This window comes from Homalodisca vitripennis, unplaced genomic scaffold, assembly GCF_021130785.1.
Source record: "Homalodisca vitripennis isolate AUS2020 unplaced genomic scaffold, UT_GWSS_2.1 ScUCBcl_3;HRSCAF=271, whole genome shotgun sequence".
Lineage (NCBI taxonomy): Eukaryota > Metazoa > Arthropoda > Insecta > Hemiptera > Cicadellidae > Homalodisca > Homalodisca vitripennis.
The window spans coordinates 280,486-352,574 of record NW_025776137.1 but is presented as its reverse complement, the minus strand read 5'-3'; the positions used below and the strand labels follow the sequence as shown (position 1 = coordinate 352,574).

The 72,089-nt window shown below is 35.4% G+C and overlaps 1 protein-coding gene across 1 annotated transcript; it reads left to right on the top strand.

The window, feature by feature from the left end:
- The first annotated feature begins 482 nt into the window (after positions 1 to 482).
- LOC124370114 lies at positions 483 to 1,307 on the top strand. Its single transcript, XM_046828405.1, has one exon. It carries the CDS (start codon positions 483 to 485, stop codon positions 1,305 to 1,307), a length of 825 nt encoding a protein of 274 aa, XP_046684361.1.
- The last annotated feature ends 70,782 nt before the right edge of the window (positions 1,308 to 72,089 follow it).

Below are 72,089 nucleotides of genomic sequence, written 5' to 3'. Positions count from 1 at the left end.
AACTAGTTTTGTGGTCTCCATCCACAAATCCTCTGATATCTCGGATGTTAAGAATTATAGACCAATAGTTATTCAACCAGCGCTGGGCAAGGTCTTTGAAGCCCTAGTCCTTGATCGAATCAGTTTCAGCTGCAAAAGTCTCCTAAACTCCGAACAGCATGGGTTTTCACGGGGAAGATCAATTACTACGAATCTTGTTCTATACGACCATTATATTCGATCTTCCTTCAGCGCCGGCTATCAGGTTGATAGTATCTTCTTGGACTTTAGCAAAGCCTTCGACACCGTGAGTCATCGTCATCTGGTTGCGAAACTGGCTTCATTCATACCTTACCGATCGGATGTTAATGGTTAGATCTTCTGGTGGTTTTTCCCAGCCCTTTCATGCTTCATCGGGTGTCCCCCAAGGTTCACATCTCGGCCCCTTTCTCTTTTGCATCTTTCTAAGCGACATCACCAAATGTATCAGTTCTGACTACCTTATGTTTGCTGATGATATAAAAATCTTTACTTCTGTTAGTTCCATTGATGACTGCCACAGACTTCAGGTCAGTCTGCGTAGTATCTACGATTGGTGTGGTTGGAACAGCATGAAACTTAATATTAAGAAATGTCACGCCATATCCTTTCATCGTTCCGCTGGATATATCCACTTTGAGTACTCGCTTGATGGTTCATCGTTGGAGAGAGCTTATTCCACACGTGATTTAGGTGTTATCCTGTCTGCCAACCTGAGCCCAAATGACCACATAGACTCAATCATTAACAAGGCTTCTCGGATGCTCGGATTTGTTATCAGGACTTCAAGAAGGGGACTTAGCATCGAAGCAATGAAAACAGTGTATGTGTCCTTGGTGAGATCTGTATTGGAGTTTGGCAGTGTAGTGTGGTCACCTTATCAACTAGGTCAGATTCAAAGACTGCAGCGAATTCAGGATAGGTTTGTGCGTGTGGTCGGGGTCAGATTGGGTTTCGAGTATTTGGATGTGCCGGTGCGTGCTGTGGAAGAGTTTCTGGGCCTGAATCCTCTCATTGTGAGAAGGCAGTTGCACGACCTGACATTTCTTCAGAGGGTGCTTGTTGGGGATCTGGACTGTCCTGCCTTGCTTCGCTTGATCAACATAAGACTTCCCGGCCGGACTTGCTCCGCGGACTTCTTCTGCCGTCCCTCATGTTCTACCAACCATGAATTGAACAGCGTCATCCCTCGTCTGCACAAGCTTGGAAATCTGGTCTCCGCGAACTATGATTTCTTCTACGACAGCACTTCTAGTCTGAGGACTTTATTCCTATCCTTAGAGAACTGACTTTCGAAATCTATTCGAAATCCAAACACATACTAAACAAATCGAAATACTAAACAACAGCGGCATTTAACTGATTTCGGGTGTATTTCATTAACAAGGCTCATATCTGTCTTTATTGTTTATTGTATTGTATTTATTTTAATCGTCTCTTAGGCTATTGTGTATTCGGCATCTTCTGTTGTTAATTATTTAAATTGTTATGTATTTATCTTTTCCGTAGCATGTTCAAGTTGTTACGTATTTATAGTAGTTACTAGTATGTATTGTTAATTTTTCATAGTCTATTAGTGTTATCGTTGACTATCATTATGTTGTTATCAATTGTTTTCGTTTCTGGTTCTTGGTGTTACTCATGTATCTAGTTATGTTATTTTCATTCAAGGATCTAGCTTTTTACTGTACAATTTTGTTAATGTTACTTATTAGTGTTTTCGATGTCTATCTTATGTTGTAATCAATTGTATTCGTTTCTGGTATTTAGTGTCATTCATCTATCCAGTTTGTTATTTTCATTAAGTATCTAACTTTTTACTATACAATCTTGTTAATATTACTTATTATATATTTATCCATAATTTAATTGTAGTCATGATGGCTTTTATTTTATTATTGCAGACAGCCATCTGCAAACTGTGTTTAGTTTTGTAATTGGCGTATTGCCGTGAGTAAATAAATAAATAAATAAATAACATAACATAATCCAACTACAAGGAATACAGGTAACTAATTTTAGTTGGCCTATTAACATTTATAATATATATTGTAGTTAAAAAAGTAGAAAACAGTTATTGGCGAAATAATTATTTAGCAAGTACCAAGGCTATACTTTGTTAAGTAATGATTTTAACGCCACAAATGCTACAAAAACCAATTGATAGATTGGACTTTATGGTTTCAATATTGTAGAAGAACTAACACAGGAATGGCTAAAATACAGAACTGATCAAAATTCACCTAACATTACTGGACGAGCTGCAGGAAAGCCAAGCGCTTTGTTTGCTGGTGGAAATACCGGACCGAACCAATATTTAGAAAAAAAATTCCTTTAGATAGAGAAAGAACTGCTCTGTTTGTAGTGCAGCTAGCACAAAGGCCGGAGGCAAAAGAAAGAAGTCAACGTTCCAATGTAAAACATGTTTTAAGGGAGTGCATCCACTTTGCCTTCCAAATCATACATGCTGACTTTTTTCTTTAATATGTTAGTTTTTGTAAAAAAATCTACCAACCTTTGTAATTGTGTACAGTTTTAGTTGTGTTTTAGTGCAGTAACTCATTTAATGACTGGTACTTTTTTGAAAGTAAATTTTGACGTCAAAGTGAAAAAAGTGTTGTTTTGGTAAGTACAATTATAATATTATACAGTTAAAAAAGTAGAAAATAGGTTTTGGCGAAATAAATTATTTAGCAAAGAACAATGCTATACTTTGTTATGTGGTGATTTTAATGCCACAAATGCTACAAAACCAATTGATAGATTGGCCTTTATGCTTTCAATTATTGTAGAAGAACTAACACAGGAATGGCTTTAGTTGTAGTTTTTAGTGCAGTAACTCATTTTATGACTGGTAATTTTTTTGAAATTAAACTTTGATGTCAAAGTGAAAATGTTTGTTTCGGTAAGTACAAATTTATATATTAAACAAGAAGTAATTACAAGTTAATTTACTATGTATAATTAATTTACTAGTAAGATAATTAATTTTGTGAAATAATGTAAAGTTTTTATTAGTGTATGTTGAAAAATAAGGGATATATGGGCAAAAAAGTAAATAGGTGTAAAACACCCTAAAAAGGCTCGGTATTCTTCAGCAGTCCATTGGTTAAACCCAATGGTATTTATAGACAGACTTAAAAATTTTTTCCCGGCAGCAAAAGGGTTAAGGGGACTGAGATGACCCTAAGGGTGAAAATTTTTGTTTTTTTTTTCATTTTGTGTATTTTCCAGATTATTTATATGTAAAAATTATGATTAACAGAGCAATGTTATAAAAGTTATTGACACTTCAGTAATAACATGCATTAAGCATTTCCATGAGCTTCTCAGCAATGAGAAGGGGTTGAGACAATCCAGTATGTTCATGTTTACTCACTATACCCGTACGTCTGTAAGAGGGGCGTGTACTCTTTAGGTCACCCTAGTATCTATGTGGATGACCGAGAATGTAGACAGAGCGGGGTCTCCACAAGTGCAAAGGCTCTCCCGTTCAATCTGTTCCACTCTGTGCTCCCCACAAGTATGAACAATAAATTAACACGTTAACTGGCACCATAAAGAATTCTAGAGTTTCCTGTGCTGTCAACATTTTATTTACTCGTTTTCTACGTGATATTGTTTTTATGGTGAATATAACGGTAAATGAAAATGATTTATGCAAGTTATATGATATGGGGTGTTGGGGCTTAACTTTAGACCTTAGACCTAACTACAAGGCTATGCGTGAGTAAGGTCGTCAAGCATCAAAAAATCTGAAGAAAGTGACAACTTTGAGCCGTGCCAAGGAGAGCCCTACCTCTGCGAAGACTGTTTTAAGGGAACCAGGTAGTGAAACATTTAATTTGTTTTAAATAATTTTTTTTATTATTATTTATTATTGGTAACAATCTTTTTCCGAACAATTTGACACTAATCATATGAAAATCTAAGTACTACTTCATATTTATTTTTGGTTTTTTGTGCGGGGACGCACTGAGCTGATACACGTATCAGTAAGATTTCCCGTTAGTGTTTTGCTTCTATAGGTTGGCAGTAATGTCATAGGTTATTTGAGTCAGCTGGTTTTACTTACTCTAATTCTGTGATGTTATTAGGTTATGTTGTTCCTGTTTTACGTGAGTTTGATTGAGTATTAGCTACCAACATATTGAGTATATTACAGTTTATTGTTATTAAAAAAAGAGAAAACTATCAGTGATTATGCCTAGAATAAAGAAGTTTGGGAGAAGGAGATGTAAATGTGTAAATACAGTAGTTAGTAGTGATGTAAATAGTAATTCTAGTATACTTTCTGAAGATAATGTAAATATAAGCTCAAATAGTGCAAATAACACTACTGATATAAGTACTAACAGTGAATGTAGGCCTGGTTTGTCCAAAAATATACTCAAGAGTGTACAATTGTGTGCCCCAGATAATGAATACTTTAGTTACCATTTTAGAGATGGGAAAGTTATAATCAACCTTGATATTTTGAATAAGGAAGTTTCAAAATTTGCTTCCTGTAAACCGTGCAAAAAATCATGGACTTGAAATTTTTGAATTACCGGAAGGAGCACGCAAAGGTATAGTTTCTAAGTTACAACTTGTGTTCAAAAACTGCAATGCTAGTACATCATTCATGTCTTCAAGCAAAACAAAACTATTATGGCTATTATGAAAATAATGTAAGACTTGTGTATGCTTGTAGAATTATAGGTAAAGGCCGTGCAGGTACACAAAACTTTTGCTCGCTTATGAACCTATCTCAACCTCCTACTAACTTTACGATGTACAATAAAGTACTGACAAAATATATTAGTGAAGTAGCAAAAGAGTCCATGCAAACTGCTACTATAAATGCCATAAATGAAAACGAAGGAAACAATGATATAAGTGTGATTTTTGATGGAACGTGGCAGAGAAGAGACCACACATCATTGAACGGTGTCGTAACAGTCACAAGCTTAGACACCGACAAAGTGTTAGATGTAGAGTGCATGTCCAATTACTGTAACATATGCAAGGGGAAAAAATTACAATCCCATGACGGTTGCCTAGCAAATTATAGTGGTACTAGTGGCGGCATGGAGATAAATGGAGTCATGAAGATTTATTAACGTTCAAATACCGCTTCTAATCCTGCACGTTACACTAGCTATTTAGGTAACGGCGACAACAAAGCATTTGAAACTGTCAAGAACATTAAAGTATATGGAGATGGTGTGGATATAAAAAAATTGGAATGTATAGGCATCCAAAAAAGAATGGGTGGTAAGCTTTTACGCCTAAAAGAAAAAAACAAAGGGCACTTTAACTTTCGGATGGCAAGCCACTGTCTGGTAAAGGTAGACTAACTAAAAGGCTGTTACAAAGGATCTACAAAGTTACCATGGAAACTCATTAAGAAACAACTGTGAGAGTGTAGGAAACATTAAAAAATCAATATGGGCTACATACTTCCACTAGTCCTCAACATTAGAAAAACCATATGTCCAGAAGGTGTAGAATCATGGTGTAAGTACAACCGCAGCAAAGCATTAAAGGTTCCCCCTACACCCACTAACAATTTACCAATTGCTGTGATGAAGCACATAAAACCAATATATAGAGACTAAGCAGACCCAAATTTATTAAAAAAATGTGTTCGTGGAAAGACCCAAAAACCAAACCGAGTCCTTTAATAACATGATTTGGACAAGGATTTCCAAAAACAATTTTGTTGGACTTTAAACTTTGACAATTGGAGTACATGACGCAGTATTGTGTTACAATGATGGAGGTTGGGAAGATAAAAGTGTTGGAAAAGTTATGTAGCAGGAGCTAATTGTGTAGTAGGACTCAAGCGACAAGATGAACTCCGCATACTTGAAGCTGAAAAAGCCATTGAAGATATATAAAAAAGCAAAAGAAGTCAGAAAAACAGTGAAAACGTAGAATACTTGAGAATGAGGAAGACCCAGACTATGGTTATGGTGCACACTAATTATGTTTAATTTTGTATACACATTATTTGTATTGTTTAGTTTTAGGACATAGTAAAATAAAATGCTGGTTTTCCTAAAGGTTGTTTTTTTTACATTTGGTACAATTATTTTGCAAACTATTGAACCAAATTTGACCAAACTTGCACACATTGTTTGTATTATCACTATAAACAATAATAAGAAGTATTATTTCATAAAAAAAATATATAACACTTTTTATGCAAAAAATGTCAAAAAAATTCTAATATTAAAAAATCAATGAAAATAGTTTGTGAGAAATATATGTTACAAATCCTTATTAATGTTAATAAGAGCAAAAAAAATAGTGTTTAAGTTTTATTGCAGTATATCTTTTAGTTTTTGAAAAAAGTGTACCTAAAAAAAAGGTAAATTTATCATGGGCGAGATTGCCACTACCTGGTTCCCTTAAGAAAATCCACAAGTAGACCTTAATCTGTATTGCAGAAGTATTAATCCTCTTTTATGTAACCAATTTAAAATAAACTTTGTTTTTATAAATGTTGAAATATTAGATATTATATATATATAATTTCAATAAACATTGAATCGCAAAAAGTACTTGCTCCGCCGGGACTCGAACCCGGATCTCTCACTTGCCGGGTGAATGTGCTACCATTACTCACCACAGAGCCCTTAACTTTTACGATTCAATTATTTTGTATTTGTATGGATATATATATATATATATCCAATATATATATATATATATATATCTCCATATATATATATATATATATCCAATAATTCCAATATCAACACTTCCAAAATAGTTTTTTTTTTAATTTTATTCACAACGATGGTGGTAAATGAAACGAGAATAAGTAATAAAACAATATAATCACAAAATAAAATAAAAACACGACAGCATAGAAGAAAAATATATCAACAATTAATTGGTAAAAAATAAATTTGCCGACCCGGTCGGGAGATAAAAGTTTATAATGTTCCGCGGTGTTTTAGTGAACCTAAAAAATAACGAAACAACTTCAAACGATGTTTTTTGTTCATTCTTGTATCTATTTAGAACATTTAGTCCACTGGTTTGCCACCAGAGCAAAACTCATGCTCGTAACTGCAATCAAGTAAAACTATGTTACGTCATGGTAAGGCCCGATCGGGCCGGCAAGCAGATAAAGGGGTTAATGTTCGTTTTGTGTAGAACTTGTGGGGAGGACATGTGCTCGAGCGACTGCGATCACAATAGTGAGGAAAGATCACTGACAGGGACATGGACCAAGAATGAGTTCCGGAAGGCTGTGAGTAAGGGCTATGTAGCCCTAGATATGTTTGAGCTTTGGGAACACGAGGTAGCAAAGTACGAGACCGGAGGACTGTTTACTGACTTCAACAAATTTCCAAAAATCAAGCGGGAGGCATCAGGCTACCCCTCCTGGAGTCTCGCCGTTGAAGAAAAGACCAGCAATATTCAGAATAATTTTAGAAACATTACTGTCACTCCCAACTTCCAACGTACAGGCAGAATATACAAGTAAAAAGTTGCGCTTCAAAGACATCATAAGCAATTGACGCATCACCTTGTGTTTTTACTATTGGGAGTGACAGTAATGTTGACAAAAAATTTAAGCCTTGGATAACAAATAACATATGTAGACGTATTAAAAAAGAAATGAGTTATTTAATAAAGTTAAGTATAGATCTAGTGATGATAAGTTTAAGCAGTATTACATACGTTTTAGAAATAATCTAAAGAAAGGTATAAAGCTAGCGAAAATAATTATTATACTGATAAGTTTTGTACAAGTAACAGTAATCTGAGAACAATATGGAATACTGTTAACGAAATAGCCGGCCAAAGAAGAACGACAAAACACGTTTCTTTAAATATGAATGGTAATACAATGTATAATAAATGACTCAGAGGCGGTAGCTGAAGAATTTAATAAATACTTTTAGCTGTAGTAAAAGATGTGGTAGGTAACTATTCTATTGATACTACAATCACAAACTTGGTTTACAGTAATACCTTTACTGAGTGTCATAAAGTTATTTCTTTATTCCTGGGGGCAGTTTTGAGCCGGGATGTAGAAAAAGCAATCAATTCTCTAAAAAACGGTAAATCACCAGGTCTGGATGGCATTAATACAGTGATGCTAAGGAAAATCTACCCCACAATTTTTGACGTTTTCACTTTTTTAATAGACTTAGAAAATATTCACAATAAAATAAGATATTTTTAATTTTTGTGTAAATAAGAAGAAATTTTAACAATTTTCGAACCGACCCACTGTGGAATATTTAAAGTTGCCAGTGTCAACCACATACAGACAGCAAGACAGTAACCTTCTGTATGAACCACCCTACTGAGGAGTGTTTAACGTTGCCAGTATCAACCACCTACAGACAGCAAGACAGTAACCTTCTGTATGAACCACCCTACTGAGGAGTGTTTAACGTTGCCAGTGTCAACCACCTACAGACAGCGAGATAGTAACCTTCTGTATGAACCACCCTACTGAGGAGTGTTTAACGTTGCCAGTGTCAACCACCTACAGACAGCAAGACAGTAACCTTCTGTATGAACCACCCTACTGAGGAGTGTTTAACGTTGCTTTTCCAGAAAAATTAAAAAATACAGTAGTAATACCAATACATAAGAGTAGCTCAGCAAGCAAGTGTTCCAATTTTAGGCCTATCTCATTAATTTCAACATTTTCAAAGATATATGAGAAGGTCATGAAAGAAAAAATGTTAACTTTCTTAAACAAAACAAAAATTTGTTTCTGAAAATCGGTTTGGATTATTTAGGTTGGGTTTGAGTACAGAGTATATAAGTTTATGGAATCAATAAATGAAGGTATAAATAAAGGAGATAATATGAGGGGACTTTTTTGGATATTAAAAAAAGCTTTCGATACGGTAGATCATGATGTACTTGATAAGTCAAATGGGAGAAATATGCTGTGGAGTCCCACAGGGATCAGTTCTTGGAGCGGTCCTGTTTATAATATTTATTAATGACTTATGCAATGGCACGTTTAAGGGTAAAGTAACAGCATTTGCTGACGACACTGCTCACTGTGCGGCACTGTGTTGGGGGGTCGTGGGACTTAATTAATTATAATATGAATGAGGATTTAAATTCATTAAATTGGTGGTTTTTAAACAATAAGTTAGTATTAAATACAGAAAAAACCATGTACTCGTATATTGATTTTTCAGTACGAAAGAACGTTAAACTTCAACAATATTGTTTTTTCAAATATTGATTGTTTGCGAAATTTAAAAACCTGCACTCAGTGTTCAAAAATTAACCAAACTTCAAGAACTAAATACTTGGGAATAATTTTGGATAGTCAATTGAACTGGAAAACTCATATAGAGAGATTGAAAAACAAAGTAATTACCAGTGTGCGTTTGTTTTATTTTTTTTTTAGATATTTGTCCATTGGCTGTTTGAAGATCATTTTATTTCGCTTTGATTAATAGTAGGTTAGAGTAGGGGATAATGTGCTGGGGAGGAACTTATTTTACGAGCTTAAAACCACTCGTTACATTGCAAAAATTTATTTGTGAGATTGATTTTAAAGCAGGAACAATTTTATTCGTCTTTTCCATGTTTTCAACAGCTAAAGATTTTATCACTAACATCTCTATTTCTATATAAAGTAATAAAAATGTCTTTTATTAAGTGGAGTGATTAAAAAGTAGTTATTGCTACCACTTCAGTATTTTATAGTTAGAGCTTCACTTAATGTGATTAAAAAGAAGCTAGAACTACCCCCTGTAGTTGTATCTTAACTTTTCTAGAATAGAAGTTGTAACTTCACTTTTGGTGTGATTAAAGTATAGTTACCCTATAGATATATCTCCATTATTTTGGAGTCTGTAGATAGGCACACTTCACTTTTATGTCTTGCGTGACTTTTAATGGCGATGTTTATGCAAGTACGGGAAAGAAGAGTGTACGGTGAAAGAAGAGTATTGACTAAGTGCAAGGAGCTGATGCGGTTTGAAAGTGAGAATATAGACTTTTTAGCAGAACAATTTCTACCGCCTAGTGACGAAACTCGGGGGAAAGCACTCACTCCAAGACAACGATTGGAGATTTTTCTTCGTTATACAGCTGATCCGGGGTTTCAAAGTGGTGTAGCAGAAGATATTGGAGTGGACCGTTCGACAGTTTGTAAGAACATTAATTATGTGATGAACTGTATTTTGGAAAACGCAGACAACTGGATACATTTTCCTTCTACAGTACAAGAAATAAATAATGCAAAGTTGATGTGGCAAAGAAATTTTGATTTACCAACTGTTGTAGGTGCATTAGATTGCACGCATATCGAAATAAAAAAACCATCAATGTTCGGTGATGAGTATATAAACCGGAAGGGTTACCCCAGCATCAACGTGCAAGCAACATGTGACAGTCAAGAAAGGTTCACTAGCGTTGCTGCAGAGTGGCCAGGATCAGTGCACGATTCTAGAATATGGAGAAGGAGTCCTGTTCGGGATATTATTTCTCGTTATGACGGTGCTGCGTGTTTACTTGGTGACTCTGGCTATGGTATTTCTCCTTGGTTAATCACCCCGTTCAAACCTCCTCAAACCGATATTCAGCGTCGATTTAATCGTGTTCATGCAAAGGAAAGGGTGGTGATAGAAAGGGTGTTCGGACAGTTAAAGAAGAGATTCCCGATACTTGGCAACTGTGTTAGATTGTCTCTAGACAGAGTACCAAAAGTAATTGTCACCTGTACTGTGCTGCACAATGTAGCTAAACACCTCAGAGATCCTTTAAATTTTGAAGACGACGCGAATGAAGATGGGTGTAACGAGGATGAAGGAGGCGAAGAAGTGTTCGAAAACCAAGCAACAAAACAACGTGGCGAACAGAAGCGGAATGAAATGCTGGGTTTTATTTAAATGTAAGTAAATTGTACAAAAAATAAAATTGTTAAAAAGTAAAGAGACTTTTTTGAAAACCTAGATTAAAATACAACCATACAAATACAAATAAAACCATAGGCCTAGTACAAATGTGCAGGGCCTTTGACATAACCCACAGCTCAATGAACACTGTTGGCAGGCATGCACATAACGTACGTGGTGCATTCATGCCATGTAAGCTATAAATCTTTTTTTTTTTTTTTTTTTTTTTTTTTTTTTTTTTTTGTAGGATAAGGATAGTTTATTATTGGGTAACTGGAGTTGGGTTTAACTAACCGCTAAGTTACATATTAAACATCAGATTAAATGAATAGTCATCAGTTTGAGTTTCTTTCTCAACTGTTCCTCCTTTCAACTTTTGTAACTCAATTTTTTCTTTTTCAATTAGAATTTTCTGTAATTCTAACTGTTGCAAGAGAACAAGTCTCTGTAGTTGCGGCGTATTCAAATCTTTTGTTTCACCTGTTTCGTATGCCAATAGTTTTTTGTTTGCGGGCCTTGTATACGAGTTGTCAGCTTGAGTTCTCAACTTTTTCTCAGGTTCAGATTCATGAGGTTGGGTAGTTATTGCGATTGCGGCTGCAGCTAAGTTTTTCCACTCGTCACTGCTGTCATTTCTTGTCGCTTCTACTGAGGTTGACTGACATGCTCCAGCTGCAAAACTGCCTGGTACTTTTGTAAAAAACTGGGTTTTCAGCCTCACCCAATAATGCCAAAAGCATTTTTTCCCACTCACGTAGTTTAATTTTTTTATTTCCTGTAGCTTTCACATCAGATTTCTTTTTTATTTTTGTTTTCATATTTTGGAGCATTTTGTTCATTTGAGTAGCATTTACTTCATTTCCTGTAGTTTGGGAATACGTAGAACACAAGGTTTCCCACGCTTTCTTCTTTTCTAATAAGACTTTGGGAACCCTTGACTTTTCCAACAACACAGTATTTTCTGATAATATTTTTACAAATAGCTCCCTATCCGCAACCAATTTCTTATCAACGTCTCCTTCATCTTCAGATGATGTCATGATACCTATAAACAGGATAAGCAAGAGAACACGAGTGGTAACAGGAACACGACTCAGAACGGCACGTGAGTTGTCTGTATGGCCTGCGCCGCACTTCACCGCTGCAGACTGGAAGAGTGCGGAGTGGGGGAAACAAGTCTGAACATGAAAAGTAGCTGCATCTACACTAGAGTTGTATCTACCCGTAGTTGTATCTCCAATTTTTATAGAATAGGGTAGTTGCAACTACGGAGTGTTAGCGCGTGTTTTATCACTCCAGTTTGAGATAAAGCTATCACTACACTGTAGTGTCTACTATGAAGTTGCTACGTTTTAATCACTTCACTCATTGGTGGCAGATTCTTAGTTCAGGAGAATATTTACACATTAAGATTAAGAAATGCAAATCAATGTCAAGTTCCGAAACCTAATTCAACAATATTTTACTTAAGCGTTTAATTTTATAGCACCAAGATTATTTAATAAATTGCCAAGCAACATAAAAAGTGAGACAAATTGTATAAAGTTTTGAGGTTATTGAGAGAATGGTTAATGATTCAGCAAAACACGGAGGCATTTTTACAAATAGTAAGTTAGTTATATTTAATTATTGTTCAATTTATATTTCAAAACTGCGTTTAAGTTGGTTGATTAGTTGTTTACGAAAAGTAGTATTATCTGGTTTTATTTTGTTCATAAATAGTAATTTTTTTATTATCTGAAATTTAATAATAGGCAGTAAGCACACGTATTGATTGTGATGTTAGATGATTTTAAATTTCTACTTCTATTTTAAATAAACAGTTTCGCTCTGAGCTCGGAAAACTTTAAGATTAAGAAATGCAAATCAATGTCAAGTTCCGAAACCTAATTCAACACTTTATACTAAAGCGTTTAATTTTATAGCACCAAGATTATTTAATAAATTGCCAAGCAACATAAAAAGTGAGACAAATTGTATTTTCAAAACATTTTGGTCTTCTCTACAGATATGATGTCTTTGTCCTTGGTTCGTCTAATTCGGGGTTTAGTAATGTATAAGGTTTGTTGGTTTCCGAAAGTACCAAGTTTAGGTATAGAATCATTAGTAGATGAACCAACACGAGTAAAAAATATTTCTCAGGCTTGCATTGATCACGTGTTTGTTAGATTAGCCAGTAAACGTAAATATGAGTGGAAAGCTTATATATTGCAGACACAGATAACAGATCACTACATAACGGGCCTGCGGTTGTGGGGTATGATGGGAGGGATGCGGGGGGACCGATCAGCTGACTGTGCTGCCTCCGCCCCTCCCCGCGTCACCATTGCTCGGTCTGTTATGATAGACTGATAAGCTTACTTGAGACCCCAAATATTTTGAGGATAATGGGACTCTACCTTACGGGTACAGTAAAAGGACTCTTCCATTCTTCCACTGAGAACACCCCCTCGCAGATCGTGTGGGGACCAGGAGGCGGTGACGGTGGAGGAGATTTGGGTAGACATTGATTTGGCATAATTATCAACATGTACAGTAATCTGATTGCTTGGATTGTATTTTCATATTTCTATTAGTCATTCTTCAATCTTGAATGAATTGTTGTTTTACTCTCATTTTTCAATAAATTTCTTACAGAGTCTTGAATATTCAGAACAAGTCTGTTAATTATTTAAAAAAATTTATTTTTTAATTAAATATAATCGATTTCATTTGGTTTTTCACTTATTTTTTATCCATAAGCAGCATTTGGGGAAAATGTGTACAATATATATCCAATTCTTTCTGTAAATGTTCAGAATGATTTTCTAAACTAGGTTCAACGTGATTACAATGTACTTCAACTACATCAAAAAGCCAAAATTTGAATTTCCTATATGTATCTGGTTTTCTTCTAAAACTTCTCTATCAAATTCTTATAAATTATTCAAAAATAAAGAAAAATACATCACAACAGGATTTTAGTTGAATTTTGTTGAGAACTATTTTTATTTCAGTCTTTACATCAAAATGTAAAATGCTTAGCTGTTTGTTTGACAATTTTCAGGTAATTCTCAATTAATTCTTAATTTTATCAAAAGTATAATATCTAACGAAAACAAACCATTAACCCTTTCAGGGCCAGGACCAAATATGAGATGTTGCAAAATTTTTTCACATATCATATCCCCTGTGACTAGTCAAAAGTGCCAGGCTAAAATTGGCGATTTTGCGGTCTCTAAGATTAAAATTTATAACTTTTCATAACAATTAGAGAATGACCTAAAAGTTGCACCAAATTACTCGTATAGATATATACTATCAACAAGAAATGTATAGATGTAGTTTTAAGTAATTTAAAATTTTAACAAAATAGCGTTTTAATAGATTACATTAACAAAATTTTATTTTTTTATTTTTTTTAAATAACTAAAAAAGGAAAAATAATTTTACGTGGGAAGCTATTTTATTATATTGTACATTTAGAAAGGAACAACTATACAAAATTTTGTGTTATTTCTCTCATAAATAAATTTTTTATGACACATTTTGTATAAATACGCATAATTGTACTTCGCAACAAGTGATACAGCAACTGACTCTTTACATTGCAAGAAACTTAAAATAAATATTCACATTATGGATGTACCGGTAAACAGATGATTGTAGGATCCATAAACAGTTTCAATACAGTTAAAACACTATTTACCAAGAAATATTTACACAATTTTATTTGAAATTTATTTACACTTTTTCTATTTACAAATATGCTACTTACAATTTTATTCCCATGAGATCGCAAATTGTCAGTCATTGTAACTACTACACACAATAGCTAAGCACGTAACTACTAACACTACTAATATTTACAACCACAAAATAAAATAATAAAGGAGAATCCAGCATACAATAGTACGATTACACTAAAGCATAAAGAATTAACAACAATAGATTGAGTCAGCTGATAATGTCACGTGACAATTACGAAATATAAATGCATAGACCTCCAAAATAACAATTATATTCATATTAGTTATCTAAAAATATACTAGGGAATAAAAAAAAACATAAAACTTTAATCATTTGACGTAGTATTTATTTAAGAAAACGACGAATATCATGGCGGCAATATATTGCCGCCTGGCGCTTTTCGCGTATGTCACCGACGGCAATATATTGCCGCCTGGCCCGGAAAGGGTTAACATTCGGAGAGTAGGAAGACATATGTAAAAAACATTAAACATTTTAGAGGTATTTTCATAAGAGATACTTTACCTAAAAAAGTTAAGAAATTTGAATGTGGAATTGTGAATTTAGACTTAATTATAGAAAATGGAAGACATTGGATTTGTTACTATAAAAAAGTAAGATGCATATGTTTTTGATTCATATGGAAGTATTGAGGACAAATCACCGTTAGAACTGATAAAAAATTTAAAAAAAAAACAAACGTCTATTACAATGACTCTAAATTTAAGACTGCAAATATCCACCAATATTTGTGGACATTATGTGTTTTTGTTTTTAATAAATTTACTGATGGTAAAGATTTTAAAGAAGTTGATAACAAATTGTTACTTAATAAATATGGATTTGCAAAATATTTTTGGTGTACTTGGAACACTAATTAATCTCAAAATGTAGATGAAATTATTCGAAATAAAGTTAATAGTTTGAAAATAAATTTTTATGAAATTAATTTGAGAAATGAGTTTGATAACATCATTAAAACAGATTCGGGTGTTATTGATATAACAATTGAAGATTTTGAAGCAGAATCTGATAAAAAACTCGCAAATTTATTACAAAATATTGAGACGGATTCAGATGTGATTGCTGTAAAAATAGAGTATTTTAATAGGCGAATTCAACAGAAATACTGTAAAGATGACAAAAAGATTTTAACGTTAGTGCAGAAAAGATTTTTCAAAAATTATTTATTCATTTCGACAAAGCAGATAAAATTACTAATGCGATCAAGGTAGAAAAAATATGTTAGTTTGGCTAATAAAATAAGAATTGTTGGAGTAAAACCAAGTATTGATAAACATGATGTTGTTGTTAACACGTTAGCTGCCTCATATATAATGCCCCCATTATATGTTTCGCATTTACAGTGCCAAGATTTTATTGATGTTATATTTATCCATTGTATTGTTTTCTGAATACTATAATAACACCCGTTTCACGTAGTACATACACATAGTACTGTAAAAAAGTGTAGGACCAATTGGTCCGACATGTCAAATTTCAACACTAAATAATGTTCGTAATTTGGCATGTCGGACCGTTCGGGACCAAAGTGTAACTTACTGAATTTACATTTACCAGCTCTTCATAACTCCAGCAAAACACATGAGTTACCCCCCTTAACTATATAAGTTGGTCTGTTCCTGCGTTTACTATTTTTTGCCTCCCAAAGTGCTAGTAGTTGAGCTGTACTCGCGTAGTACTAGTTTCTGCCACCCAGTGCGCTAGTATCTGAGCCGTTCCCGCGGAAATAAAACCACGCCATCCTAACCTTACTTTTCACCTAGTGGACTTAAAGTTGTACTGTCACTGTGTAGTATCTTGCGTTTTAGTGAGCTTTGTTGACAGTATGAGTGATTTGAGTGATAACGATCCACTTCGTTCTTCCGAAATAGATAAAGAACTTTGTCGGGAACTTGATGATGAAGATGATTATGCTAGTGACTGTGGTTCAAACGTAAGTTATTTCACTCCACCTGCTAGTGACTGGAGGAGAATCTGACTCAGATGTTGATAGCTAGATGGTAATGGCCCTAACTCCTTACAAATGATTTTCTCTAACTCTAACAATAATTCAATTACAAACACATCTGTTGATTCTATGGATATCGATCTAGAGGACCCGCCCTCATTTGTACATTATTTACTTAGCATTGAGCCTATTGGTGAACCTAATACCGATTGCCAAACAAATAACAACCAATCTTACGATAACCAACTACATGATAACCTAATCGAAATTGACCAGCACCAACCTTATGACGACCAACCTGATAATTACTTATTCGATAATGACGAACACCAACCTGATCCTGAACTTCCCTTAGTTCGCTCATGACAACAAGAATAATAGGCCTACTCCTGATCCACCCACTACAACGCTAAGAGGACGAGGCCGTGGAAGAGGTCGGGGAAGAGGCCAAGGACGAGGGCGATCTGTCAACCGACAACCAGCTATACGGGCTAAGAAAAAAAATCCAGTCCCAATAGACCTCTCTTAGGGTGGATTTGAAGAGCTACATAAACACTTCAATGTCTCTAGAACACCAAAATACAATATAAACTTGCCTAAAGATAGTGAACCCATTTATTATTACAAACTCGTAGTAAGTGATGAAGGTTTCAGCTCATGGTTAATGAGACCAACCGACATGCTGAACAAACATTAGATAATCGGCGACTAAGTCGAAGAAGTAGGCTTAGAAACTGGAGAACAAATTAACCCAAATGAAATATATAAGTTTTGGGGTTATTAATATGGATGGGATTGTCATCCCGACCAAGAATTAGTGACTACTGGTCTAATAGTTTTCTGTACAAAAACTCTTTAACCCCAAATGTGGAACAACAGTAATATCCCAAAAAAATAAAAAAAAGTTAAGATAGCCACTTTGTTGTTTACGTGTAGTGCTATCGTTGAGTGGAAGAACAGAAATATTCCCGTGCAACCTGTCTATTAAACAATGCTTATAAGTTTGCAATGCGTGGAAGAAAAATAACATTCCAGGAATGTTACTCTTCTTCCACTCAGAGGCCGCGCCGTGCTCACGTAGTACGTGTGTCTACCACACGAGGCGCTGTCCTCTCACAACTGACTATTCATTGTTAGTTTTGTTGTGTTTGTTTTTTTGAGGTTATATTGTGGTCAAAACTGTGCTCAAGTTCAACAAATATATAAAGTAAAGTGTTATACTATATTGATACATTATTCTAAATTAGTAATAATCGTGTTATTACAGGACGTGAATTTTAACTCACATACATTTTTGTTTGGGTTTTTAACTGATCAGCTAGTGCAAGTTTAGTTTCAACACTATGCCGTCTGATTCTGAGTGTGACACAGAAGAGCCTAGAAGAAAGAGAGGTAAGATAAACAAAGAAAAGCATTTAAAAGAGATGGAAAGATTAGGTAGGGCAAAGGGAGAAAGAAGAATTTGTTACCCACAAAGGTTATTTAGTGGAAGCTAGGAAAACTGGTTCAGACTGTGGTTGCAAAAACTGTAGGTTTTACTGATGAGGAGAAGGAGGCCATAATACGTCTATAACGGCGCCCGAAAAATGAAAAAGATACTTACCTTATAGGCCAAATTGACAGATATGAGGTAGCCAGACACCGCCCTTTAACAGCTGATTCAAAACAAAACTCATCATCATTCAAATACAATGACATGAAAGGCACATGTCGCACTGAGGCAGTACCGCATTTCCCTATAGGCCCACTAGGCCCAGGCCTAGGGCGCAAAATTTTAGGGGGCGCATAAATTTTAAAGTACACAAAAGAAAGAAGTTGCGGCGGCGGGTGGTTTTGGCGCTCGGCGGGGCGGGTGGCCAAGGTCAACTAGGTCCGGGGTGCGACGTTGACTCCCCTTTTGACAAATGAATGAACTCGTCCAGCCAGCCAATCCGCGAGACAGTAGCTAATTGCATTGCACCTGTTAGTCAGTAGTCACTGTGTATGTGTTTTGGTTGTCGGCGTCCCCGCGTGAAGTGAAAACACAACAGTGTTATGATTGTGACGTGAATCTATATAAGCTGTTAACTACAAACAGGTCTTGGTTTTATATTTTTTTACTCATTATTGTAACTGTCAGACTCGTATATTAATCGTATATTATGCTATTAAGAGTCAGTTCTTGTTCTTTATGATAGTTAGTTATTTTTAGTGTAGTGGCTTGAGATGCGACGACTGTTTTAATTCAGATGTCTGCGTGTGAAGAGTGATAGGTGAAATTTTACTTTCTCACATATACTATAGTATAGAGAAAGTATTGTGATTGTAAAAAAATCGAATTTGAAATTGTAATGGAATTATCCGTTTTAGGTCCCCAGAGTAAAAAAATGGGTTTTTACTTTTACAAAATGTCTGTATATATGTCTGTCTGTGTGTCCGTATCCCGATGTACAGCAAAAACTACTGGTCCAATTTTGATGAAATTTGGTACATTTATGTCAATTGGGCTTGGGCTCTTATGGATGAACTAGGAAGGCTTTTGAAATATTCCACAAATAAAATGTAATTTTAGGGGAAAACGACTTTAACCCATTAGTGCCCAGTGCCCACTTTTGTGGGCGCTGCATTTTAAAATACGTCACAATACACTAAAAATTTATCGAGGGAAATTTGGTGCTGGAATATGTCTGGTTGGCCACTCTGCACTCACTAAAGCACCTGGTGTACTGTAGTTGGCAGTTGTTTACAAATGACAGCTCTGTTTTGTTGTGTATTCTAACCTCAATGGATCAAAACAACTGGTAAGTAATACTATAATATTTCAAATACAATCTTATAAAATCATAATGTTATGTTTGCTTTTACATAGACTTAAACTAATATGTTTTTATAGTTTAGCCCTTAAATTCAAATAATTGTAAGAATAATTTGTAGTTAAAGTGAACTGCCCACTTTTGTTGGCAGTGGGCACAAGAGAGTAGGGGTATTTTTTCATCAATCTGCCAACATATGTTGGCACTGGGCATATATGCTGGTGGTGTTTTATTATTATTTAATGGTATATAACATGAATCAAACTGGTAAAATTATGATTCACTGGGTAGTAAAAATAGAGGCCTATGTAACTGTAAAAATGTGATTCATTTATTTTTTTTAATACGTAAAACTAAGATTGATCAGTGGGTTTTGAGTTCTTTGAATTCAAGACTATTGTTTTGCATGATATAAATTTATGGTTGATATGTAATATTTTTGCTCCTTTACAGGTTAAACGTTGAAGAAGTCACTGCCTTATTCGATGAAGTCGACTTTCTGGAGGCTGATGTTTTTATTCAACCGCCTGAAAACCCTCTATTGAGTGATGAGGATAGCGGTGACGATGGCGACACCGACTTCACTCACTTCACAGGAAATCAATTGCGTGGAGCCGCAGAGTTAAAGGCAAAACAGTTCACAAATGATGGTATTGTACAAGTAGATGTATGTACAGAACAAGACATAGTTGATAACAATCTAAGCGGCGAGTCTTCATTACCTATAACTGTAATTCCGAAAGCAACTGTGTCTACATTTAAATCGGTACAATCAGACTCTTTACAAAGACAATACATACCTACAGAACCAAGCACTTCTCAATCTTTACAAGTGAACAATATAAATCAATCACAATACCTTCCATCTCAGTCGCTCCCAAGTTTGAAATGAAAAATTAAAACAAAACCGAGTTCCCACAAGTCAAATGCAAGAAAAAAGACAAAAACAGATAAACAAAGAACATGGAATAATGTTGACATTCCTAATAAGCCTGAGAGGGAATTTGAAAGGCCTTCGTGGCTCGAAAAAGATTTCACTCCAACAGAAATGTTTGAAAAACTTTTAACTAATGAGATTATCGAACATGTTGTTGAGAGTACTAATATTTATGCCTTGCAAAGTGGTAATGAATCTTTTAATGTTTCAATAGAAGAAATGCGCATATTCATTGCAATATTGTTTCTGAGTGGATATTGTATTGTACCACGGAAGAGGATGTACTGGGAATTATCTCCGGACACTCATCATGACACTGTGTCAAAAGCTATGAGCAGAAACAAGTTTGAAGAGATTCTTCGATATTTTCATGTCTGTGATAATGCAAATTTAGATGTCTCAGATAAATTTGCCAAAATACGTCCTTTGTGGAATATGTTGAATGAACGATGGCTTCAAGCTTACCCTGGCGATGCAAATATAAGCATCGACGAATCAATGGTTCCATACTTTGGACGACATGGTGCTAAACAGCATATACACGGGAAACCTATACGGTTTGGGTACAAAGTTTGGTGTGTATGTACCCGCCTGGGGTATTTGATTCAGGCTGAACCATACCAAGGTAAGAAAACAGGTAACACCATCCCTGAAATTGGAGTGGGTGGTTCAGTTGTAATAGATATCCTTAGTGAGCTGCCTCAAAACAAGACATACAGTATTTATATGGATAACTTTTTTACCTCTTTAAAACTACTAGATTATTTGTCAGAAAAGGGGCACGATGCTACAGGCACAATAAAGGCTAACCGAGTTGAAAATGCCCCACTCAAGGAAGCAACTGTTTTGAAAAAGGAATCACGAGGTTCATACGATCAACTTACTGAACAAAAAACAGGTATCACCTTGGTAAGGTATAATGACAACAATGTTGTAACTGTTGCTTCAACAAGATGTGGCGTACAGCCCATGGGTAAGGCCAAGAGATGGTGTCGTGTGGCAAAGCATCAAGTTGATGTTCAACAGCCTGCCTGTATCATAAATTACAACACTTACATGGGTGGGGTTGATCAACTTGACCAGAATATATCAATCTATAGAATTGGCATTAGAAATCGGAAATGGTATTGGGCACTTCTAGCGTACCTTTTAAATGCTACAATGAATAATGCTTGGCAATTATACAGGCTCACCCCAAAAGGAAGAGAAGATCCCAAAGACCTACTGTCCTTTATAAGACATATTGTGCAGACATACTTCCAGAAATATACCCCACAACGTCAGAGAGCTTCCCGTGTGTCTGTCACTGGAAAAGAACGGGTTGAAGAAAGTGCGCGGCTTTCCAACAGTCTTCATGTCCTGGAAACTAACCCGACACAAATACGATGTGGCCTCTGTAGAAAGAACACATGGAAAAAGTGTAAACAGTGTCTTGTTGGATGTCATATAAAATGCTTTGAAAACTTTCACTCCTGAACTTGACAACATGTATGTAAATAGTCCTGCCATTTGTAACATTTTTTAATTTTTCTTAATCCTTAATGGTTTTTATATATTTTGTAATAAAATAAAACAGAATATATGATACAATTGTAGTGGTTATTTACCTAACCTAAACCACTAACTCTGTATTTTTTTACAATTGCTTAATAACTTTGACCCTACCCATGTATGCCCAGTGCCCACATTTGTTGGCACCTCATAATATAGCATTTAAGTATATACTGAGCCTAATACACATATATTTGGTGTTTATAGGACTAATTTGTTACAATATTAAAGAAAAATCTAAATCTGAGAAAAAAAAGTTCCTGGGCACTAATGGGTTAAAACAGGTTTTTTTGCATTGATCAATAATTTTTACTTTATTGATTACAAAATAATACCACCATTCAAACTAGCGTAAAAAATACATAAGCAAGGACTTGAAGTTTTTTAATACCTCACTTAAGATTCACTCAGCAAAGCAGCACATCACTGTTTGTTAATAAATAAATACAACGTTTTAGAGACTTTTAATTTACAAAATTAGCTTTTATCCTGGGCCTCACGACACGTTGCCGGATACCACTACATACGTTTGTTTTGAGGCACAGGAGGAAGTGAGCCAAAACTAATTGCCATTAAAACTTTTATTTATTTAGGCCTATATGGGGCACAACAACTGTTGACCGAAACATACACTTGTGAAATTTTGTATGTAGATTACTTGTTTGATTCCTGATTTGTAGGTCTAAATTAGTTAACTGGTTAGAACGGCAGAAACTACCGTAAGTTGGGTTTTATCAGTTATCACATTTTTTTTTTCGTTAAAATACGTTTTGATCAATTGCAATTGTATAAAAACATAACAGTTTTTAATCGTAATTTTAACATATCCTAAACGCAGTACTATTTTTTACAAAGTATTCTTTATCGGGTAAATATTTACATAACATGGCTCCTTATGGGCGAAAATTCAGACATTTTCTTAATAACATATAATTATTTTCAATAAAATTGCACATTTAAAAATAAGGGTGGGGTGAATTATTGTTTTAATTACTTTTATAAATCTTAGGGATTATATTTGTTCATCCGAAGAATTAAGGATGGGCTCGAATTATCTTAAATGTAAAGAAAGTTCTAATGCTTCCAGTAAAGTGTTCCAGTTTGAGTGTCATAATATTTGCGAAATTTCAACATTTGGTGAAAATTCAATAGACGCATGTTCTCTATCTCAAGCCACTGAAAATCTGTATACCGGTAATAATAATGAGATTACAATAATCTGCTTGTGTACGTTCTTACTTTTTACATAATTTATCTTGGTATAGGCTACAACAATTTAAGTTGAAATATGTTTTCTACGCCACATTAATATAACAAAAACAACAATGTCTAAAAAACTAAGTAGTGCTGGATTTCGAAGAAGAGCTAAACAAAAAGATGAACAGATATTATCTAAAGTTCCGAAAATTAGTGGTTATTTTCTGACAGGAAAGAAACAACCCTGTTCAGTTGCTGTTGCTCTTGCTAGTGAAAGTGTAACGGCACCCAAAAGTCAGAACCTGGACGATGTAGTTGAACATGAAGGTGTTGGTGTTGTTAATGCCAGTGTAAGTGTTGCTTGTCCAGTTACTGGAGAAATTAATGTAGCAGAATCGGGAAGTCAGATCGTGGATGATGTACTTGAAGATGAAGGTGTTTGTGTTGGTGTTGCCAATTCAGAGAACTTGCAAAGTCTATCGAACATTTTAGAGGCAGAGCCAGAGTCCCAAACAGAAATAAATATATCTAATGACCCTGCTTTGTGGAACATAGACGATAAAACTAGAGAACACATAGTTAAAAATGGGTTCAAACAAAATGTTAAAGCTGATTTTTTGGCTTCCGAGCGTATTTACGGGCTAAAAAAAGATGGTGTGTACTAAGGGTTATTTTCAAAAACGCCTTAAGAATGGTGAAATTAAAACCCGTGATTGGATTGTTTACTCTTCTTCAAAGGCATCAGTTTTTTGTACTTATTGCAAACTTTTTGGGCACCCTGCACCTGCATCCTTTTTATGTGAAGAAGGATTTAATGACTGGAAAAATGCTGTAGCCGTACTACAGTCTCATGAAAACTCTCCCGCCCACCGAAATTCGGTTTTATCTTATGTTAGTAGAGCTACAGTAGAAAACCGCATAGACAAAAAACTGGTTGAAGCTTGTGAATCTGATATAAAATATTGGCGTGAAATTTTAAAACGCGTTGTTGCGACCATTAAATACCTTGCTACTAGAGGTTACCCCTTCAGAAGATCAGACAATTTATTCGGTTCAAGTAGAAACGGTGCAAATATTATAGGCGCACTTGAACTATTGGCACAATTTGATCCATTTCTATCCCAGCATATATCTAAACATGCCTACAAAGGCCAAGGTAGTACATCTTACCTTTCACATTTCACTTGCGATGAAATAATTTTAATAATGGGCAACACTGTGCTCAAAAGTATTATCCGAGAATTGAAGGAAGCTAAATACTACTCCATAATAATTGTGGATTCCACCCCAGATATTGTCCATGTAGATTAACTTACTGTAGTTGTGCGATATGTCTTGCTCAAAGGAAGGGACACTGCGCCAGTTGAGAGGTTTTTACAGTTCCTCCCAAACACTGGCCACAAATCGGAACAGTTGGCTTTGTTGAAAATCTTAGAGCGTCATGGTATTAATATAAAAGATTGTCGTGGCCAGAGTTATGACAATGCGTCTAACATGGCAGGAGTGTACTCTGGTCTTCAAGCCAGAATGAAGGAACAATGTCCACTGGCAGATTACATTCCATGCTCCTCACACTCCTTGAACTTAGTTGGAGTAGCTTCAGCAGAGGCATCGGATAAAGCTGTAGCATTTTTCGACCTAGTGCAGGGGATATACAATTTTTTTCTGCTTCAACTCATCGCTGGGAGATTCTCCAAAGTATCCTTAAAGATAGATTCCCAGTTGTAAAATCACTTTCAGTTACCAGGTGGTCAGCTCGGGCCGATGCCCTCAAAGCAGTTTATAATTCATTCACAGAAGTAATAAAGGCACTAGAATCCATAATAAATGATAAGCCTGCAACTCGACAAGAGGTCAAAAGAATAAAAAATAAAATGATGAAACTTGAAAACGCCTTCTTACTTATCTTTTGGAAAGAAGTAATGGAACGATTTTGGAAGGTAAATGCTACTCTGCAACGCGAAAGTATCGATCTTGGAACCGCAGGAGCACTATTTGACTCGCTCAAATCTTATGTCAATCAACTAAGAAACAAGAGCAAGAAAACGGAACATTTTTTTTTTTTTTAATGAAATTGCCAACAACAATGAAAAATAACGAGCCTGTTGACCCCAAAGAAATGTTCAGAGTCAACGTGTTTTTCGTAATTGTACATAGATTATCTGCAGAACTCGACAAAAGGGCAAACGCTTACACGGGCGTCGAGCACAAGTTTGGATTTTTGTTGAAGTTGGAGACATTGAAAGACAACGTCATCAAATCAAAATGCAAAGAGCTAATTGAACTCTACAAAGATGATTTGGAAGAATGCTTCTTAGATGAGTGTGTCCAATTTAAGTTCTATTTAAAAAGTTAAAACTCAGAGAGGGAAAGGGAAAACGAAAATAATACGAAACAGAAACCATCCTTCAAGACTCTTCTCCAATTAATTTATGGTAAGAGCTTGCAGCACATATTTCCAAACATGGAAATTGTTTTAAGAACAGTTTTAAGTACAGCTGTCACCAACTGCAGCGGTGAACGCTCGTTTTCTGTCTTAAAACGAGTGAAAAACCATTTACGAAACTCTCTAAGCCAGTGCAAATTAAATTCACTGTCTGTTATGGCGATAGAATCCGATCTCACTGAAAGCCTGGACGTAGAAGAATTAACACGTACTTTTGTTGAGTCCAAGCAAAGAAGAAAATTGTAATGACTTAATGATTTTGAGCCTTTGGCTAATTGGCTTTCTTTTGGGCATTTGGATGTTTGCCCAAAACACCAAACTTTCTTCTCTTGTACAAAGTATTTATATCGAAACTGCAAAATTAATTTTTTCATCAAATATAATATGTTTTAAATTATCTTATGTGTACTCATGTTATTATTTCTAGCTGTATTTTAAGTTTTTTTCATTTTTTGATTGAAATCAAATAAAAGACTTTAAAAACTCATATGTTTTAACTTATTTTTACACCATACAAATGACCACTCTTATAATAACAATAGCTAGAATATTATGTTGCAACTGGTTCATTGCTTTTATTTAATCAAAACACTCCTATATATATTTATTTATACTACTGTAATTATCTTTCATCAAAATTACGTAATTAAGAAAATTACTGAATTTCTACGTCAGTGTAATCAGAGTCCTCTGGGGGGGGGGCGCTCTTTGGTCTGTAGGCCTAGGGGCGCCGAATTTGTAAATGCGGCCCTGATCGTAAGGCTTATATAAGCCTTCATGCTCCATCAAACTCAGTCGTGTCACGATTGAATAAATTGGCTGAAAATAATCAGTCCCCTTTGGACATGAGAGGTAAACATCTAAAAAGAGGAAACGTTTTAGACGCTACAATAATGGTCAAGATAGATGAATATATTTACGCACATTATACCAGTAGACCAGTAATCTATCTAGATTCATCTGTAACAAAGAAAGAAATGCACGAGCTTTTCATTGCGATATACCCTGAAATGGAAGGTGTTGTGAAGTATGAGTTTTATCTCAACCATTTTAATACTAACTATGGCTACAGGTTTGGACAGCCTCAGGTAGACGTATGTTCTACGTGTGAGAAACTGTCTTCAAAGATCAAAAGTACTAGCCTCAACGATGTAGCAAAACGAGTTGCTGCGGCTGAACTAATTGTCCATAAAAGACGAGCTAACAATTTTTATAAAAAATTTGAAGAAATATCACAAATTTGTAAAACCAGAAATGATGTAGCAGCTATTACTTTTGATTATATGCAGAATCTTCCCCTTCCATTCATGCCAGTCCAGGAAATGAACTACCTGCGGAAACTATGGTTTTACATCTTCAGTATACATGATATCGGCAATGGAAAGGCAGTTTTATATACATACGCTGAAGGCGTGGCTAAAAAAGGTCCGAATGAGGTCTGAAGCTTTTTTTTGGACTATATCAACACCATTCCTGAGGAAGTCAAGGAGCTGCATGTCTTTAGCGACGCCTGCGGTGGCCAAAATCGTAATCACGCCCTCACTAGACTCTTTTTGGCTTTAACAATGAATGATAGGTTTGAATTGGTCCACCACTACTTCCCAGTACGGGGACACAGTTTCTGCCATGCGACAGAGATTTTTCTGTTATAAAGCGTGCAGTTCGACGCCTAGACCACATTTACATACCAAACGAGTATGCAGACATCATTGTGAATGCCAAGAAAACTCCACCAAAGTTTGAGGTGAAGGAAGTAAAAAATGATGATATCTTGAACTTTCACGAGTGGTGGCCACACTATTTCAAAAAGTCTTCCGCAGATGTTCAGGGGAGGAAGGAAAAATTTACCATCAGCAAATATAGGCATTTAGTTTATACTAGTGACGGATGTGTAAGAGCTTGCGAGTTTATCAATGGCATCAACTACTTAACATTCAGACTATCTAAAGGACATGATAACATAATTTTGCTTCCCGAAGAAAAACTTTACACCGGGAAAACTCCTGTTAATCCCAAGAAAATGCAAGACATTGCGAAAGTGATACAGTACATCCCAGATGAACATCAACACTTTTACGAAGAGGTGCTTAGACTGCCTACGGACTCGGCTCACAGCGACGACGATGAATAAATGTTCCTTACAGAGTTAAAGGTAAAGTAAATAATAATATTACTATTGTTTTCTTAAACACACATACATACATCTTGTTTGTATAGTCACCCAAAGGTCCACCAAGCAAAGGGGTTTATGCATAAGACTATGTAACATAAACCTGTTATAATCTTTTATATCGAACCTAATCGAAGTTAACGTACTAATAATATATTTTCTCTTTTACCATGATCTTTTTACACCTGATTTAACCTAATCATCCTATTTTTCCATGATTAGAGGCCTAATAAGCTTTTTATTTGACAGATTACCAGGAAAATGGATGAACCAAAACTATTATAATTGCATAATCAGTACGGGGAGAGACATTTAAAGGAAAATCAGTTTTAAATACTTGAAGATATACATATAACATTGTAATTTTCCCTTTTCAATAACAATTAAAAGAGTTATGTCTCAAAAAGATAATATTCCATGACATATTATAGTAAATACATAAAAAACTATAAATTTGTGCGTTTTCCCATTTTGAGACAATATTCAGTGTCCAAATATCAACATATTTTCAATTGTGGGGTTTTTTGTCAAATTTCAAATTTCTTAGGTATACAGTTCTTATTGATTTCCCGAAAAATGAGTTTTTGGAATAATACTGTTCTTCCACTCAGACGTTCAAGAGAGCCCATAAATATGGTGTAAATCTTTTTAAACTTTGCGACAGCAAAGCTTATACATATAACATCAAAATATACGCTGGAAAGGGATCAAATGTAACACCAGATTTATTGATAGGCAATTCAGTTGTCTTGGAATTAGTAGACCCCTACCTACATTCCGGAAGTACCATTTATGTTGATAACTATTATTGTTCTCTTGAATTAGCAAATTGCCTTTTACAAAAAGAAACCCATCTGGTAGGTACTCTGAAACCAAATCGAGTTGGTTTGCAAACAGATTTACTTTTTGGTGAAGTACTAAAACGTGGTGAAATGGTTGTGGCTGAAAATATAGATGGCATTGTAATAACTAATTGGTAGGACAATAGAAGAGACCTGATGCTGTCTACTAAGCACAGAGTTGATATGGTTGACACAGGAAAAACTGACAGAAAAGAGAATAAAATTTGTAAACCACTTGTTGTATATGATTACTAGCTAAAAATGGGCATTGATGTAGCCGATCAAATCGCTTCATACAATTCTGCTGTGAGTAAAAAAAACCTTACGGTGGTACCACAAAGTGGCCGAGCATGTCCTTTTTGGGTCTTTTGTTGTAAATGCATGGCTCATTTACAAAAACAATCATGGACCTACCCCAAAATGCATGTCCATCACATCCTTCAAGGAAAGCATTACCATAGAACTAATGAACCTCCAGGAAGATAGGCCTACAAATGGAACACAGGGCCAACATTACCTAAAAGAGACTGAAGTGTTTGTTGGCATGGAAAAAACAAAATACGCTTGAGGAAAATGTGTAAATTTTTTATAAGAGATACAGCCAATTAGAGTGAAGAAGGGTTTCTAAGAACAAATAAAAAATAACCACGTTCTACGAAAAATGTCCAGGTCAAACTTTTATGTGTAAAAACTGCTTCATTGAAACCCATAAATAAGAACATTATTACAGTATTTTTAACGAGTAAACCATGTTGTTTAACACAGTTTTTTATGTTTAATATACGTTAGGTATGTCAATAAAGTGGTTATTATAAACACACGGCATAATTGCAGTTTATTTTAATTTTCCTAAAATTCAGTATGTAGTGATTTTATAAATTTGTGTATCGGACCGATTGGCCCTACAAAATATGGCATTTTTTCTTACAAGCCAACACAACACCAACAAAGGTACAGTATTAACGAATGTTCTGTTAATAGTTTCTACTCTTACAGCTGCAGGTGGTTCATAGTCTTGCCGCCAGATGTCTCCTGACACCCCGATACGGGTTTTGAACAAAACATAACCTACAGATGACGTCGGGCCGATCGGTCCTACATGTCATTATATGAACTTAGACTTGTAGGGCCGATTGGTCCGACACGGCAGCTAACGTGTTAAAGAACAAATTTTGAAACCTCTAAAATTATTAGAAAACATTGATATTGTAAATTTAAATTATCGGAATGTTAAAATTGCTTAGACTTTAAAGGAATAAGCATTATCGGTGGTATTAAAGGAATTTTTCCGTTTGATGTTATCGTAAAAGAGTAATTAGATGATCATATTAAATTGTTTTATGAACTAGAAAAAATTATGAAATTCATGAAAAACATGTTAAAGAAGTCTATGAAAAGTTAGAAGCTAGAAATAATGCGACGATATTCGAAAACTGAATTTGGAAAGACTGGGTCCTAAATATTAAACGAGGTCGTGAAACGTTGATTGGAAGGTAGGCATACGATATTAACACCAAAACACCGTGCCGGTTCGTAGAGGGAGCGGGCAGCCAGCTTTGATTTTGTAACTCCGACCACAGAAAACTCCAAGATGTCCTTGCCCTATGGAAGTCAGAAGAGAAGAGGACAAGAAACCTAATTCCCGATATCTAGAAAACCTGAAAATACTAGAACCAATCAAAAAGCCAGAAAGCCACAGAAACATCTAGAAAGAGAACAACCATCTGGTAAAACAGATGGCTCGACCAGCTGTAAGGAAACAGCTCCCGGTCCGTCCAAAGACCAACAAAATAAAGTGGCAAACGCCACATCCTCCCCCTCTACCCCGGGAGAGAAAAGAAAAAAAACTCAAAAGGATAAGGTAGGAAGACAAGGACGGAAAGATTAGAGACTACAACTGGTACTGCTGTCGTTAGCAAACAGCTAGAAATAGCTCTAGTATGGATATCCTGCACGCTCGCGAGGCGCTCCAAAAGCGTAACGGCTAGAATCCATTCCGACTGACCACACTACTCAAGATTAAATCTTTTTAGTTTAAAGAGGCTTGAGGAAAAGCCTAGTAGTAGTAAAAAAAACTTGAACAAAATTAACTACTTTCTGTGGTAGCTACCAATAAATAAAGGTCTGAAGTGTTGACACAAGGATGGGTTTTTTCGTTTGTTTCTACATCACTAATACGCTTGGTGGTCAAAAGGCTACAAGAGGGTGTTCCAGTAAGGTTGGGAAGGAAATTAAATAAGTGTACACTTATTAGCCAAAGCTTATTAGCCAAAGCACTTCCTAAAGTCTCCACCATCCGGGTATCTCCACCCCGGAACCCAAGGGCCACTTAAGCACCCGAATGGAAACCCCGAACGGCTGGCGGAACTCCTTGGACCACCGGGAGAGTATTACTCCAGACATAAGGTCTGTATTTTTTTTTCTTCAAAGATGGGAGGAACAGAAGGGATGAAGAGACCATTCCAAAGCGAAAATTAAAAATATGAGAAAATTACACCCATCATAATATCAACAGACCCAAGTTCGTGTTGTAAAGGCTAATTAGGTAAAAACCTGGTACTGGCAAAATTTAGCAAAAGTGGGCCAGTACTCTCCTCCCCCTACGGGACGGCTGAGAAAAAAAAATTGGTGGCCAGTGGGAAAAGACAAAATAAAGTTTTATTTTTCCATATTTAGAGACTACTAATACTAGTTTTTTAAATTTAGAGCCTTGGAGCAAATAAATTCAGGCTCTTAAAAGGCGTGAAAGAAAAACTGTAGAGCTACGGGAAGAGCTTAACGGAGTAAGGAAATCATTTGGTCGTGGTAAAGTGGTTTAATTAGGAACTTTAAAAACAAAAAAACAACTAGTTTCTAAGTGTTGGCCAGGAAAGGCAAAAAAAAAAACCCTGAAACCTACGGAAAAGAGACCCAAAAAAAACTAACTGGGCCAAAACCCAACAAAATTAGGTTAACAATCAATAAACCTCTAAAACAATAACAATAAAAAAAGCCTTCAAAGGATAACAGTAACAACAGTAAAAAAAAACACTTCCAATATAAACACTAAACAGCAAATAAATAAGATAGCTGCTGGAACATTTAGCAGCTTCAGAGACAAAATTATAAAGTCTTAAAGACACAAAGAGATAACAACAACAACTAACTACAAAAAATATATAGACAAACTACAATCTTCAACAATATTTTCAACAATAAAAACTAAACCTATCCATCGCTGCTAACTTAGCTGAATAACAGAGACGAATTCCACCTACTGCCAACGGACTGACCCTACTAAGCAAGAGAAAGACAAAGAAAAGGAAAAGGGAAAGAAAAAGTAAGCTTGTGTTGTAAAATGTAATGGGTTGGCCGAACCAAGGATAGCAGGCTGCGCGACTGCATTAGGGAATGTTAAAAATAAATAAACATAAAATTCACTCCCAATGTACAGCCTAGAAAAATTGCCGAAGCAAAAAAAATTCTCTAAACAGCCAATGCTAATCCTGATCCCCCCGTGTATATGTACTGTATAAAAGAAGAGGAGTAAAAGTATCAGAGTGTTAATGTGGTGTAAGGAAGAGAAGAAGAAGAAGAAGGAGGAGGGAAAAAACTAAACTAACATCACTATGCCCTAAACCATCCCTATAAACGTCCCGGCAGCGGTGCTTTGGTCTTAGATAGGCCCAAAATATTTCTTTAGGTGGGAAACATGGGCCGACCTAATAAGTTTCCCTGAATTGGGGACACCTCAAAGTCACAGCAAAAAGTATTCAGAAAATCATTAGAGCAATTTTACTGTGGTGTGTGCAAAAAGTACAAGTTAAAAAAAAACTATTTCAATTTATAGTATTACAAATAAATAAAAGCATAAAGTACATTGCCTTATTATTACCATGAAACCAACTTCCAGTATCACTAACAGGTGTAGGCAGAAAAAAAAATCAGTTTGGCTTTCAGAGCAAAAAATGTCGGCTGCCATCAGTCGGGGGTAGACTCAATTTGTTTCCTCTCAAAAGGTTGAGAAAGTTCAAAGTATTCAAAAAAAACTAACAACACCTTTCAAAACCTAAAAGAATAAGAGAGGGAAACAAAGTAAAACAAAAAAATTAATCAAAAGCAAGAGCAAATGTACCGTAGAAGAGCAAAAAAATATGTGGAGCAAGTCGTAAAGTAGCGCTACAGGTAACTACTACATAAAGTTCAACAAGGCCCAAGTGAACAAGACACAACCCTAAATAGTAAAACTCTCCCTTAAAACTGTAAAATAATTTAGAACACCCCAAAAAAAAAAAATCTCTTTTGAGGCCAAGAATCCAAAAAAAAACCCCAGTGAAAAATTAAAAATTAAGAAATTAAAGACCAAAGGAAAAAAAAAATTATTTAACCACTTAAGGCTTAAATTAGGCTAAACTGAAATTTAGGTAAGTTAAACACCCGAAGCTGAATCAAGCAAGCTGACATATCAATCAATCCAAAGAGTCCACCAGGATTTGGTATATTATAAAATAGTGAACCCTCAAGGTGGCAAACTATAGTTTTAAAAGTTTGTAAAAGAAAGGATGTTTCAACATTTTGGAAAGAAGGTTTAGTTTGTAAGTAATTAAATCACTTATATGTATGTCAGCACGTCAAATCCAACCCCAAGCTGCAACTTCATAAAAATTACAAAACAAGCCTAGGCCTATGTTACTTTCAATACTAGTTGAAACTAAAGGTGTACTCCATATTAACTTTAACTGTTTTAATTTAAACAGGCACTAGTCAAAAGAAACAAAGGGCTTTTAATAATAGACTATGAAAGAATTATTATTTTTACAATAACATTAAAGTTTTGAAGAAGGTTTTAAAAAAAATTGCAAACTGTTAGACTAAATCAACCCCTTAAGCTTGAACTGCCCCGAACAATCAAATAGCATAGGCCTACATAAAAGTTTGACATGTTTCTAAGTAGAAAAAATATCAGATAAATTTAACAGTAACACTTCACTTACCTTGTGTATAGACTAAGATTAATTAACAAAATTGTGTAAGACTCGAATAAATTCAACGCAGTAGACAAAATCATCAAATTAGTGCTATTAAAAATTTAAACTCTTATCAACTCAAAACATGTACAAGTGGAGTAAATCCGCTGGAAGAATAAATAAATAACTAAATAATTAATTAAATCCTAGAATAACAACAATTAATTGCATTTGGAACTAAGGGTAGGTGTGGAAAGGTTAAAAAATTTTAATTAAATCAGATGTAGAGATGAAATATCAGAAGGAAAGCAAGTTATATAAAAAAGAACACTTTTAATTATAAGCCAACCCAAAGTAAATAATCTGGTGAAACTGAAATGGGGGTTTCAAATATTAACCAGAAAGCTAAGAACTTTAAAAACAAAAGGTAGGCTACACATAGGCGGCAGTACAATACGCAGTCACCAACAGCATCTATGAAATCCTTCGACTTTACTTGCACAGATCTGAGCCAAAGTTTAAATTAAAATACTAAAAGGTGCTAATTAAAGTTTAGAAAGCACAAGTAATTAAGTACCAGGTATGTTTAAGGCAACAGGCTACACTGTAGGTGAAAGTAAAAGTTAGGTTAAGAGTTAACTTGGTGAGAGAAAAAAAAAAATTTATTAAAATTGGTTTAAAGTAAAATTTTAAGCTAGAAAAAAATCAACCAAATACCTATGCCTAAATAATAAGTGAGAATAAGTTACTAAAGTTTAAGAAATACTGCCACTCACATGTTCAATTATTACACAACTAGGCTTAGGTAGCAGTTGGTTGCAAGAACTGCTTGGCTCAGACTTGCACATTAAAAACAAGCTACTTCGAAAAAGTTTAACATTTTGAGTATAAAAGGCAGTGTAAGGAAAATTTAGAAAACTAAAAAAATTTAGAAAAACGTCTACCCCTTTAAAAAAACTTAAAACTAGGACTTAGCTCTCATAGCTGTGTAGAAGAATTCCTCCGCTCCCACCGGCAAGCCTAGCCTTCCATTTCAAACCACGATCTGCTACCAATATGCGACGATATTCGAAAACTGAATTTGGAAAGACTGGGTCCTAAATATTAAACGAGGTCGTGAAACGTTGATTGGAAGGTAGGCATACGATATTAACACCAAAACACCGTGCCGGTTCGTAGAGGGAGCGGGCAGCCAGCTTTGATTTTGTAACTCCGACCACAGAAAACTCCAAGATGTCCTTGCCCTATGGAAGTCAGAAGAGAAGAGGACAAGAAACCTAATTCCCGATATCTAGAAAACCTGAAAATACTAGAACCAATCAAAAAGCCAGAAAGCCACAGAAACATCTAGAAAGAGAACAACCATCTGGTAAAACAGATGGCTCGACCAGCTGTAAGGAAACAGCTCCCGGTCCGTCCAAAGACCAACAAAATAAAGTGGCAAACGCCACAATAAAAGATCACTAGACGACTTTGTTGAAATTAATGAAAAATTAACAATATTTATAGATACTGTAAATAGTAATAGTAATGTTCTTAACAGAATATAGCTGATGGAATTTCTGTAATAGATAAAACTTTTAAAAATATTGATAAAAGATTTAATGGATTAGATAGTTATGATGATTCATTTTAAAATTTTCTCTTATAAATGGTACTCGTATATTGTGTGAGGTTTAGGCCTGAAGAACAAAAAGGACACATTATATAAAATATATAATATAAATACATTATATAATGGATTTAATGTTTGCATTAACTGTAGACCACAGTTTTTGGATCCTTACGAGGTGAGAATGAATTCGTATATTGCTAATAGCCGTATAGCTGAAGCCAGGCCTAAGAAGCCACATAACCAGAGACCTGAGAGCAGCAAAGCTTATCAGAAGAATAAGGAGGAAAAGTTCAGGCAGAAGAAGGGCGAAGAAGTCGTCTCAATGCCGAGATTAAAAAGAGCCCTCTTGTGTGGACTTGAAATTATCGAAGACGCGATAAAAACACGAAAGTTAATAGAATTTCTGAAAAATGTGCTGAATGTAATACTAAAAAGAGCCAATTTATAAAAACGATCTAAAATTTGGTTCCTAATAAATAGAGATGGCTGGACATTACAGAGCTTTTGATCTTTTTATAATGCAACATTAAAGAGATTTAAAAAAGGAACATTGGGCTAAAAAAGGTCCGAATGAGGTCTGAAGCTTTTTTTTGGACTATATCAACACCATTCCTGAGGAAGTCAAGGAGCTGCATGTCTTTAGCGACGCCTGCGGTGGCCAAAATCGTAATCACGCCCTCACTAGACTCTTTTTGGCTTTAAACAATGAATGATAGGTTTGAATTGGTCCACCACTACTTCCCAGTACGGGGACACAGTTTCTGCCATGCGACAGAGATTTTTCTGTTATAAAGCGTGCAGTTCGACGCCTAGACCACATTTACATACCAAACGAGTATGCAGACATCATTGTGAATGCCAAGAAAACTCCACCAAAGTTTGAGGTGAAGGAAGTAAAAAATGATGATATCTTGAACTTTCACGAGTGGTGGCCACACTATTTCAAAAAGTCTTCCGCAGATGTTCAGGGGAGGAAGGAAAAATTTACCATCAGCAAATATAGGCATTTAGTTTATACTAGTGACGGATGTGTAAGAGCTTGCGAGTTTATCAATGGCATCAACTACTTAACATTCAGACTATCTAAAGGACATGATAACATAATTATTTTGCTTCCCGAAGAAAAACTTTACACCGGGAAAACTCCTGTTAATCCCAAGAAAATGCAAGACATTGCGAAAGTGATACAGTACATCCCAGATGAACATCAACACTTTTACGAAGAGGTGCTTAGACTGCCTACGGACTCGGCTCACAGCGACGACGATGAATAAATGTTCCTTACAGAGTTAAAGGTAAAGTAAATAATAATATTACTATTGTTTTCTTAAACGCACATACATACATCTTGTTTGTATAGTCACCCAAAGGTCCACCAAGCAAAGGGGTTTATGCATAAGACTATGTAACATAAACCTGTTAAAATTTTTTTATATCGAACCTAATCGAAGTTAACCTACTAATAATATATTTTCTCTTACCATGATCTTTTTACACCTGATTTAACCTAATCATCCTATTTTTCCATAATTAGAGGCCTAATAAGCTTTTTATTTTACAGATTACCAGGAAAATGGATGAAAGAAAACTATTATGATTGCATAATCAGTACGGGGAGAGACGTTTAAAGGAAAATCAGTCTTAAATACTTGAAGATATACATATAACATTGTAATTTTCCCTTTTCAATAACAATTAAAAGAGTTATGTCTCAAAAAGATAATATTCCATGACATATTATAGTAAATACATAAAAAACTATAAATTTGTGCGTTTTCCCATTTTGAGACAATATTCAGTGTCCAAATATCAACATATTTTCAATTGTGGGGTTTTTTGTCAAATTTCAAATTTCTTAGGTATACAGTTCTTATTGATTTCCCGAAAAATGAGTTTTTGGAATAATACTGTTCTTCCACTCAGACGTTCAAGAGAGCCCATAAATATGGTGTAAATCTTTTTAAACTTTGCGACAGCAAAGCTTATACATATAACATTAAAATATACGCTGGAAAGGGATCAAATGTAACACCAGATTTATTGATGGGCACTTCAGTTGTCTTGGAATTAGTAGACCCCTACCTACATTCCGGAAGTACCATTTATGTTGATAACTATTATTGTTCTCTTGAACTAGCAAAGTGCCTTTTACAAAAAGAAACCCATCTGGTAGGTACTCTGAAACCAAATCGAGTTGGTTTGCAAACAGATTTACTTTTTTGTGAAGTACTAAAACGTGGTCAAATGGTTGTGGCTGAAAATAAAGATGGCATTGTAATAACTAATTGGTAGGACAATAGAAGAGACCTGATGCTGTCTACTAAGCACAGAGTTGATATGGTTGACACAGGAAAAACTGACAGGAAAAAGAATAAAATTTGTAAACCACTTGTTGTATATGATTACTAGCTAAAAATGGGCATTGATGTAGCCGATCAAATCGCTTCATACAATTCTCCTGTGAGTAAAACCTTACGGTGGTACCACAAAGTGGCCGAGCATGTCCTTTTTGGGTCTTTTGTTGTAAATGCATGGCTCATTTACAAAAACAATCATGGACCTACCCCAAAATGCATGTCCATCACATCCTTCAAGGAAAGCATTACCATAGAACTAATGAACCTCCAGGAAGATACGCCTACAAATGGAACACAGGGCCAACATTATCTAAAAGAGACTGAAGTGTTTGTTGGCATGGAAAAAAACAAAAGACGCTTGAGGAAAATGTGTAAAATTTTGTATAAGAGATACAGCCAATTAGATGGAAAAAGTGTGTCTATGAACAAGTAAAAAATAACCACGTTCTACAAAAAATGTCCAGGTCAACCTTTTATGTGTAAAAACTGCTTCATTGAAACCCATAAATAAGAACATTATTACAGTATTTTTAACGAATAAACCATGTTGTTTAACACAGTTTTTTATGTTTAATATACGTTAGGTATGTCAATAAAGTGGTTATTATAAACACGCTACATATTTGCAGTTTATTTTAATGTTCCTAAAATTAAGTATGTTGTGATTTTATAAATTTGTGTGTGTCGGACCGATTGGCCCTACAAAATATGGCATTTTTTCTTGCTAGCCAACACAACACCAACAAAGGTACAGTATAAGCGAATGTTCTGTTAATAGTTTCTACTCTTACAGCTGCAGGTGGTTCATAGTCTTGCCGCCAGATGTCTCCTGACACCCCGATACGGGTTTTGAACAAAACATAACCTACAGATGACGTCGGGCCGATCGGTCCTACATGTCATTATATGAACTTAGACTTGTAGGGCCGATTGGTCCGACACGGCAGCTAACGTGTTAAAGAACAAATTTTGAAACCTCTAAAATTATTAGAAAACATTGATATTGTAAATTTAAATTATCGGAATGTTAAAATTGCTTAGACTTTAAAGGAATAAGCATTATCGGTGGTATTAAAGGAATTTTTCCGTTTGATGTTATCGTAAAAGAGTAATTAGATGATCATATTAAATTGTTTTATGAACTAGAAAAAATTATGAAATTCATGAAAAACATGTTAAAGAAGTCTATGAAAAGTTAGAAGCTAGAAATAAAAGATCAGTAGACGACTTTGTTGAAATTAATGAAAAATTAACAATATTTATAGATACTGTAAATAGTAATAGTAATGTTCTTAACAGAATATAGCTGATGGAATTTCTGTAATAGATAAAACTTTTAAAAATATTGATAAAAGATTTAATGGATTAGATAGTTATGATGATTCATTTTAAAATTTTCTCTTATAAATGGTACTCGTATATTGTGTGAGGTTTAGGCCTGAAGAACAAAAAGGACACATTATATAAAATATATAATATAAATACATTATATAATGGATTTAATGTTTGCATTAACTGTAGACCACAGTTTTTGGATCCTTACGAGGTGAGAATGAATTCGTATATTGCTAATAGCCGTATAGCTGAAGCCAGGCCTAAGAAGCCACATAACCAGAGACCTGAGAGCAGCAAAGCTTATCAGAAGAATAAGGAGGAAAAGTTCAGGCAGAAGAAGGGCGAAGAAGTCGTCTCAATGCCGAGATTAAAAAGAGCCCTCTTGTGTGGACTTGAAATTATCGAAGACGCGATAAAAACACGAAAGTTAATAGAATTTCTGAAAAATGTGCTGAATGTAATACTAAAAAGAGCCAATTTATAAAAACGATCTAAAATTTGGTTCCTAATAAATAGAGATGGCTGGACATTACAGAGCTTTTGATCTTTTTATAATGCAACATTAAAGAGATTTAAAAAGGGAACATTGGGATGATATTTCTGCAAGATTATTGGAAAACAGACAGTTTCTTCAACCTAAAATGCTTCAGCTCCAATATGTCCAGGAACAGATTCTTATCAATTCTATGGTGTCTGTACTTTTGCAAACCGCAAAATGAATATGGACCCCATTCAAAAGTAGAAATGATTGTTACTTATTTCAACAATAAAATGAACAGTGTTTACTATCCACAAAAGGAACTTTCCCTTAATGAGGCCATGGTCCTTTGGCGAGGACGTCTATATTTTCGCCAATATATCAAGGGAAAGAGACACAAATACGGAATAAAACTGTATACACTAACCGATCATTACGGGCTTATGCTAAAATGTCTTGTTTATGTCGGTTAAGCGGGGGAAAAGGACACACAGACAAAGTGATGTTACATCTACTTGAGGATAAACTTAGTAATGGGCACGCTGTATGTATGGATAACTTCTACAACAGTTAAGTTTAAGCTGCTAAACTTTTGGCCAACAAAACGTGTTGTACCGAGACTTTACGAGTAGACAGGAAACACATCCCAACAGAAGTGAAGACAGCCATTTTGAAAAAGGGGGAGACCATTGCTAGATACAGTAATGGGGTGATGATAGGTAAATGGAAAGACAAACGAGTTGTTATCTATCTTTCAACTAAATTTGAAAATGAAATGGCAACTTTCACAAACAAAAAGGGCACCGAGGAAGATAAACCACTGCCTACCGTAAAGTATAACTCCCACATGATTGGAGTAGATGGATTCGATCAGCTTTTGAGCTACTACCCATGAGAGAGAAAAACTGTGCGCTGGTATACAAATAAATATATTTATACATGTAATGAAAATGCTTATTGTAAATGCTTTCTATCTTCATAACATGTACCAGAGAAAAATGTCTTTGTACGACTTAAGACTGGAATTAATAAAAGGCCTCATTCCTGCAAATCCAAGACCAGGTCCTGTGACTCCTCCTGAAAGAAGACTGCAGCAAAGTACACACAAAATAGTGAAAACCACACGTTATAATAGTTTTATGTGCTCTATAAACCTTGGTCTTGCTCCAGTAACCGAAACAACGTACCTTGTACCTCTTTAGCTCTTGCCCGTTACAACTCGAGTACTTTTGTACCAGTAACAAACTTTTTATTGTACATAATTATTATGTAGGTATAATAATAGTCAAATAAGCACTAATATTGTTAATAATTTACTTTATTGAAAATAATATGAAGTCTATAATTATATTATTACATTAATTTAAAACAAATTCTACAAACAATCATGTGCAATTTATTATAGCAATCATAATTCATTATACAAATATTATTAATTTTATTATTTTTAATTGTTTATTTTTAGTTGCACTTATTATGTGCAGTTTTTATTTATTATTTACATAAATATTAAATAAATGTGTTTTTTCGTTTATTAAAAAAATGAATGATGGATAAATTATATGTAATTGTAATTTCGTATATTTTTGTTTTCAATTGGTTATCAAAATAAACAGACAGCCGGGGACTCTACAATAAAGTACTGAAAAAAAATCATTACAGTCTGTGGATCTTTCAATCACTAAAAAGTTGCTGTTGGTGGCATCTCTGACGTCTGAGTGGTTCTTGGCTGGTTAAACCGCGGTCCGCGACCTGTGTGAATCCCCAGATTCTGCATCAAAACATAACCTCATTTATTACTCAAATTCCAGTATTGCAAGCGGTGAAGACGTGACTATATCAAGGGCAATAGTGTAGTGCATTGTGAATTTGAGAACACTTCAATAAGTGATTATCGTTACGTGAGTATTTTACTACATTGATTTAGATTAGTGATAGGACTGATAATCTTGAACGATTTATTTTTGAAAGAATGGATCAAAAGAAAAGAAAGACGAGTGAACTATGGAGTTACTTTGAAATTATCCAAGATAAAGAAACAACTAAATGTAATTTTTGTAAGGCCAAGCTCTCATTTAAAGGGAGTATATCCAACTTGAAAAAACACAAAGAAAACGTCCTACATTAACCCTTCCAAGTAATTTACCTGTTCACAGAGTTATTTATATTCCTATGTTAAGTGAGCAATCTCAAACTGGAGTGATTACAGAAAATACTCCCGTAATGAAATTAAAAATTCTTTATTTTTACAGGCAAAGTTAGGGTCGCATGGCCCTTTCTTACACTTAACCTGCTGCAATGTAAAATTTAAAACATTAAATAAATATTATCTAAGAATAAAACAAAAAATAATAAAGATAATAAAATAAAGAAATAATTACATTTACACAAAGTAGTGAAATTAATGTAATATTTTAACGTGTTATAATTAAAATTTAACACATTAATAAATTAACCATCTCTACTATTCTTAAAACATATAATATAAAATTATATTTTTAATATACAAATAAATTAAAGATTTATTTAAAATTAAAGAGAATGATTTATTGCTGAATGATTTTATTTATTTAATGAATCCTAACTTTTATCACACACAATCTCACATTCATCCCTCTGCCAGTGTCACGCCCACAGCATCTCAGACCGGAACTGCCCCGGCTAACCGCTCAAGATACATATCTTTCAGTTTAGCCACAAACCGGGAACGGCTATCGATGGAAGTAATTGTTTGGGGTAGGGCATTCCACAACCTAAAAACTATTAAATGGAATGACTTATCAAACACTGCAGTCCTGTGCTGAGGCATTCTCAAAATGTATGAGCCAGAGCGAGTGCTTCTTACACCTACATGAGACGCAATTTAAAATATTCAGAAAAATATCTTGGAAAACCACATTTCAATATTGAATGAACTAGTTTTAGAATTTTGATGGATCTTTGATCTTTTAATTTTAGAATATTTGACTGAATATAGTACGGTGTGATGTGCTGCTCCCGTCTCACATCGTAAACGTAACGTATACAATAGTTTTGAGTTCTTTGGAGCTTCTCACTAAGTACTATGGTCATATCATTGATCACGGAGTTGCAGTAATTGAAATGTGGAAGTACGAGTGATATAGTCAAGAGCAGCTTGATATGTTCTGGTAAAAATCGTTGTTAACGTTTGAGTGAGTGAATAGATGCGAAAACCCGTTTACAAATTATAGGATGCTTCCTATATTATTTAATTATTTATAGGAATCTTTATATTTTATTAAGAGAATTGTGAATTAATATAATAAGTGAATTGTAAGATTGTGAGCCTTCCAGCAGAGCTGAATTTCTTGTCAATTCGGGTTCGAGGAATGCTAGAAGCTTCCTTTTGTATCTAGGTATTGAGCATAGGTTACAGGTCTGGGTTGGATAGGTACCATCCAATTCAGACATTGTGTTTGCTCAAATTTTGATTGGCCAATGATAGGTTGATTAGATGGTGGGAGGGACTTCTAGATCCTTCCGGTGGCTTCAACCACGTTTTCAGGGAGATTCTTTGCTGTGTGCTCAGAGAGAGAAGTACGTGTAGAAGTGATAACCTACTCTTGCCGTATTGATTTTTCGGGAAGAAGGTTGAGTTTAAGATTAAAATTTCTTTTCAAAATTTAAAGTCTCAAGTTTAAATTAATTAATCTATAATAGTCATTTTGGTTACTTGGTGAAGTCTTCAGCAGATGTGTGAGGTAGAATTTAATTTTGAAATAGAAAATTACTTGATGATATTTTCCTGTTCTATTTGGTTTAATCAGGAATAGCCTACTAAAAAAGAAAATTCATTTAATGTTCTGAGATTCTATAGATATTTTAACAAGTTCCTAAATTTAAAATTCAAAGCCAAGCGGATAATTCTGGATAATTCAATAATTTGTCAATTCGAAATTTACAGAAAATAAGTAGTTTGAAATTGATACAACTTGAGCTTAACTGGTTGGACATTCTCTTTGTTCATATATTAAATATTAATATTACCTTTATTTGTTTGATTTTTATTTTGAGAAGAAGTCCTATTTTATTATTTGTTTCATTTTATATTTGAAGAAGATTAATTTATTTTGAAGTTTAATGAAGATTTTTATTTTGAGTTTGTGTTTTAACAAAATTAGCACTGAGAACTTGAAGGACACAATTATTGAATGATTGATTGATTGTTAATTTTAAGACTGGACTTGTGATTTTTTGATGGGTTATAAATAAGATTTAATTGAGAATAAATTTAAAGTAAAAGAAAGATAGCTTGGCGTTGCTGTATTATTGATTTCATATTTTTATTAAAATTACAGTTAATTTTATACTGAGTTTAATTATTGAATTCCATTGGAACTTGTGCATTCTTAGAATAAAGGGTTATTAGTTCAGAACACAATTGATCGCTCTTATACTAAAACAAAAATAGTTGTAATTGGTTTATAGAAGATAACCCTACTATAAACACGTTACACAAATCTCCGCAACAGCATCAGTCCAAGTCAAAGTCGAGTTTATAGTCAAACCAAGATCCTTCACCTTGTCGTAGTATGGCAGGGTGTTACCATTTACAGTTAACGTTTCAATAGTATTGAAGTTTATTGAGTTTCGTAAACGAGTAATAATGATTGGTTTCGTTTTTGCATGGTTTATCTATAGATAATAGATTTTAACACAAATAAATGTGTTAAATATTTATTTTTCAATAAACGGCACAAGGAGAGCTGTTTTTTAAAGAATTATGGCATAATGACACTTATAGACGTAATATAACAAGTTTCATTGGTAGTTGTAAACATTTACGTTTATATGTAAAACGCTTGTCTGGTAACTTGTTCTTCATTAAACCTTTGTCTTACTCTAATTAAATATTTTATTTATATTAATCCTAGATTTTTAGTCTTTCTTTAACTAATAAATATATTTCATGCTGTCTAGACCGGTAATTACTGTATTTTTTTATCAATGAATAGTTCTGAAACATTTCGATGATAGTTTTTTAACAAGTTTATACGTAAAATAGGCCTATGTATTTAAATTTGGTTTTGTTCGTATAATTGTTTACGCCTTGAGTCAGAAACTGTGACATGAGAGTATTTTTATGCGACAAAAATAATTTTGGCAACTCTGTTTGGGATGAATGACTCAGCTGTACTCGACACCCGGTGTATCAGTTCAGTTGCGTGTCAAATCAAGCTGCGTTTAGTAACAGTGACTGTTTCTGTAATTCGGATTGTGTGTGGTTTGTGCTAGTTTGGTGCAATTAATTGTGAAAGTGAGTTGTCATGGAGGGTGAAAATGTTAAGAAACGTGGAACTATACACAGTGGGGAGCGAGAGTTAATAAGAAACGTGATTGACCGCTGTGATGAAGAGTCGAGGAATAAACGTTTGTCGCTGCCTCTTAACAAAGCCGAACTTCGAGCAGCACAATATTGCAATGTTTCTGAGAAAACTATTAAAGTATTAGAAGCTAAGGTAAGCAAACTCCTAACGTAAAACTTAGCACACCTGGTAAAAGACGTAAAAGGCCAGATTATCGAAGAGAGTCATCTTGGAGACTGTGTGAGATTTTTATGTAAATAAAAAAATTGTCCCATCTTGCAAGAAACTTCTTCCTGTGCTAAAGGAAAAAATAAACTTCCAGTGGGGTGAAAGCTCTCTCCATCGAGTGCTTAAGGATATGGGGTTTAAGTGGCGAAAATGTGGTTCCAAAAGGAAAATACTTGTTGTAAGACCCGGCATCGTGAATTGGCGATATAAGTATTTGAGACAACTCAAACAGTTCAGGGAGAGTGATAAAAAAATATTCTACCATGATGAAACATGGGTCGACAACAATATTTCCTTTCAAAAATGTTAGCAAAGCCCGGATATTGATGGTGTTTTACCCAACATTAACTAAAAAAATCGGTTAATTGTTGTTGATATAGGTTCAGAAGACGGATTTTTGGAGGGAGGGCGACTTGTGTACAGGGAAAATGCCGCTACAGCTGATTATCATGGCCAAATGAACTCTAATAATTTCGAAAAATGGATAAGAGAAAGAGTGATTCCAAACGCCAGGGGAATCAGTCGTTGTAATCGACAATGCACCGTACTACGGCGAGCAACATGACAAAGTTCCTACCAAGTCTAGCACAAAACAAATTATGTTACAATGGCTTTTACGGCACGGGCAACACTTTGAAGAAACGAGTGTAAGGAAAGCAACGCTTTACGATGCAATTCAGAGATTGAAGCCACCAACAAAAGTCTTTAAAATAGATAAATTACTGGAAGAGTTTGATCACATCGTTTTAAGACTACCGCCATACATGTGCGATCTGAATGCGATTGAATTTGTATGGGCCAACGTCAAACAGCACGTACGAACAAAAATACTTCAGGAAATATGTCACTTGGTGCATTGAATCAATTGGTACTTGAAGCCCTGACTTCTGTCTCACCATCACTTTGGAAAAAATACACTGACCATGTTGAAAATATTGAAAAGTAGTACTGGGCAAAATATGGCATAACTGAGGACGCTATTGACAAGGTTATAATCAATCTGGGAGAGGACAGTGGAGATGAATCATCGTCTAGTTCTTCAACCACTCATCTTGAGGTCACCAGTGACACGGAAGAGGATGTCGACTTAGCCCAGCCGCTACTTGAGAATAATAACTGATAAAGGTAGATTGTTTTGCCTCAATTATATAAATCTCTTAGAGACATCCTAAGTGTTTAAATAAAATTGTGTTTCATGTTAATGATGTATGCTTCTTTTTGTTCATTAAATATAATAAGACAAAGAAAAATTTCTGTACAACTTTTTTATAGTATGGATATTTTAAGCTTATTTATTTTGCAGCTGTAATTTGGAAACACACACAAATAAATAACAATCTTATTAGTTTTTTAAAGTAGGACTGTAATTCTTTAGCATTGTTCAAATTCTTCCCGCAATTCTCTTTCTTCTTGCAATTTTGTGTTAAGTTTTGTTTTATATTTATAAATATATTTTCATGTGTTTCATAAGATTTTAATTAATATCACAAAGCAGTGCTAAAGATAATAATACATTTTTAATAATAAGATGTTAATTTTATTCATACTACTGTAAATTTACACATACAAATAGATTTTACAATTAATTGTATAAGTTTTTTACTAATTAAAAATAGTAATTATGTTTATTTAATTCACACTGCTGTTAACTAATATTACTGCAAATAAAATTTAAATAATTTCAAATGTCGTGTTTTTTTTTATTTGCATCCCTCGTACACTAAGCGTCAAGCGATTGCATTGTAAAATGTTCAGTCTGTATGTAGAATTTTACAATAAACATTGAAAAAGCAGACTGAGTGTGTTGTTTGCGTGGGGTATAATTCGCGAAGTAGCGCCTTCAACTCCCAGGCTCAGGGGTCAGGACGTGGGACGCTAACAGTAAGTACCTTAAGTTAAAGCACTACGGATTCTATGCACACAAGTTAAATTTAGTAGTCCAGGAATCACTAAGTCCTGTTGAACCGATAATCAACAAAGTTAAGTTGAAAGTAACATACTTCAAAAGAAGTCATGCAGCCACGCAAAAACTGATCAAATACCAAGAACAAACGGGAGTCAGACTGCGAAAAATAATTACTTCAAGATGTTTTCACACGGTGGAACTCCGCCTATTTTATGCTGAAACGATTTACTAGTCTAGAAGACTCTGTAAAGTAACATTAGCCTTATCAGATACTGACTTGTCCACTTTGATAACTGATGAGTGGGATGTTGTCAAGCAATTGTGTACTCTACTCGAACCATGCGCCGAGGTTACAAAAGAAATGAGCGCCGAAAAATGTGTAAGTGCGGATAAAGTCATTACAATCACTAGTGGATTAAAGAAAGCTGTAACGAAAATTGCAAAACATGTAACAAAGAGTTCAGTCAAAGTTTTGGCAAACAAACTCTTAGAGAGTATTTCTCACCGCTTCCCAAATTTAGAAAAGACCAAATCACTCTCGATCTGCACGTTCCTAGATCCAACATATAAACAGCATATGTTTGAAGACGAGAGTTCTGTCGAATCTGTAAAAAGGCATACTATTGAATTAGTTACTGGTTTGATCAACCGAACTACAAAAGTAAAGGCTTCAGATACTGAGGATAAGGATGAACTTCCCTCAGAAAAAAAGAAAGTTTCCGTATGGGATGACTACGAAGAGACCATTAGCAAAGTGAAACCCAGAGGTACAGCTTCTTCTTTGGCTATACAAGAGGTTCAGAGGTACATGGATGACGACCCTATAGGCCGAAAAAAGATCCCCTTGAATGGTGGAAACACCATTGCCATGTGTACCCAAATTTAGCAGATATTGTTAAAACTCATTGCAACGCTGTCGCAACCTCAATGCCATGCGAAAGAGTATTTTCAAAAACTGGCTATATACTTTCTGACAGAAGAACCATACTGACTACAAAAAAAGTCAAAGAACTTGCATTTTTAAACGTGAATTTGAAGTGATTGTATTGCTATCTCATTCAATATGGATTAATTTATGTATCGTTTCCTCAAAATTACAGAAATTGTTATTTAGATTTGTATCGTTTATTAGATTTTTTAGTCTTTTATTATGAACTCACAATGCTTTTATTCTAATATTGTATTGCTTCATAACATTCATCACTATTTATTTAATGTGATTTAAACCAAAAATAAATGTTTCGTTTTATTTTTTATTACACGTTAAGTTAGTTAGGTTATCTTTTATTATATTTTTGTATATATGAACTCACAATGATTTTACCCTATAGAACTACTAAAGAGAAATTGTTCGTTTTATTTTTGTTATGAGATATTAAACACAATAATTTTAAGTTGTGAATTTATTATTACTTCTTTTTATACATCAATAAGATCACTATCATATGTTTAAATATAATTGTACTCATTTGTGATTTTATATTTTTTTCAGATGTACTACATTTACAATATCACTAACCATCACAGAGGAATAAATACTAACCATCTCATATTACCCTACTTTGTTTGGATAGTTCAGGGCGTTGAGGCTACAGGCTAATGTTTGTAACTTATTTGTTTTTGCTTGGTTAACTTGGTTGTTGATTGTTATTGTTTTTTTGTGGTTTACGATATGTTATTCAAGTTTTAGAAGTTCTGTTGTTGTAACAGTTTATATAGGCTAATTTTAGTATTATTTTTCGCCTGATCTTAATTTTAATTACTATTGCATAGTCTACTGTGAAATTAAACTGGTGGCTTTTCACCAATAATTTCACCTTCCATAAAAAAACTGAAATGGAACTACTCAACTACTGTACGTACATCAAACATAACCTCATATATCATTCAAAGTCACGCCGTAATGGCGGCGCAAGTAACAGCGAGTACTTTGTAACCGTTACTGAAGAGTACCAGTAACGGTTGTAACGGTTACTGAAAAGTAACCGGTTAGCCCACCTATATTTCCAATATTGAATAATTCCAAAAATGAAGTTCTTGCGTCACCACCGGACCGGCCTCCAGCGACCGGTCACATAAATTCCGGATTATATGGACAAATCATGCCAGGATCACCATTTGGGGCGTTGCACCGGTATTCCACACATATAAAGTAATTTTTTTAACAAAAACGTTGTTCAGTTATTTGGGATGGGTACGGCCATGTAGTATAACAATTTAGAAGTTTGCAGCAAGATCATGTTACGTTAATTCAACAGTTGGCTACTATTGGGACATTTACTTTAATTCTTATCAATAAAGAGAGCATTAGAAAACATTTATCAAGAAACAGTGTGGTATCAATGACAGTTATGGCAAAAAACTAAGAATAATTAGAAGACTTACAAATGAATATAAGAAATTAAAAACTATTATCAATATCAATTAAAAATTCAGGAAGAATATGTGAGGATATTAGTGTGACGAGATTATTGAATGTATTAATTTTTTATCTATTCCTATTTCCAGATTTTTTTCAGCAAATACAAAGATGTTTGAATTGAATTTAAAGCTGTGAATAAAAAAGGTTTGTATATCTAAAGAAGTTGGCAGTGTAATGAAAGTGGTTGGAACGAAAAAAAGGTTTGTATTTCCAAAGCAGTGTAAATTATTCACAGTTTGAACAGAAAGGTTTGTCAAAGAAGTAAAAGAAAAAGAGTGTAATATGAGTAGTAATATTTTATGTTCTAAGCTAAAGATAACCTTTAACCTTTTCCGCCTTATCCGAGATAACGGACATGTCCGCATTCTTAAGATAAAACGTGCACCTTGACTCCAATTAAAAAGCAATTGACCTCTAATTAAATAGCAACTAGATAACCCTGAGGTCACTACTATCGTTTAAATTGTTTCGTTATAGGCACGCGTTCGTTTGTACTACGTTTCTTCACCGAGTCATGGACATTGATGATAATACAGAACGCCTGCTTGCGACTAATAATCTCGCGATACTTTAAATTAAATTGTCCTTTATTCGCCCTTTTTTGTTTACTTCGTTTTTCGCAGAATGCGAGTGGAAAATTTAAGAATGAGAATTCACAGGGAATTTATCTCTGTCTTTGCTTAATTTGTAATTTTCTAACAGACATGTGGAAAACTTTAACAGCTAGGTCAGTTTTAGATGAATATATAAAGTACTCGAAAGGATGGTCAACAGACGTCTTGTTTGGTTTCTGGAGAGAAATAACCTTCTTTCACCTTCCCAGTGCGGATTCCGACAAGGCCGGTCTACAAGTGACCAACTACTTGCCTTGCAAACAGCAACCCTTAATTCTTTTGTGAAATGGCAACAGTTGATTGCTGTATTTTTCGATATTTCCAAGGCTTATGACACGGCTTGGAGAAGGGGAATAGTAAATGCTTTTATACCTTGGGGTGTAGGGAGCCACATGGTTTTTTTCATACAGGACTTCCTGTCGGAAAGAACCATACAGGTCAAACTTGGGACAACCATTTCCGATTCATTCACGCTGGAAAATGGTATTCCACAAGGTAACGTCCTTAGCTGCACTCTGTTCGCCATTGCAATCAATAACATATCATCCTGCGTTACCCCTCCTGTGCGCTGTTCTTTGGTTTTAGATGATTTCTCTATTTACATCTCTACAAAGAAATTAGCGGTGAGGGAGAGAGCTTTACAGCTTACCATCAACAGGCTTGAGTAGTGGTGCGGAGTTACGGGTTTTTCATTTTCGCCACCTAAAACAAAAGCCATCGTTTTCTCCAGAATGCGTACTGTTGAGCTCTCTTTGCTGGGTCAGAGAATCTCTACTTGTGACACTATCAGATTCCTGGGTCTCACGTTTGATACCCGGCTAACTTGGGTGCCTCACCTGAGAGACCTAAAAGATCGATGCATGAAGCGCTTGAACATACTGAGAGCTTTAACCCATTCACTACCATGAGCCCCAATTGGGGATTTTGATTTTAAATCAGTTCATGTTGGCAACACTGACTGTTTGGTGCCAATCAGCAGCTTGGTAGTGTTTTCTGGTTCTTTGAGGTTATTCCAATGTTCAGTTAGTTAGAGTTGTGTTGAAACACAAGTTTATATGTGGAGTTTAGTTTATCACTAACAGGTATGTAGCATGATTATTTTATTTACTATTTTCTTATTAAATTACATTAAAAACATAAAACCAATATTTAATACATTTTATTGTTTTGTGAGGCCTTTCGATATCCAAGATATCTTCTTCAGACACATCACAAAAGTCTGAAGAAGATATCTTGGATATCGAAAGGCCTCACAAAACAATAAAATGTATTAAATATTGGTTTTATGTTTTTAATGTAATTTAACAGTGACCAATATAAGCTCCATCTACAGTATTTTCTTATTAATTATTGTAAGTGTAGAGCGGTTGTAATTGTTTTACAGTGTTGTATTATAGTAATTTATATCATGGTAAACTATTATCACTGTCGGTTTGCTGTATTTTATCATGTTTTACGAATAATTGCCTTATAAACGTCGATACCCATTTGGGGGATAATAGCCTATACTGCATATTTTATCTTATTAATTATTACATTGTCTACTACGATTTCAGGATGGATTCTCGGAGTTTCCTAAGTCTGATTGAAATCCAGTCTGTATTGGAGGATCCCGAATTCATAGAATCCATAGATAATGATTGTGATGTAGATATTGTGCAGTTGCCACCTGAAAATGTTGATGAGGTATCAGACCAAGAAGAAAAAAAAGAAGATGATATTGATAATACGTTACCCCAAGATATGCCTGGGAATGTAGAACTACATTGTAATATAAATAAAACAACAACTGAAACTGAACACTGCGTCGTTGGCGCTGCTGCGTCAGTTCATGATGAACTGGAAAACTGGTTTTGACAATGAGATTCATGAAAATAATATGACTGAAGATGAAACAGCAAAAAACGTAAAAGGAAAGAAGTAAAACTAGCTAATCCCAATAAAAAGAAAAGACAGCCGAGCCTAAGAAAACAAAGATAAAAATAAAAAACTTTCTGGTTGGAAGAAAATCGATCCTATCTTTGGCCGTTCACCCCCTTCTGGAGAAAGTAAAAACGAAAAAAGAAAACATATAGAAGAAGTCCTGAAAGATAAGAGCCCCGTAGACATATTTGAAACTCTTTTTGAAATATGTGAGCATATTGTTCGGCAGAGTATAATTTACGCAACCCAGAAAAATGATCATTCTTTCACTTTTTCAAATGACTGCCTGAACAAATTTATTGGATTTCTCTTGTTTACTGGGTATCAGTCTGGAGTGTGGACGAGGACTTTCACTATTGACCTTGTGAGGAAGTGTTTTCCAAGAAACTGGTACTTGGAAATAAAACGTAATTTGCATTTCAACGACAACTCACAATACCTGATGCACCTAAAAAGTCATTCAAAATCCAGCCTCTTTATGACATGCTAAATAACAATTTTGTGAAGTTCGGTGTATTTTCCACATATCTAAGTACTGATGAACAAATGGTCGATATTACGGACATCATTTCTTAAAACAGTATATCCGTGGAAAGCCAATAAGATTTGGCTATAAACAGTGGTTACTCTGTTGTGGAGAGACAGGATATTGTTTTCATGCAGAACTTTATGAGGGTAAGAAAATAGCTGACCAAGAGATGACTTCAGTGGGCTCATCCGTTGTGTTGTCCAAACTCGCTGTTGCTGAAGACCCAAGAAAACATGTTTTTTTCTTTGATAATTTTTTTCACTAGTTATGACCTTATGAAATTATTGTCAGTTAATAGTTTGTGCCACAGAATAAACAGAATGAATAGTTGTCCAATAAAATCAGACAAAGATATGAAAAAAGAAGCACGAGAAGAAAAGACTGTTGGTTTGATGAAAAAAATAAACCTTTTGCAGTAACCTGGAAAGATAACAACAACGTTAAAAGTACTATCAAACTATGAAGGACTGGAACCCCAGACTATAGTTACTCGATGGTTTAAAGTAACAAAGGATAAGGTCCAAGTGTTTCAACCTAAATGCATAGGTACTTGTAACAAATGGATGGGAGGAGTGGGTCGCATTGACTGGTCTGTAAATAAGTATAGAGTAAAAATAATAGGGGGAAAATGGTATTTTCCACTCTTCACAAACCTTGTTGATATGACTCTTGTTAATGCATACATCCTCTATCGCATTGCTGGTCATAAGATTACACTTCTTGAAATTAGGATAAGTATTGCTCGAACCTATCTGAATTTGTCTTCTCTTTCAAACCCATGGAACCCAGGTAGATCTGATTTACCAAAGTCATCAATGAAGCGAGTGTTAAGCACTGTCAGATTTGATCCAATTGGACATTTTATTGAGAGAACTGCAAATGGAAAACAAAGCAAATGTAGTATCTGCAAGTCGAATGCCAGGAAACAGTGTGCAAAGTGCAATATAAGCTTGCACGTCGACTGCTTTTTAGAATGGCACAAAAAACAATAAAAGTTTTTGAAGATGTTTTTAAATTTCACTCTTGTCATATTTAAATATAACTTTTATGTCAATATTTTATAACATTGTAAGAGTTTTGTAAAATAAATATTCATATTATCCATTACTGTGTTTTATTTACTTTCTACACAGTACATGCCATGATCCCCAAATGGGACTTTTTTAAAAAATCACTAAAAAGTGGTAAATTTATACACAAAATTTCCTTTTATAGTTATGTTAAGTTTTATAAATCAAAAATAAATAATTTTATTAATAAAATACTGATTTTCAAAATTTGGTACTTACTGGGTAAGAGGAACAAAATGGGGGGCTGACTGACAGGACATGCATGCTCAGATTCTACAAAGCCACCATCCGTTCCTGTGTAGATTGTGGATGTCAAGCGTATGGGTCCGCAAGACCCAGTGCTCTAAAAATGCTTGACCCTGTCCAAAATTCTGCTTTAAGACTGGAAAATGGAGCTTTTCGATCTTCTCCTATAAACAGTCTTCTTGCTGAAACGGGAGCACCCCCTCTTTCGCATAGACGGCAACAACTGTCCCTAAACTATGTTCACGCTCTTTTAGGTAAGCCAGACAACCCTGGATTTGAAACCGGTCCTACGAAATCCAGTCCATAATTCCTAGCGAGACCAAATCATCCTTCACTCTTAAGCGTTAGGGCTAAAAATCCTAAGCTTCTAAAATAGGCCTAAACGATTACGAGTTCAAAGTCGTTCATCAATGTGATATCCCACCCTGGAGCGTCTCAATGCCAAGAATTATTTTAAATCTCTCTAGGTTTAAAAAAGTCTCCACTCCAGAAACAGTCTACCAACAAGAATTCCGTCAAATACTAGGCAGCCTCGCACCTTGCGATGTTGTCTATACTGACGGGTCAAAGGAACTGTGTAGAACTGGTTGTGCTTTCGTCACTGGGGTTAGACGATACGGATTTCGTCTCCCAACGACTCTTCCATTTTCACGGCCGAATTAACAGCCATCAAAAAGGCCCTAAATATAACGTGTGCCATGATAAAAAAATTTGTTATCTGTAGCGACTCCCTTAGTGGCATACAAGCCATCAGCGACATGTTTTCAAAACACATTATAATCCGCGAAATATGGAACTCTTTGTTTTCCCTTCAGTCCGAAGGTGTTGCTGTCTTTCTTGTCTGGGTACCTGGACACATTGGAGTATCAGGAAACGAGCGGGCAGATAGAAGGGCTACAGAAGCATTGGAACTCCAGCCTTACGCCGTAAGGATGATTTCTTCCGACATTATCCCGGTGGTGAATGGCAAACTGAAAGCCAAATGGAATACCGATTGGCAGGCAGTAGTTAACAACAAGTTATGACGTATTAAAGACTGCGTTAGACTCTGGGAGACAGCGAACTGCCCGAGTCGTCGTGAGGAGACTGTGTTGTGTCGCCTGCGGCTAGGCCACACGCTTCTCACACATGGGTTCCTCATGATTAGAGATGATCCTCCGGTCTGCGACACATAGGACACTGTCATTACTGTCAAACATGTGCTTGTTGACTGCCCTCGCTACTCGGTACATAGGCGCAACTCGAATCTGCCGGCTTCGTTGAACGATATTCTCTGTGGTGACGAGACGGCAACTCAAAGATTGCTGTGTTTTCTGAATGCAACGTCGCTGATTAATAAAATATAATATTATGTTAAACTTATTTATTCCGATTATCGACTGTTGTTAATATTTATAAATTTTATTATTTAATTTTTATGTATCATTATCATGACAGTTGCCAAATTAGCCCCTTTACAGCTACCTTGGTGGCAGTAAAATTTGTTAAGATTGCACAGTTTATTAAATTAATGTTATGTACCTTGTCCGTATTTATGTTCTATTTATAGTTTTAGCCTCTATATATGGGTTATGACCTCTCTACAGTCTTTCCCTTGTTACATTTATTGTTATCTAGTTTTAAGTTACTGTGGGTAAATTATATACTCACCTACTTGTGATTCCTATTTCTTTTTTTTTTATAGAGAATGTAAGCTTTATTTACCTAATTGACACCACCAAATACGAGCAGATACCAATTCTTTTTTGAGGGCGGTGATAACCGCAGCGTTGTTTGCCCCTTATAAATAAAAAATTTATTACACTTTGTAAAGTCAGTAAATACTTTAAAAGTTTTTCAAGCTTCTGTTACTCTACTAAAATAAGTTTTTACTTTCAGCAGTCGATCAGAAAACGGAAACCCTGCAATGTTAACATAAATTCTCTATTTCATATGTATGATTTAACCATGTTTCATTGTTTTGAGGTTCGATGAAAGACTAATCGAGATGCGAGAAAAGAGTTGGATCCTTTTGCTGCAATCCAAAAAGTTTGAGATGTATTTATCTGCAAAGAGCTCTACACTCCTGGAGCGTATTGCACAATTGATGAACAGTTGCTAGCTTTCACGGGTAACTGTCAATTTTCGGATGTATATCCCAAATAAGCCTGACAAATATGGTGTCTTATGCAGCAAAGAAAAATAAAATCTTGCTTCTCCTATCTAACATGCACCAAGGTTCCAGCTTGCAGAAAGGTACCACTTTGCCAGAAATGATTCACTTGTATAACAGTACGAAAGGAGGGGTTGATGTACTGGATCAAATGTCTGTTCAGTACTCATGCAGCAGGAAAACGAGGAGATGGCCTCTATGCATATTTTATGGAATGTTAAATAGTATTTATTGGTTTGAACTCCTACATTATTTACAAAGTCATCTCTTTGCAGGGGTAAGAGAATGGGAAGCGAGAGTACTCGTCAACAATATTTAACATATAACGATTTCTACTTGACGATGGTAGTGGTCCTTTAAAATCAATATTGAGTCTTTCAAAAGGTAAAGTGGCCTTTATCAATGTGTTGGTTTGTTTGTGGAATCTAGGTTTGACCTCTGAACAAATAGGACAAGATAAAGTCATTGATTTGATCTCATTCAAAGAATATGGCAAATTCTTGCTGCGTACCCAGTGATAGAAACGCGTTATTCCTGGATGACAAAGAGACTGGTGCATTTCAAAAAGTTTGTTGTCAGTCATAGAGGCGTTACAGATCCGAGAGAGTGCGTCTGCAGAAACGTTTTCTTTACCAGGTCGATATTGAATGTAGTACGAGAAAGGAGAAAGCTCTAGTCGCCAGCGCATGATTTTGTCGTTTCGTGTTCTGGAATTGGTATCTGATGATAAGCACTAGACAAATCCAATGAACTGAAAGTATCAAATTTAGCAATTTTTAACACAAGTGATTCGATATCTGGCAAAGGATAAGCATCCAATAATGTAAATTTATTTACTGTCTGAGAATAGTCTATTACAAGTCGTTTCTTGTGGTTTTCATTTTTGGTAATGAGCACATGAGCTCGCCATGGAGAAACACTTTCCTCGATAACACCATCTTTCAGAAGAGACTGTATTTCACATTGTATAAATTTTTCATCTTCCTCGATTCCTTCTCTACAACTATCTGGGCTTTATTCCTGCAAAAACAACTCCTCAAGACATCCTCAACTCATGGTTATCTGCACTAGTTGTAGTCTCTATAGGTGATGAAGTTTATGTCTATCCAACCGGGACAGCAAATCCGACTCCCGGAGCTCTCCCTGAAGGGGCAGAAATTCCGGTTATGAGATATGTAATCAATACCGGGCTTGATGATGAACGTGTTACATATGGCACTCAAGACCAGATTGTGGAATGTGATCGAAACAGTGCTTCTGAATGGTCTGCAGCAATGTTGGCAGCTCTTCAGCTTAATAGTCCTGAGGAAAACAAACTAGAAGCCATTCATCAGATCTGTTTTTTGGTCGATAGCTGTTTTCGTTGCATGGTAAAAGAAACCTTTCCGTGTCAGTGAGCACATTGCCGTAAAAAGTACACAATCCTATACTGGAGTAACTGGACATGAAGTGAACATCAACTTTCCTCCTCCACATGCTGCTTTCCTGAAATACATTCACCGCAACTTCTTTCAATCCCAGTCCATAGGTATTTCCCGTTTGATTGTACCATAGTTCTAATTTATTTATGCTGAATCGTGGTAGGAAGTAGGCTCTTGTTAACTAGACGCGGTGCGTGGACATTGTTTGTTCAGTTAGACCGGTCAATCAGCTGATCGAGCTACGGTGATACGTTCCGACCCGACTCGCTGTAGAGAGAGAAGGGGTAATTCGAGTCTTGGAGTTTCCACGAGAAGGTGTACCGGTCGAAGCTGAAGTTTTTTCTCTAACCCTATAGTTGGGATTTAGAGTAATTATTTATCGCGTGTAAATTCAATTTCAAGTATTTAAATTTCTTTAGTGCGTTTTAGTTTCCGATCTGCCTCCGTAATCTTCAAAGTAGTAAGTCCCGTACCAGCGTATAGTTAATATCTTTTTTTTTTATAATACTGTAATTAAAATTTCTAAAGTTTCCCATCTTTCAGAGTCTGAAAATTTAATTCAATTTTTTGAAGTATTGTGAATTAAATTTTGGTCATAAAGTAAATATCAAGTTTTGTGTTATATAAATTTTGAGTATTTTGAGAAGAGAACTTTTTATTTTGTTTTGTTAATTTAAACCATTTTTGGAGAAGTATACATTTTTTAGTTTAATTTTAATTTTAATACCTTTTGATCAGACTCTTAATTAGATTTGTTCGATTGAGTGACATTTTGAAGAAATTGAATCAAAAGTTTATAAACTTTTTGGTGAACTTAAATTTCGGAATAAATCAAGTATTTCCGAAAAGTTGTTTTAATTTATAAAGTATTAGCTCCACATAAATTCAATATATGTACTATAAAAACGGTACATGATTGTCAGCATGTATGCAGTTCTAGAGGCTCAGGACTCTCGAGCAGTCAAGGGTTGGTTGGCGGCCACTCATATGCTATCATTGGGAGGGACTGGACTTGGACTGATCGACTGGTTCTTTAAAATGGTGAAAGACAGCGACAAACAGGCATCTCAATGTTTGGGCTATTTCAACTATGGCAATCTGATGGGGAGTGTTGCCAAGTTGGCATACTGGGGTCGAATTTCAGCGGGACAAGTGACATGGAGATGGTGTCGACTAATCAGTGAAGAATACCTGTCAATGTACTCAACAAAGAAAAACCGCCTTGTCTTAGTCACAACAGGTCGACAATCTTTAGTCATGTGCTGAAATAATGATGGTGGTTCCACATTAGCACAGGCAACGTTACAAACGGAGAAAGATGATCTTGGTCCCCCAAAGTCTACAGTAACATTTGTATGTAGTTTCATGATATCATGTCCTATCAGTACATCAGTACATAACCTTTCAATTACAAGCATTTTGATTTGTTTGTAAGCATTGTCTTGTACATACAGATCTACCCTAACATACCCTTTAATTGGTGAAACGAGTGACGTAGATGCCATCGACACCTGTTTGACTTCTGGAAATGTTTTAAGGTTGTTAGCCTTTACAAAACTACTATCAATAAAACTACCATAACTTCCAGTATCAACTAAAAACTTAGCAGAAATTCCGTTTACATTTCCGGATACAATTGCATTAGATAATACTTTGGGTGTTACTGCTGAAGTTATTATGGGACATGTTGTTAAAGAGGCTGAATTTATCCTACCTTTTTTAAGATTCTTAGATAAACAAACTCTGAGAAAATGACCAGTTTTCGAGCAACCTTTACAAATAGCATCTTTTGCAGGGCAGTCATCTCTTGAAATACGTCTTGCTCTTCCACAAAAATAACATTTCTGTCGGAGTCCGTGTGCTGATACAGCAGCAGCAGTAGAATTGTCTTCCTGAGTTTTTAGTTTGTCTGAAGGAATCTTTAAATTACTACTCGTATCAACGTTTGTGACAATATGATTGAGGTACCTGTGATGTCATGGAATAAGCGTCCGCATGTTTCTGAGCTGACTCTAAGGAACGAGCTATTTCTTCAACTTTTTCCAAGTTTAAAACGTTATGTTCCAGAATACGTTGTCTGATTTGAGAAGAATTTAAACCACTAATAAAGGCATCTCTGATAGACTCATCACTATAGGTTTTAGCATCGACATTTACGAAATCACACTCCTTACTAAGAGATTTAAGCGTTTGCAAATAGTGATTTATTGATTCTCCTTCTTGTTGTTTATGGTTAGCAAGCAAGTGTCTAGCAAAAAGTACATTTTTCTTAGGTATGAATAATGTTTTTAAAGTTTGCATAGCATTGTTGTAATCTTTACACTCACTGATAAATTCATAGTTTTCATAGGTTAGAAAGTTCACTAGTACTCCAAGTTTCTTATCTTCTTTAACTTCAGCATTTTCTATGAATGTATTGAACGTTTGAAACCAATGTTTCCATTGTTTAGAAGCATTTGTTGTTTCAGGGCTGCATGCAAATTTCTCAGGTTTCAGTAGTTTTTCCATTACAGAGTATTGAAGATAGTGTAGCAAAATTGTTGATTAAATTGTAATGAAACTAAGAAAACCTTTTTACAAACTAAGGGCTGTAATCAACAAAATTCAACTAGATGACCTTAGATATTCAATGAGAATGTATAAACAATTACTTAACATCTTCTTTAAAAATAACAGATGATCTAGTTATGTTTACATGGAGTAAATTATATAACACATTCATAATATTTGTGTTCTTTACAGTGTTATTTCATGCCTGTTTACACAAATTTACATAAGTAATTTCAGAACAACCCAACTCCAAAAACTGCTTAATTTTTTTAACAACAAAATAAAAAAAAATAAATAATGAATGCCAAAAGAAATAGCTTATCACACCTTTGTATAAGCACATAAAAAATATGATGTGTAAGTATTATTAAATGATGAAACAGTAAGGTTATATTTTATTTCCCGAACATTTACTACGGATATGATGTGTTTCCCAAATGACCGATTCAATTGTTTTTATTATTCACAGGTAAATTATTATATGATATGCTAGATGTAAATTAGTTCAAAAAATAAAATTATTTTACAATTTACATTATTTATTTTACCCCTCCCCCTTCTACTAACCCCCCTACACTACCCCCACCCTCACCATACCCACCTCCCATACCACCCTACTATTTATAAATAATATTAAGTGCATTTCAATGATATATAATTTTAACTCAGTGCAAATTGTGTTAAAACGTTTGAATCGAAAATAACCCAGCAGTGGGCGTTACTTGGTTAGTAGACAACCTAACAGTTAACCCATATATGCCTAACGCCCCATTTTTGGGGCGGCACTAAAATAAAATTCTGACAGGTACATTTTGTATATAAAGGGACTTTTTGTGTTTTCTTACATTTTCAGTTGGTAGTAGTGATTGCAACAGTGTGTGTTGCACCTCTGCAGAAGCCTCATGTGTTTTTCTGTTGTATCTTTTCTGTCAATATTTTAAAGATTGAAAATGGATTCGGAAAACACGTAAGTAATTCTTACTGACACACAAGTAGAAGTTATTTTACAGTTGGGTTTATTGTTTGTATATTACTTTAGTGAAAAATAATCATAAACTTACTTATTCAGTCACAGAGTAGCCTAAACATAACCTCACTTTTCCTACTGCTCCAAAATTGGGGCGGTGGGCATAGCAGGATATATAGCATAGTCAATCCAAAGTACATTTGAGTTCAGTTATCTTTTACACACAATAGGTAATACAATTCTATTTCCAACTGTTATTAGTAAAAAACAAATTTGTTAAGTCGGATTTACTTTGAGAAATACTTATGTCATCTATTTATTCCAGATACACCGTTGAAGATATACTGCAGTTTCTGGAAGGAAATACAGATACTCTCCTTACTGCTACAGTGTACACTGAGCCACCTGAAAACTTTTTGCAAAGTGATGAAGATAGTGCTAATGAGGAAGACGACATAAATCGACTAACAGGTAACCAGCTGAGAGCGCCGGCTCAACTGCAAGCTACAACTCTTACCTCTGATGGACTTTATCACATATCTTTTTGAGATCCATATATCATTGTAAATAATCCTGTAGGAGTAGACCTAATAGAAAAAACCTTCCACTTCCAGTGATCTCTTAGACATTAGTCCCTCTCAGACAAGTGTTATTGATGAAGCTAATGATCAAGGTAATATTAGTAATAACGGTTTGATTGATAGGAAACGTAAAAAACTCCTCAAAGAAGGTTAGTTCTAAAACACAACCATGTTTGAAAAAGACCCATTCTGAGCAAATGAATAAAAAAGCTAAGAAAGGATCTTTACTTACACGTAAATGGGAACAAGTAGACATAGTTCAAAAGCCTGAACACGAATGGGAGATGCCAGATTTCATTAATGTTGATCGAACACCAACAGAGTTTTTTATGAATTATTTTATGATGACCAACTAATTGATTTGATAGTTCAGGAATCAAAGAAGTACGCAATGATCATATGCCATCATACTTTTAATGTAACATCCCATGAAATACATGTTTTTACTGGTATTCTTTTATTGAGTGAATACTGCTCTGTTGCCAGAAATCGTCTCTACTGGGACACAGGTGCAGGCACGCATCACCCAGGTGTAGCAGCAGCTATGTCTCGGACCAGATTTGAAGAAATCCTTCGTTATTTTCAAGTTGCAGACAATAACAATCTTGACGTTACAGACAAATATACCAAGATCCGACCTCTTTGGAAATACTTAAACGAAAAGTGGTTAGAATATTTTCCTAGAGACGCGTACGTTAGCATTGATGAGTCAATGGTAAGGTATTTGGGAGGTGTGGTGCAAAACAGCACATATATAATAAACCAATAAGGTTTGGTTTTAAAGTTTGGTCGATGTGTACATGTTTAGGCTACATTATTCAAGGTGAACCATTATCATTGAGTTTACCATTAGTTGCAGGTTTTGATTTGAGAAGCGCATACGAGTATGTAGTACCAAAACTTGATAAGACAGTTAGTTAAGACAGACATTGTAATAAAATTACCTGATCAGTGTGTAGTGTGTTTAATGTGATAAATGCTAAGTTAGTAATGTACCCATAGCAATATTTAATGTCTGCACTAGTTATGTTGGCAAGTAGGTATTGTCAGGCGATGTATCATACGATGTAGTCTGATTTAATCCATACGAAAAAAGAATGCTCATAGGCTGCTCTCCTGTGACGTCACATCACGCCACACCCTACAACCAACTGTCCAAGCTAGCTAGCTAGGAGTCCACCACCAGACACCGTCATGTAAACCTCTGTGTCCCGTCCGTTCCTTAATGAGCGGTCTTAGAGCAATGGTACACTAAAATGTAACGTCTTATTATTTATCCCGACCCATATAGTGTACAGTGACGACCCGCATATCTTACAGTGGCTACGAGGAAAACAATCGGCAACAATATCATTATTCCGTATTTCTAAATCATTCATTTTTCGTTCAACCGCTAAATTTCCACGTGCATCGGGTGTGTGACTCAACGGTCAACTAATGGACAGCGTAATGCGTTATTGCAAGTTAATTTCAACAGTGGGACATAGTGATGTAGTGCGAAAGGGCAAAAGCGTAATGAACACGTGCAACAAATAACCGCGAATGTGCAAGGACATTCCGGACATTGCAACAGTGAATTACAGTAATATAGTGCGAATGGGCAACAAGCGTAATGAAGACGTGCAAATAACCGCGAATGTGCAAGGATATTCCGGACATTGCAACAGTGAATTACAGTAATATAGTGCGAAAGGGCAAAAAGCGTAATGAACACGTGCAAATAACCGCGAATGTGCAAGGACATTCCGGACATTGCAACAGTGAATTACAGTAATATAGTGCGAATGGGCAACAAGCGTAATGAAGACGTGCAAATAACCGCGAATGTGCAAGGACATTCCGGACATTGCAACAGTGAATTACAGTAATATAGTGCGAAAGGGCAACAAGCGTAATGAACACGTGCAAATAACCGCGAATGTGCAAGGACATTCCGGACATTGCAACAGTGAATTACAGTAATATAGTGCGAATGGGCAACAAGCGTAATGAATACGTGCAAATAACCGCGAATGTGCAAGGACATTCCGGACATTGCAACAGTGAATTACAGTAATATAGTGCGAAAAGGGCAACAAGCGTAATGAACACGTGCAAATAACCGCGAATGTGCAAGGACATTCCGGACATTGCAACAGTGAATTACAGTGATATAGTGCGAATGGGCAACAAGCGTAATGAAGACGTGCAAATAACCGCGAGTGTGCAAGGACATTCCGGACATTGCAACAGTGAATTACAGTACTATAGTGCGAAAGGGCAACAAGCGTAATGAACACGTGCAAATAACCGCGAATGTGCAAGGACATTCCGGACATTGCAACAGTGAATTACAGTAATATAGTGCGAAAGGGCAACAAGCGTAATGAACACGTGCAAAATACCGCGAATGTGCAAGGACATTCCGGACATTGCAACAGTGAATTACAGTAATATAGTGCGAATGGGCAACAAGCGTAATGAAGACGTGCAAATAACCGCGAATGTGCAAGGACATTCCGGACATTGAAACAGTGAATTACAGTAATATAGTGCGAATGGGCAACAAGCGTAATGAACACGTGCAAATAACCGCGAATGTGCAAGGACATTCCGGACATTGCAACAGTGAATTACAGTAATACAGTGCGAATGGGCAACAAGCGTAATGAAGACGTGCAAATAACCGCGAATGTGCAAGGAGATTCCGGACATTGCAACAGTGAATTACAGTAATATAGTGCGAAAGGGCAACAAGCGTAATGAAACACGTGCAAATAACCGCGAATGTGCAAGGACATTCCGGACATTGCAACAGTGAATTACAGTAATATAGTGCGAAATGGGCAACAAGCGTAATGAACACGTGCAAATATCCGCGAATATGCAAGGACATTCCGGACATTGCAACAGTGAATTACAGTAATATAGTGCGAACAAGGGCAACAAGCGTAATGAACACGTGCAAATAACCGCGAATGTGCAAGGACATTCCGGACATTGCAACAGTGAATTACAGTAATATAGTGCGAATGGGCAACAAGCGTAATGAAGACGTGCAAATATCCACGAATATGCAAGGACATTCCGGACATTGCAACAGTGAATTACAGTAATATAGTGCGAATGGGCAACAAGCGTAATGAAGACGTGCAAATAACCGCGAATGTGCAAGGACATTCCGGACATTGCAACAGTGAATTACAGTAATATAGTGCGAAAGGACAACAAGCGTAATGAACACGTGCAAATAACCGCGAATGTGCAAGGACATTCCGGACATTGCAACAGTGAATTACAGTAATATAGTGCGAATGGGCAACAAGCGTAATGAAGACGTGCAAATATCCGCGAATATGCAAGGACATTCCGGACATTGCAACAGTGAATTACAGTAATATAGTGCGAATGGGCAACAAGCGTAATGAACACGTGCAAATAACCGCGAATGTGCAAGGACATTCCAACAGTGAATTACAGTAATATAGTGCGAATGGGCAACAAGCGTAATGAAGACGTGCAAATAACCGCGAATGTGCAAGGACATCCCGGACATTGCAACGGTCGTGAGTAGTAAGGTACGCCGATCGATAGAAACTATTCTTGGTGTAAGCAGCACACAAGCTGATGGTTATCGTTACAATTAATGCCGTTACACGATTATTTTTACCGGGGACACTTTAAACAGTTATTACGGAGTGTACAAGAAGACAAAATGGCAACTATCGGGTCTTTGGATCCTTTTGATAGAGTCTTATATAGAGAGATTTGAGCTTTTTATTGATTGTAATGATATCGACAATTCAAAGAAACTAAGCACGTTGTAGACAGTTATGGGTGTAAGGACCTATACGTTACTGAAAGACTTAATTACACCAGACAAAACCGTCTGACAAGTCGTACAAGGAAATTGTGGACACTATAGCTAATCATCTGCATCCCAAGCCTTCTTCAATCACGGAAAGATTTAAATTTAGTAGGCGGAATCAATTGGATTGTAAAACGGTTAGCGATTATATTGTGCATTTAAAACAGTTATCTAAGTATTGTAAATTTGGTGATAAATTACCAGACTACTTAAGTCGCGGGTCTGCGAGACTAACAGACACAGAAAAGACTTCTCGGGGAGGAAAATCTCATTTATGAAAAAGCCGTGCAACTAGCTACTGCAGTGGAATTTGCTGAAAAGGGGGCGGCCCAGGTGACAACTACAGGAGGACGTATTCATCGGATGCGGAGCAGCGGGTCGATACCGAAAAGGACACAGGCGGCGAGCAGCGGAGCGAGACGGTCATCGGACGGCGGGAAGGCGCTGGGAGATATCACCTGCTATTGTTGCGGCAAGCGAGAGTCACACACAGCATTGCAATGTCGGTTTCGTGAGTACACGCGTAATCATTGTAAAAAGAAGGCACGCCTCGAAAGAGTTTGTAGATCGAAAAATTATGTTAACAAACCTAATGATAACAAACCAAATGTTTTTACAAATAGGTATAATGAGCCTTCAGCTAAAGGGAAACAGTTTTACAGCAATAAAACGCAACATGTTTATAAAGGTATGCAGCCCTATGTGGAGGAAAGTAAAGAATCAGCAGAGTCTGGTTCACATAATCACTGGAAACATAAAGACAATGACGACGTATATGACATTTCCAATCTATTTGCGGTTAAAGAAATAAAAACTAAGATTAATAAAATTGAGCCAATAACGGTACAGTTATTAGTAGAAAGTAAGGAAATTGTATTTGAAGTCGATAGTGGAGCTTGTGTTTCAGTTATGTCAGAAAAAGATTGTAAGACTAAGTTAGGAAATGTAAACATGCATCCAACTAGCTTAGTATTAAGGTCATATACACATGAAAAGATCAGGCTTTTAGGTAAAGTTATGGTGAATGTACAACATAAAGGTAAAGAGAAACAATTAGCTTTATACATCATTGCTAATGGGGCTAATCCCTTGTTAGGGCGTGATTGGATGCAAGCATTAGATTTGACAGTTAGAGTGCCTAGTAATGTAAACAATGTACAGTCAGCTGATCACACGAGCATGGTGGGGGTTGTGCTAACTTCAGGCGGCAGTGCGGCAGACGCATGCGCGCCTGTCAGTGGAAGCCACAACACACCTGTAGAGGTAAACAAACATAAATCTGTCAATCCGTCTGTTGTCAACAAACAAGTAGAACTACTGTACAATGAGTTTCCACAGGGTGGGATGTTACAAGGGTGCACCAGTTAAATTAAAGTTAAAAGAAAATGTAGTACGAAAATACTTTAAACCTAAGACGTTACCTTTTGTAGTTAAAGAAAAAGTAGAAGCCGAGCTGACTAGACTAGAACAAGAGAACGTTATTTCACCAGTACATACCAGTGAATGGGTGACTCCCATTGTACAAATTATTAAGGCTAATGGGAAAATAAGAACTTAGACCGACACCCGTCACCGAAAATTGAAGAAATATTTGCCAGCCTACAAAATTCTCTAAGTTCTCTTGAAGTGGTTTTAAAAGTAATATAAGTTATAATACATTTCATTACGTTTAAAACAAAACAAAAATCATGATCCTAGCTAGTTAAAAAAGAAAGTTATTATCGTTTTCGGTTTACCTATGCGAAATGCTCATTTTAAGTCTGGCAGTACAGGTAGGCATATGGTAGTTTGGCTTGGCAGTCTTCAGATACAGGTAACTTAAACTGCCTGACATATTTTAAACATAAAATACAAAAATAGCATGGCAGCCAAAGGGTTAAATAAATACTATTCACTTTCAGATTTACACGAGCGTGATCTTCAATAATCTGATTTAATCTTCATTGTAAATATGTTTAAACGATCTAGACCAGCTAGCAGGATCGGATTTCTGCATGTGCAGTATATGCATCTTCACAGGGCGGCAAATCTTCTCAAAATATACCAGTAAATTTTTAGCTTTATCTATAGAGTGGTGTTATTTCGGTATTAATACGAATGAAAATAAATAGGCGGCGTATTTTCTCGGATAGTGTAGAAAGGGTAGGCGTACACCGCGTCTGTGGTACTCTCTACCGCCCGCTCATAACAATACAACGCAAAGCAAAGCATTGCCGCGCCAACAGAGTTGAGTCGATTAGCCGCTAGCTAGCGCCGCCGCACCTGTAACACTGTCCCGCCGCTAATCGCGTTGTATCGCCGCAGTGGGATGAGTCATATGAGTAGTCCAGTTTCAAAACTCGTTATGTCCAAAAATTTAAAAAAATGAGTTATGGGTACCATTTTGTTAAGTAAAAAGAAGAGGAACGCTATAATACATTCAGTTGATTGCAAAACCCGTTAAACAACTTAAAATAAATAAAGATATATTATAAACTGCTGCAAAATCCGTTTTGTCCCTATCTCAAACTGCAACAAAACTTGTTATGTCCATTCTTAAAAAGAGCTTCAAAACTCGTCATGTCCGCCTTAAAGTTAGTTGTTATGAAAGGCAACTGTACCAAAACTGGGTTAGTCCCATATTGGTCAAACTTTTAGTTTCTAAATTTATTATAATATCATAATTTTGTAGCTGGCTAAAATATTTATTTGCTTTTTACTATGTTGGTAATACTACCTGCCTGAACCCTCCAATACAGATGACTCAATCAATCTCTCTTCTTTACTGTCTGAGAAAGTAACATCATCATTTAGTGTGGTTATTTTGATTATTATTATATTATTTAGTCATTATTGTGAAAAATAATGAACCCACTAACTGTTCAACCAGTTCCTCCAGGTTGAAAAGGTAAGAAAGAAAAGGAGAAACATAGAAAACTGGAAAAGAACTATAGCTAAAAAAAGCAAGGCAAGACCTATGTTTATAAGTTAGGTCAAGTTGTACTTATTTTATTTGATAATGTATATAAACTATATTATATAATAACATGGTTTAGTATATAATATAATTTTTTTAATGTACTAAGTATGTTGTACTTTTCTGTTTTAGGTACAGTTCTCCTGGTTATCCACCACCACCAGCATGGGAACATCGCTCATCAGAGGCATACCAGTGTGCGAACATTCAATTTCAAGATGTCAGACGCTTCCACCAAAAGTTTTATTCAACACCTAATAGAGTCGATCAAAATAACTTTATACTTCACTACATCACAGTGGAAACTCCAAAGCGTAAGCGCCCTCGTGTACAGGATAATGTCGCTCACAAGAAGGTAGTAACTACTAAATATTTCATGCCTAACCTTGAAAATAGCCCTGATGGCACAGATATCACTACTGATGTTCCTGTTTGTAAAAATTTATTCATAAAACACACTTTGCATATCTAGAGATAGGGTTCAGCTTCTAGCTACAAAATACTTGGAGTCTGGATATACTCCTCCGGAAGTTAGAGAGGATAACAGGAAAGCTGAATTATACACTGAAAAAAGAAGTGTAAACAGTTTCATTGAATTTCTCCCAGTGCTTGAGTCACACTATTGTAGAGGAAGGCAAGTCAATAGGCAGTACTTATCCAGTGAACTTAGCATTAAGGTACTGTGGGAGAAGTATGAAGAAACATGTAAACCTCAGAATAATGTAAAATATGAGATTTTCCGGTCTGTGTTTATAACAGATTACAACATTGGATTCGGATCTCCATCTACAGACTGCTGCTCCACATGTCTATCTCTAAAAGAGGAAATAAAAATTACTAGGGATCCAGATAAAAAATCTAATTTAAAAGTAGACCTTCCTCTCCATAAGCGTAAAGCTAATGCATTTTTTTATGAACTGAGAATATCTCGTGAAGGTGAGCTCACATTAACATTTGATTGTCAAAAAAATCAAATTGTTCCAAAAATACCAAATCAAGATGCGTATTATTTACGCCAAATGTACATCTATAACTTTACAATGTGCCAAGGCACTTCACATGACCAATTAACTAAAAGACAAGGTGTTTTCATACGTCTGACTAGAGAACGAATTCAAGAAGGGGTCGAATCAAATAGCCTCTGCCATCTATCAGAGGTTAACAAATACAAACCTGGCTGGAATCCGCACCGCCAAGCTTGTTGCTGATGGTTGCGGAGGACAGAATAAGAATAAAATGATGTCTAAATTTTTGATGCACGATGTTCCGCCTACTCTAAAGATTATCAAAATTATATATCCGATTGTCGGGCATTCTTTTATACCCCCTGACAGGATCTTTGCGCAAATCGAGAAGGATGTTAAAAAGCACAGTACCCTTATAACCGACCAGAACTACATAACGATTTTTAAGAAACATGCTACTGTCATAAGACTAGGAGACAACTACTGTCCACCCTTTTAACCGACCAGGACTACATAACGATTTTTAAGAAACATGCTACTGTCATAAGACTAGGAGACAACTACTGTTCTGTATATAACTGGAAAAAGGCTGTGTTTGAAGTACTGAAAAAGCCTGCCAGCTGGCATTTCAAATTACAGCCGTGCAAGAGAATAGTTGTTTCAAAAACAAAAAAAAAACTTTAGGGGAGAACTTCATTACAACTAAAATATTGGTGAAGGGGAAAGTTTGCTAAAGCGAGGGAAGAAAATTACCTCAATAAATCCCAATCTCCAAAAGGAGTTCAGCTCAAACCAGCAAAGTTGACAGACTTGAACAAATTGCTATCGAAACACTTCATGCATCACTGGAGGGAAAAAGAGCAGCTTCTTTTTTTCAAAGAACTCTTTCAGCAACAAGAAGAGCTGCAGCACCCATGTGGAGAAGATTTTGATGAAGACTCTGATACTGGTGACATAGTACAAGAAGCCACACAAGTTCCACTATAATTTTTTATTTTAACTGCTTTTGAAAATCATTAATTCATTGTTAGTTAAATGCTTCTTGTGTAATACATTTAAAAATGTAAAATAAAACTCAGTTTTTTAAAAGTCACTTTTACGTACTTTTTTTAAATAAAACCTGTTCTCTGGTCTATTTAACCCCATTTTCACAAAAACATTTTGTTATACATATATAAATGTATTTTAGTGTTTCAAAACCAATAAAAATATAAAATATTGTCATAAAATCATTTAAATATTGCAAAAATATCAGAGCAAATAAACAGAACTAAAACTTATTACGTCCAATACTGATACAAAACTCGTTAAGTTCCCAAAATTGCTGCAAACATCGTTACATCCAAACGTTTTTTAAATTTTTCCAGTAAACATCAATGTCAGATTTTTGCCATTAATAACCTAATGAAAGCATGATTTTTAAAGTTAAAAAATAGATCCAATTTTAGGGTATTGAAATAAACTAGCCACAGTTTTTTGCCCTTTTTGGAAATTTTGTTTGTATGGACATAACGAAATTTGAAACTGGGCTACTCATATGTAAGCTTCAGACTCGGTCCCATCAGTTCTTTACTCGCTGTCACTACCGTCTGTTGTATAGCTGTCACTAGAAGATTTTTTGGTTATTGTTTAATATAATTCACTGCTAATATGTGTTTTAGTTTTATTTAATGTGAAAAAATGTGCGTGTTTGATACTATGTTTTGATAAATTATTATCGTAGAGCAGATTTGGTTTGTTGTCTCCAAATAGTTGTCTGATTCTTCTGTTTCGGACGTCATTGTTGAATATTTTGTGTTACTAATTATCTGAAAATGAAGTATGAAGGTTAGGGAAGTTTTCCCATATAATTATCAAATAAACAATTTAATTGAATTCAGTGGGGAAATGGATGGAAGATAAAGACTAAGTGGAGCGGCATACCGTAAAAATAGCAGACCAAAAAAAGAGAAGGAAAATGAATAAAAAAGTACTAAAACTTCACAATTTCTTTACTTCCACTGGAAGTAAAGTAGTCTTAGACAAACTTAGTAGTACTATTGGCATTGGTGTAGTGGAGCCGGAGCGGCGCTCCAGCATAGCATATAGAGCCGGAGCTGTAAACTGGAGCGCCACCCGTCTGTAAAGAGTGGTAGGCGATTGTCACCAAGTAGCTCGATAATAAAAAGGCCGGAACAAACCCGCATCACTTATATGTCCGATAAGTGGTATCGAGGTAATTGTAGGCGCTGTGCAACAGACAACTCTTGTAAAGGGTCCCATACACTTTCGGCCCGGTATACACTGGCGAACATTTCGGTGTGTAACATGTAAATGTAACGTGTTGCGGTAACCTGTTCGCACGTTTTTTCAACACATTCCCTACAACTGTTAGATAGATGATACGGCCCAAGTTCACCAGTCAGTTTGAGGCGGACCTTGACATGGATCACCTGGCAACAGTAGCCGCTGCTTATGTTTTCATCCATTTGTCTGTTGAAAAGAGAAACGGAAACGGAAGAAACGTAGATGGTGGGAACTGGCGCTATACAAAAGAAGATCTGAATATAGTGGTTTTCGGCTTCTAAGTGACCTGAAATTCCAAGAATTGTCTGGCCATTATAAAAACTTGACTAGGATGTCAGCAATGGATTTTGAGCTACTAATCAATTTAGTTGGGCCGAAGATTCAAAAGCTCGATACTCGACTCAGACAAGCAATTACTGTTGTTGAACGACTTGCCCTTACTGTGAGGTTTCTAGCGAGTGGCGATTCATATTCGAGCCCTCAGTACCTATTCAAAATCTCAAAACAAGCCATCTCAAGAATTGTTCCTGAAGTACGTCAAGCGATTGTTGAATCACTTGACCCTGGATTACTAATCCTAGTCCTTTGTTACGTAGTTACTAAGCGTTCGTCATTTTTTACGACGATTTTTTATTTATTTTTTTAAATATTAATGCTTAATTTTTTATTTAAAGAGCGTTAGAAGCTTACTTAACTTACCCTTAGTCGAATTTTTTATTGTAGCTTCATCCTAACTAATTCTTATTTATAAATTAAATATATTTGCAACATAAGTTTATTTTTCATAGCAATATGATAGGTTTCAGGAGAAATAATAAAAACGGATTAAAACAA

Bases quoted from the DNA above. Each gene is read 5' to 3' on its own strand.
- LOC124370114 (XM_046828405.1), top strand. From the start codon at position 483: ATGTTTGCTGATGATATAAAAATCTTTACTTCTGTTAGTTCCATTGAT.